We start from the raw sequence: 72089 nt of genomic DNA, 5'->3' as shown, positions 1-72089 counted from the left end.
TGACATGTGTCCATCATGCGACAGATTAAGACCCAAAATCTAACCTTTGGATTGATAGAATGTGCTGAAATATTTGTATTTGTGAAGTATAGTGACAGTCAAACAGTCAGATTTGTCAAAGTCGATCTAACTTGATCAATCTTTGGTCAAACTTCAGAGTTGGTTCCAAGACCACTGGGTTTGATCAAAGTAGGTTGATTAGAGAGGTTTTAAGTGGGTTTTGGGTATTGCTTAGCGTTTTAAGGTTTTGTTAGTTTTCATGCTTTTATTAGTTTCAAGTTTAAAAATGGCAAAACAAGGTAGTCAAAAGTCACACGCAAATCCATTGAGGGTAATTTTGTAGGTTTTGGATTGTATTTTGTAGGTTATTTTCTCCATTCTTAGTAATGTTTATGAAGTGTATAATCTTAGAAGAGTATTGAATATTTTTAGTGATTGAAGTTTCATGATAGGTGGATACAATGACACGCGTCCATCTTGTGCAAGAGTCAGATTTAATATTTGACCATTGGATTGAAAGAGTGGGTTAAAATATTGGTTTTGATGAATTTTGAGCTCAATCAAACTGTTAGATTGGGAGAACGTGAGTAATCAAAATTTCTCGGTGTTCTAGTAAAATGACACATGTACATAATGCTCTAGACCCCGAATCCAAAATCTGACCGTTAGATTGGAAGAATGTGGTGAGATATTGGTGTTCATGAAGTATGACAACAATCCGATGGTTGGATTGTGTGAAATGAGTAGTCAAAATTTTCAAAACTTTGTCAAAATTGGTCAAGTTTCATGATAGGTGGATACAATGACATGTGTCCATCTTGTGCCAAATTCAGATTTAAAATTTGACCATTGGATTGAAAGAGTGGGGTAAAATATTGGTTTTGATGAATTTTAAGCTCAATCAAACGGTTGGATTAGGAGAGTGTGGGGATTGAAAGAGTGATATAAAATATTGGTTTTGATGTTTATAATTTGTCATTCATAGTAGGGATTGATGTTGATGTTGTTAAATTAGTGTGTTTTAGTTATATTTTTAATATGCATTATAAATATAATTTGTGTAGTAATATTTTTTTGTATAATTATTTAGTTTAATCAAATTATTTCAAACAAATGTTGGAGGAGGAGAACAAAATATTGACGAAAACATAGAATATGACTTTGAGGAGGAAGATGACTCTCAGAAGGAGGACAATGACTTAGATGATGATTAATCTTCCAATATTTATGTTTTAAGTTTGGCAAAGGATATTATAGCTTTCATGTATTAATGAACATCTGATGCTATTTTGTAGACCTTTTAATATTTTTGTATTTTTTTGCATTATGCAATTATTAGTTTTGGACAATTAGGGATTTGTGCTTATTATTTGAATGGAGAAACTTTTGGGAGATTTATGTTTCCTCACAATTAAAGTATTAGAAATGATCTCTCTTTTATTATCGACAGAGTTATTTTGTTGCAAATAGTGCATTAGTTGTTAGGACATATGTGTTTTCACTTGTTAAGAATATATGTCACTTATTTATGTAAATTGGCTAATCCTTTAACAAAACGCACTCTACTTGTAATTGGGTAGTTCTAGGTATTTTTAATACTTCAAGAAACAAGGTTTCAAGATTAAGTGTTGAAGTCATCAAGTCTGTCTAAGAAAAACAAGCTAAAGTGCAAAATCATTAAATCTCGACACCTGCTCGATAGCTCCTCGACATCTGCTATCTGTCGAGAATTATAAAATCAGATTTTCTGATCTGATTTCTTGGGATCAGTAAATATGCTTTTGGGCTTTCTTTTCTCCAAACCTTAAACATATAAAAGGATTGTTTTAAGAGCCGTCAAGATGTACACAAGTTGCACAAGCATTAAGCAAACTCTGTTCAAGCAATTTGTGATCAAAGACTAAGTTCTTGACCTAGTTCATCTTCTCTGAAGAAGTTACTGTGTATTTGCACCAAAGGGTTTTGTGACCAAGTATCTTCCTGATCTTTATCGTGTAGGATGAACTGAAGAACTTTGCAGCCAACCTCTCCTTCTAAGTTGGTGTTTGAAGTCACGTACTGGGGTCCGCGCATTGGTTAGTCACGTACTTGGGAGACGTGCATCAAAAGGGGGAACTATCACTACAGATCAAGTCCAATTGGGTATTGGGGTAAGGGTTCAACTGTAGGTTGGTAAGGTACTTGGGATTCCTTTACTTGTAACCACTTGATTTGATAATAGTGGAGTTTCAAGAGTGGTGACCTGAAAATCACCCGGTGGGGTTTTCGCCGTAAGGGTTTTTCCCATTCGTAAACAAATCACCGTGTCATTTAATTTCCGCTGTATATTTAGGTTATTGGTGATTTGTTTGTGCTTCCATATATTTGCATGTTAAATTGATTAATTAATAACTTGACTAATTAATTAATTGGTTTAATCACAAGGGGTCATTCAGTTTGTGGTCTATCAAGTGGTATCAGAACAGGCACACTCTAATTAGGGTTTAATCTTTGCTGTGTTTGATCCATTAACCTCTGTTTGTCATGGATAGAGGACAGTCGTTAATTATACCTCCTTTATTTGATGAGACTAACTACGCATACTGGAAAGTACTAATGAGACCTTCTTTGCAGTCCTTAGATGAAAAGGTGTGGCAAGCTGTAGAGATTGGCTGGACCAAGCCAAAGGAAGGGGTGGCCGATTGGGATGAAGCTAAGATCAAGGCAGCAAACTTCAACAGTAGGGCATTGAATGCGTTGTTTAGTGTGGTCACTAATGAGGAGTTCAAGAAGATATCCTCAACTGAAACTGCTAAGGTGGCATGGATCATCCTCCAGACAACCTATGAAGGAACAAATGTTGTCAAAGATTCAAAACTTCAGAGGCTCACTACAAGCTTTGAAGAGATTAAGATGGAGAAGAATGAGTCGTTTGATGAGTTCTATGCCAAGCTCAAGGACATAATAAACTCAGCCTTCAATCTTGGGGAAACCATCGTTGAACCTAAGATTGTGAGGAAAGTGCTCAGATCTCTACCCGAGAGATTCCATGCCAAGATTATGGCTATAGAGGAATTAAAAGATATTGACAAGATTCCTTTGACTGAGCTGGTTGGAAATTTGCAAACCTATGAGATAGGGTTATTTTGGATTGAGAAGTTAAGTAAACGCAAGAGCATGGCCTTGAAGGCAAAGAGCAGTGATACAGATGAATCTTTCAATGATGAAGATTTCAAGATGAAGTCCTACATCACCAAGCAGTTCAAGAAGTTTATGAAGAATGCAAATGGAAGGAGCTTCAACAAGGACTGTAGGCAGTCCAGTTCTTCTCAGTTTAAGAGCTAAGACAAAGGGAAGAAGGATACTAAGGATGAAGGTCAGTACACTGTTCTGGCAGGACCAAAATGTTTTGGATGTCATGGTTTTGGTCACATAAAGCATGAATGCCCTACATATCTCAAGAGTATTGGGAAGAGTAAGGCACTTGCTGCAACCTTGAGTGACACTGAGCTTGAAGATGATTCCAACAATGAGGACGGCGGAATCTTAAATGCCTTCACTACCACAGTCAATCCTACTGAAGGGATTGTTGAAGAAGTGGACGAAGAAGAAGAACTGGTGGAGTCAAAATTCAAGAAGATGGATGATCAAGATGATATCCATTCAGCCTATGAGAAGCTTTACAAGCTCTCTGAGAATCATGAGAAATTGTATAGGCTGGCCACCAAGAAGTTCAGTGATGTGGAACTTGATCGTGAAGAGTTGTCCACAAAGTTTGTTGAGGCAAATCAAACTATTGGCGCACTGAGGTTTGAGAATAATTTCTTCGCTGAGAAGACCAAGAAGCTTGAAGTGGAGCTGTTTCAAGTCAGAGCTCAATTGGAGAGGACTTCAAGTGCAAAGCTTGATGAGATGCTCAACATTAAAAAATCTGCTTCGGATCGAACAGGTTTAGGGTATGATCTTTCTTCCTCTCATATTGCTTCTACTAGTGCTACTGTTTTTGTTTCTCTTGCTAATAATACTGAAATTGAGAACACTAATGTTAAAATTGAATTAGCTAGTGAGAACTTAGACAAGGGTAAATCTATCTTAGGAGCACCCCCTAAGCAAGATAAAAAAGTTGCTAAAAATCCTAGGGCTAAGAAGGCTAACTCTCAAAAGCCTAAACAAAAGAAGTAGCATCTCTGTCATCATTGTGGAGCTGCTAGTTATACTTGACCAAATTGCTACAAGTGGCTACCCACTCAACAGAGCAACGGCATGATAGCATCTGGAAGCCAAAATCAGCTTCAATCCTCTCTTGCTCCTCTTGGAGATCTTCTAAAAGCCCTCATGTTCCTTTCGAACTTGAACGGTTTCAATTCTTCCTCCTCACAGCCGGTTTAAGGGTTCAATCAAAGGAAAGGTTCTTCCAAGGTATGGAAGAAAAAGGACTCTAAGTGATTTTATCACTTTCTTCTATGTTCTTGTTTTTGTTTGTTGCATTACTTGTGTGTTTTGCATTTTTTTGAGTCAGTCTAGTTTTATGCTTTGCTTTGTTTAACATGTTTTTGTGTGTTTATTTTCAATTTTGTTTATTTTTTTAATATAAAAAACAAATTGAAAAATACAAAAACAGTGTGTGTTTTGTGTACTTTGGTACTTGTGTACCTTGGATGGCCATTGAAATAAAGTTTTCTAAACTTTGTATCTCTTGTAGCTTAGATGAGCATCTCTATCACAACTAAGCAAGTAAGCTTTGTGGCTCTTGTTTGTGATGAGTAAGATTAAATTATCTCTTAAAACTTAACACTTATATCACTCTTTTTGATGGATAAGACTAGAAAATCCTAAGAGAAAGGCATTAATAACCATCTCACCACTGTTGCCCGCCAATCATAATATGACACCTGTATGTTTCGGCATAGCAAAAGTGTAGTGTCAAAGACATTCGTATGTTTCGGTATAGCAAAAGTGCGATGTCAAATACTTAACATCTTGGGTATTTCTTTTCTCTTTTTTATATGCCCATGTATGGTATGCTAAAATAAAAGAAAATATGCAAAGAAAATAAAAAGCAAAAAGATTAAAAATGATTTTAAATATGGTTGCAAGCGTGTATTCTAGGAGATGTGGGAGTTATAGGATGTACCTCGAAGGTGATAGTCCCCATCAAACAGTTATGATTGTGTGTGAGTTAAAGTTATTTTCTCATATCTCTGATCGTCATAACATGTATACACATATACAATCTTGCGATGTTTTTTCACACACAACACGCAATATTCTTTGCTACTTTTGATACATGTGCAGGTATAATGTGATTTGGCCATCACAAGTGTTTACATGTGCTAATGTATGCTCACTAAACTGTCTTGACTTATTTTTTGAAAAATAAAATTGGTTAGATTTGTTTAGTGTGTGTGTGTGTTTTTGAGGATCCATGTGCTTAATTCTTTGTTAAGAGATGATTTTGAGAGCTTTATATGTTGATTGGATCATTGGTTGAAGTGTATGTTGGATTGCATTCATGTCTGTGTTTTTCACTTCTCAAAAAACTGCTATTTAAAGTCGACTCGACACCTCCTCGACACCTCCTTGATACCTTGTTATCTGTCGAGCTTCTCAAGCCTTTTTCTTATCGCAATCTCGACACCTCTTCAACACTTGGTGGATCGATCGAGAAAATTCCTGTCTCCTCGATACCTTCTTGATACCTTGTCGATCGATCGAGCTTCTGTTCTAGATTTTGGTGTTTATTCCTCGATACCTTCTCGACACCTGTATCTGTCGAAGTTCATTTTCTCGACACCTACGTCGACACCAGTCTCGACACCTCTTGACACCTCAGCTGTTGAGAATTACTGAAGTTCCTATAAAAGGCTCTGTTGCGATTCAGTTCTCATTTCTCTCGATCTCTCTCGATCTGTCCGTGACTGTTTCTCTCCCAAACTTGTTTTTCTCCTCAAAACCTCCAACCCACGTGATTTGCGGCCCTTCCTTGCTTCAAATCACTTGGTAAGATCTCTTTTTCCCTCCTTTTTCATGCATTTCATGTTTTGAAACTTAGGTTTTGAGGTTTTTGAAAATTTTTGGGATTTTTCAAAATTAATGAGTTTTTCTGAAAATTTTGGGTTGGGTTTTCACTTACATGTGTTCAAAATATCATACATTGCATTTCATGTGCATTAGAATGGTATTTACATGCATTTAGATGTGTGTTCTATGTTTGTGTGCTGGTAGGATTGGATTGGGCTGAGCCCATGATGTTTTTTTTATTTGCATGTCACATGATCATGCATTCCCCATGCATACGTACTCTTTGTTCAATATATTTGATATATGTGAATTGTTTTCGGACTTTTTTGATTGTCTCCTTTTCTATCTCTTTCTCATTCTGTTTACGTTAGTAGTGTCTATGACACCTAAGCGTAAATCCATTCCTGCTTGGAACCCTCTGCGTTCTGGAGCTTTTTCATCTTTTAACTCTGCTCCTTTAAATCTTCGGTTCCATGATGGAGATGCCCATAAGGCATTTTTGGAGAACTTTTCTAGACGAGGTGTTCATTCGGAACGCCAAGTCATTTTGGCAGACTTCGCCGACACTGACCTTCCCTCTGTCATTCACAGTAGGGGATGGAAGTCACTGTGTGCCGTCCCGGTCACTTGTCCTCTTTTGCTTATTCAGGAGTTTTAGTCCAACATGCATGGGATTGATCATTTAGTACCTCTCTTTTTCACGCGTTCAAGGTACGCGCATTCCTGTCACACCGCAGCTAGTTGCGAATGTGCTTAGGGTTCCTAGGATAGAGTTTCCTGACTATCCTTCTTGTGAGCGTCTGAGGATTGTGTCCAAAGATGAGCTCATTTTTGCCTTTTGTTAGTGCCCAGCTGATTGGGGTGAGCATCAGTATACATCATGTAAACCTTTTGCTAAAGGTCCTAGATTCCTAAACATGGTGATGACTTTTGTACTCCATCCACTCTCTCACTACAACTCCATCACAGAGCCTCGTGCTCGATTTTTGTTATCTCTTCTTGAGCATCTTACTATAGATTTTCCTTCTCATTTCATCATTTCTATCATAGATGTTCATTTAGATTCGACGTCCCGTGATAAGCTCATCTTTCCTTCCGCTATCATGAGGATCTTACGCCATTTTACTATCCCTTTTCTTATGTTTGACCACTTTACACACATCTGTGCCATAGATGCCGCTATCGTAAAATGTAGTGAGGCTCAGTTTAGGTCGAGACATACGGATTCCACTCCTCCCTCCCGTTCAGCTCCATCCAGATCTGCTCCATCTGCATCTACTCCTTCTTCCTCTACGAGCGATGTATCTCTTGGAGACATCATGGTGCAGCTGCAACTCATGGATGCTCGCCTTGATACACTTTCCTCTGAGTTGTATCAGGTGAATGTTCGTGTTGGTCGTATTGCACGACGGCAGGCGACCATGGGTGATTTTGCTCCTGAGGCTACTCCTTCACCACCTCCTTTAGCAGCTTCTAACTTTGAGGATGATGATGGTGATGGTGATGACGATAACGCTTCGGATGATGATGATGAAGATGTTAGCTCTATTGATGAGATGTCTACATGACTCTCTACACTTTGTCACTCGTGACAAAAAGGGGGAGTAGTTTTGGGTTATGAGAGTAGTCATCTTAGGGGGAGAGTTAGTATAGGACATTTTTGATTGGGGGAGTGTTGATATTTGAGGGATGTAGTGAAGTTTTGATGTATCTTTTCTTTTATATTCTTTATAGATACAACGATCTTGTATATGAGGTCTTGTGACCAGTTTTACATACATTGTACTTATTTTCTCTATGTATGGATGTATGTTTCTTTCACCTCTGTCTTCATGTGTTGTTTCTTCTCTATCTTTATACATATGTTCATTATTCTTGTATACAATCTATTATTTCTGTTTCACACAAGATACCTTGATGAGTTTTGTTTAAAGTGTTTCAGAAATACAGGTTGTCAAAGTCTACTTGCCATAAACTCTATTCTTGCAAAGTTTTTCAAGAGTTTGTGTTAGGATAGATTTTATTGTATTCAACAAGTGAGTATGAGTTGAGTGATTTATGACTTCTCTCATATGTTCATTTGTTTGTTGTGGTTTTGTCACAGATTGCCAAAGGGGGAGATTGTTAGGACATATGTGTTTTCATTTGTTAAGAACATATGTCACTTATTTATGTAAATTGGTTAATCCTTTAACAAAACGCACTCTATTTGTGATTGGGTAGTTTTAGGTGTTTTTAATACTTCAAGAAACAAGATTTCAAGATCAAGTGTTGAAGTCATCAAGTTTGTCCAAGAAAAACAAGCTGAAGTGCAAAATCGTTAAATCTCAACACTTGTTCGATAACTCCTCGACACCTACTATCTGTCGAGAATTATAAAATCAGATTTTCTGATCTGATTTCTTGGGATCTGTGAATATGCTTTTGGGCCTTCTTTTCTCCAAACCCTAAATATATAAAATGATTGTTTTAAGAGCCGTCAAGATGTACACAAGTTGCACAAGCATTGAGCAAACTCTGTTCAAGCAATTTGTGATCAAAGACTAAGTTCTAGACCTAGTTCATCTTCTCTGAAGAAGTTGCTGTGTATTTGCACCAAAGGGTTTTGTGACCAAGCATCTTCTTGATCTTCATCGTGTAGGATGAACTGAAGAACTTTGCAGCCAACCTCTCCTTCTAAGTTGGTGTTTGAAATCGCATACTGGGGTTTGCGCATTGGTTAGTCACGTACTTGGGAGCCGTGCATCAAAAGGGGGAACTGTCACTACAGATTAAGTCCAATTGGGTATTGGGGTAAGGGTTCAACTGTAGGTTGGTAAGGTACTTGGGATTCCTTTACTTGTAACCGCTTGATTTGATAATAGTGGAGTTTCAGGAGTGGTGACCTGAAAATCACCCGGTGGGGTTTTTGTCGCAAGGGTTTTCCCCATTCGTAAACAAATCACCGTGTCATTTAATTTCTATTGCATATTTAGTTTATTGGTGATTTGTTTGTGCTTCCATATATTTGCATGTTAAATTGATTAATTAATAACTTGACTAATTAATTAATTGGTTTAATCACAAGGGGTCATTTAGTTTGTGGCCTATCATTAGTGATGTGGTAAATAGTTTTCAATAACAGCCAAAGTTCATCAAAAAAAGGTATGGTTCACATTGATAATGTATTGTTGACGACAAACCAAGTATTTTATGATGGCTTTTAGTAGTCAAAAACTACATTAATGATGACTATAGTTCATCACAAAAGTTATTTTCAACGATAAACCAAGTACTTATGATAGCTTTTCTTCGTCAAAAAAGGGTATTAACAACAGCTTTAGCTCGTCACAAAATGTATTTGGTCGTCTGGCTTCCTCATATGAAGTTGCATTGTTGATGGCAAACCAAGTAATTACAATGACTTTTATTTGTTAAAAAAAGGTATTAACAACGACCTTATTTTGTTGTAGAAAGTATTTGGTCGTCCGACTTCCTCGTATGAAGTTGTGATGTCAATGAAAAACGAAGTAATTATGATAGTATTTAGTCGTCGAAACTATGCATTAAAAATGGCCTTAGGTTGTCACAAAAGGTATTTGGTCGTCCAACTTTCTCTATGAAATTGAATTAATGATGGCAATTATCAAGTACTTACGACTGTGTTTTGCTGTCGAAAATTACTAATCTACGACGACTTTCTGTGTTGTTGTGACGAACTCTGACTGTCGCTAATAACAATATTTTTTTTGTAGTGACTCTTTCTTTCTCACAATAGAAAATAAGTTGTAGTAAATCTTTCGTGTTTTGTGTGTATGAAGCCATGACTTTTTCTCGTGACTAATTGAATTGGCTTTTAAATTATATTGAGTTAGATCAAATTCGAAGTTGCGTATGGATTAGTTTTTTTTTAGTTAGGGTTGTAGTAAATCTTTCGAGTTTTGCATGTATAAAGCCATGAATTTTTCTCATGACTGATTGGATTGGCTTTTAACTTATATTGAGTTAGATCAAATTTGAAGTGTGCGTATGGATTAGTTTTTTTTTAGTTAGGATTGGTAGTTGGTTTGGGATTCGCTTATTTTACTGAAATTAAAAATTTTTTGTTGAAAGTATTGTAGATAAACATAAAAGTTAGTTGAAATAGTATAGTAAGACTTATAAATAGTACTAAAAACTGTAGTGGAACCTATGAATAGTAACAAAAATAAGCTGAATAGTAAAATAAGTTGCTAAAAATATTTTTTGCCAAATTGACACTTAGTATGTGCTTGGATTAGTGTTTCACCAACTGCATTTGCATTTTCCTTTTCTTTTTTTCTTTTTTTTTGATGCACGTGTTTTAGTTTTCAAGAGACAATATGCACTATTCAGTGGGTCCCGTGCACTGTTCACGGGATCCACATGTACTTTATTTAGAAAAAAAATTAATAATTGGTCTTATGGCACTATTCACACATTTAAAAATTATTTTGTTATAGTATTTTCAGTTTTCAGCAAAATAAGCGGTATTCAAACGGACACTAAGTATTAGTTTATGTATAATTGCTTTATAAACTTACAACCTTTTTTAGTACTTTTATTCAATTTTAACAAATCAATAATAAACTAATCTACGCACTACAAGTATTATTGGACCCACTGATCAAAATGTAGAAATTGAAATTGAGGTGAGAAAAAGATTAGACTGATGGTACTCTTGGAATCTATTTACGCTATAAAGAATAATTCTTTGGATCTCTTAGCACGAGAAGATCAATCCTATTGTATTTCTATTTTAGTTTTGGCTAGTCACATTCACACCTCCACCGGCACTGGGCTCCAACAATGATAACTTTAGAGGAAAATGATAGAACTTTAGTGTCCCAAGCCATCCTTGGTGCCGCTATAGGAAAAACATAGTTTGTATTGCATAAAAAAAATACGCAGCGAAAAATTAATGGATCTAAATTATTCGCAATTAATAACATGTACTATGTAAATTTCAGAAAATAAGAATAAGAGAGTGTACTTGATGCGGTGAAATTCAAAACCAAAAATTAGAAGTACTTGGGAACACTTACAGGGTCCGTTTGGATAGCACTTATTGTTACTGAAAGTTGCTGAAAACTGATTGTTGCTGAAAACACTGTAGCAAAATAATTTTTAAATGTGTAAATAGTGTTGTGGGACCCACTTTTAATATTAAATATTGCGTGAACAGTGCATGAACAGTGCGTGAACAGTGCAGAACAGTACATGAACAGTAAACTTTGTCTCCAAAGTCAGCATGTGCGGCCAAAAAAAAAAAAAAAAAAAAAAAAAAAAATATGATAATGTCCAAATATTCTTGTTACCATTATTTCAGATAATAATAAAACAACTTTATTAATCACAACATTAAGTCATATATAATGTCATACATAGCATCATACAATAGAATTTAAGAGCATTAATCCTAACATTAGAGTAGCTTGTTTGTTTATCCATTCGCATTTACACTATTCCACACTTAGTATTACGATAGTGTAAAATCAATCGAGCCGTAACTTTAATTTGAGGGGTCTGAACAGCTCTTGTGTTTCCAACATATTTTTGAACTTTCAATTGGTATCAAAGTAGGTGCACTAGCTATGGTTTAATTACCTTAGTGCGATCCTTGGCCCCGTTTGAGATGGACCAGTCTCAATATTTAAATGTTCCACCATATTTTAATGGTAGCAATTATGCCTTTTGGAAAGTTCGGATGAGGGCATTCTTATGTTCAGTTGATGATACTATTTGGGATGCAGTAGAAGTAGGATGGACTAGGCCGGAGGCCACTAAATCCACTTGGGATAAGACAGCCCTTGCGGCAGCTACTGCTAATAGTAAAGCTTTGAATGTAATTTTTTGTGGTGTTTCTCCAGATGAGTTTCATAGGATTTCTCACATAACAGTTGCCAAGGAAGCTTAGGAGTTATTAGAGACCACCTATGAAGGCACGAAAAAGGTGAAAGATACTAAGTTGCAAATGCTAACCACTCGATTTGAAGAGCTAAAAATGAGTGAAGAAGAGTCATTCGACTCATTCTATAGCAAGCTGAACGAGGTGGTTATTGGCAAGTTCGATTTCGATGGGAAAACGAAGGACTCAAAGATAGTAAGGAAATTCCTTCGATCATTACCAGAGAGCTTTCGAGCAAAAGTCACAGCTATAGAGGAAAGTCAAGATTTGGATGAGATCAAAATCCAAGAGCACATTGGATCTCTCCAAACATATGAGCTAGGACTGCCTTCTCATAAGTTGAGTAAATCTCTTACTCTTAAAACCATCACTGGGAGAATGAATGATTCCTCTAAAGGAGATGTTGTGGAGAAGGAGGTAGCATTTCTTGCAAAGAACTTTCAAAAATTTCTAAAGATGAAGAACAATGGGAAACCATTCAGTAGAGGGAAGTTTTCATCCTCCCAAAGTGATAAGAAGGAGTTTAAGAAGAAAGATGAGAAGGACTCTCAATCCCCTCAAGGCATTATGTGTTATGAATGCAATGGCCATGGACATCTCAAGAAGAAGTGTCCCAACTACCTAAGAGGGAAGGGCAAGGCGTATGCGACAACCCTTAGTTATTCGAATTCTTCCAATTCAAATTCGGAAGAGAGCTGTGATGGAGAAGGGAATTACTCCGCTTTTATGACTATTGCTCATGTTAAGTCCTCGGAGGACTTGAGTTTGCTAGTGGAAGAGCTCGATGAACATAATGAAGTAGAGTCAATGGGAGTAGTAGAAGAATCTGATGCTGAAGAAGATGAAAGTGCAATGGAACTTCAAGAAAACTACAATTCCCTCCTTGAGAAGTTAGAAGAATATACAAGGGTGGCCAAGGTAGCCATTAAGGAGGCCAAGTATGAAATAGAGATGTTGAATAGAGAGCTAACTGAAGCCTATTCAAAGATAAAATTCCTTGAGCTTGAGGTGGTTCAAGCCAATGCTAAAGTAGAGCAAGTCTCCTCCAAGAAGCTTGATTAAGTCCTTTCTCATCGAAAATCTTTCTCCAACAAAACCAGATTGGGATATACTGGAGAGAGTAGTTCGGTTTTCAATATATCCAAGGAAGTTAAGTTTGTGAAAGCCAAAGAACCAAAAGAAGTTGTCACTACTGCTGAGAAAGTAAAGGTAGAGAAGAATAGAAATGTGGTTAACCAACGGGTGTTGAATAAGCCTCATAACCAATCAGTGGTTAGGTTTGAAGCCAAAGGAAAATCATGTCCAAAATCACAAAGAGGTCCGAAATGGTCATGAATGATTATTGTAAATAGATCTTCAAGCTTGTCATGAATGATTGGTCAATATTCTTGATGGTCTTGATACTTGCATAGACTTGTGCCTATATATCTTCCCACATTTTTCTTTTATGTTTTTGCAATAGAGCTCACCAAATGTAAATCTCCAAGTGAAAAGAGATATTGAGTAGCAAAAGTCTGTCGCACATACTAATATTTGACTAGGAAAAAGGAAAAGTGACTTTTCTAATGAAATGTATAGTGCTTGAAAAGCCAAAGGCTAACTCTCAATGTTGAAATATCAAAAATTGCAAGCACTAATCTCAAAAAGTGATGTATTATCCAAAAAGGATCAAATGTTATGATTTATGCAAAAGTCAAATAAAAAACTTCTATGTCTTGTAATCAATCTCATGTGAGAGGTCATATATGCTCATTTCTATAATTGAGATAGACCACTTGAGATTGTTCTAGTTGTGTATGACTTGACTGAATTGATCATTGAAGCTTCACTCTGGTCTAAGGATTATTCCACATTTGATACTCACACACAACACACAAGACTTTGTTCAAATAATGCTTATCTCATTTGTGTGATTGTACATGTTCAAATGTGCTGTGTATGCTCAATTTCTTGTCAATCAAACCCAAAAAGATTTTTGAGTGTTTTATATGTTTTTGAAAGTGATTTTATACTTTTGTATCTTTAGTTTTTGATCACAATGCATTTTTGTATTTTTCTTCAAAAAAACTGGTTCAGAGGTTGTTTCGGGAGAAGCTCACAACTTAGAGCTTTTCATGAAATGTGCTTAAGGGAAATTAAAAAGTTACATATTTATACAAAGAGTCTCGCTACTGCTTCACGAGTATTTCGCAACTAAACACTTCTCGCGAAACGTTTTTAGGCAAAAACTGGAATTTTTTCAATTCATACATCGCAACTGTCTCGCGACTTATTCGCGTCTAAAAGCTTCTCGTGAAACTTTTTGAGTTTCAATGGCCATTCTCGCGATTGTCACGCTGCTGCCAAACCCGTGAAAAACGCGTGTTTTCAGTTTTTATGTAGCAAATGTGACATGTTTTCAAATACTCTTAACTTCTCTTGCACTGCCTCTCTCGAACCCCTTTCAACCCAAATCTTATTTTCACTCAAACCCCATCATTTTCAAGAAAAAATCTCTACAAAATCACTTCAAGGTATGTTTTCCAATACATTATTTTCATTTTTGTCTTAAATTTTCTAGATTTTAGCTTAGGGTTTTAAAAATTAGGGATTTTTGAGAACTTTGGGATTTCCCTTTACCACCAAATTTTTCATTGTTATTGAATTTCAAAAACTTCCAAAAATTCTTCACAAAATATACCACAGCTTTATCGACAACATCCTCATCCGATGAGTCATGAGCTTTGACCCTTTCATCAGCCGTCTTGAGAGCAAGAGATTTGCTCTTCCTTTGTGTGGGCAATGACAATTCATAAGTCGAAAGTGAGCCAATCAGTTCTTGGACTTTGATATCATCAAGATCCTTACTCTCTTCAATCATTGTCACCTCGGCATGGAAGCTCTCTAGCAACGAACAAAGGATTTTCCTCACAACTTTAGAGTCCTCCATTTTCTCCCCCAAGTTAAACTTGCCGATGACTACTTCATTCAGCTTGCTATAGAAAAAGTCAAAAGACTCGTCCTCACTCATTTTCAGCTCCTCAAAATGAGTGGTTAGCATCTACAGCTTGGTATCCTTAACTTTCTTCATTCCTTCATATGTGGTCTCCAATATCTGCCATGCCTTCTTGGCAATAGAAATGTGAGATATCCTGTGGAACTCTATAGGAGACACACCACAAAAAATAGTGTTAAGTTCTTTGCTATTTGCATTAGATGCCGCGAGGGTTGCCTTATCTCACATAGATTTGGCAGCTACTGGCCTAGTCCATTCAATATCCACCGTATCCCAAACGGTTTCATCCATTGAACACAAAAATGGCCTCATCCTGACTTTCCAAAAGGCATAGTTGCTGCTATCAAAATATGGTAGCACATTTAAAGATTGACATCGTTCCATCTCAATAAGGGGTCAAGGATCGCACTAAGCTGTTTAAACCACAAAGAGTGCACCCGCTCTGATACCAATTGGATGTTCAAATAGCATATAAAACACTATGAACGTTTAGACCCCTAATTACAATATTATCAATTCAAGGTTAATGTCAAACAATATATAAGCGAAAAATGAACACAAGCTAATAGCAGAATTGATAAACAATCTAAACCAATTAAAATCACAACCACAACAGAAATTAAATGGCAAAGACTAGGGGAAGAGAGATGCAAACACAGGGACAACACAGCGATGTGTTATCAAAGAGGAAATCGAAGCCCTCGACGTAAAACCTCTTCGCCACCCTCTAAGTGGTCAATAATCCACTAAAAAATGAAGTTGGGATACATGAACAGCAGAAGACCCTCCAAGCATAATCTACCCAGTGTACCTAAGCCTTCCAAGCCTCTTACTCCAATTAGGTTACGCCAAACCTTTGTCATTTTTAGCTTACCGGCTATAGCCCATAGCATCAACCAATAACCATTGGTCCCTTCCTAACTGTTTCCCAAAGCACCAAATAGCCTTTTCACATATGTGGGTATAGTGAGAAAATGATTTAGGTAAGAACCTCTCAATGATATAACAATGGAGAGGGTGAGAGTAGAGGAATTTGAAAAGTCTCTTTGTAAAAATTGCGGATGAATCAATTTTGTTTTTCTTTGAGGTTTCTCTCTCAAAATTCTCTCTGGAAGCTCTCTTCATTTTGTGGGTATAAGGGGTATTTATACTAGGGTAAGAAAGGAATGCGAAGAGTCAGTCTTTTCCAAAATAGAGCTGGCTGGCGACTTGGCCTCGCGACTTGACTGAGTCGCAAGTTCAAGCCACGAGCTAACTGAATGGCCAATCTAGATTTTTTGTCCTGTAGTGCAACAGTTGGCATGATGGTTCAGCTTTTTTGCATGCGGAGGCATATGGGCATGTGGGACGATACGAAATTTGTTGGAAAAACATAGTTTGTATCGCATACAAAACATACGTAGCAAAAAATTAACGGATCTACTTCATTCGCAATTGATAACATGTACTATGTAAATTTCAGAATTTAAGAACAAGAAAGCATACCTTGGTACAGTGAAATTCAAAACCAAAGAATAGAAGTACTTGGGAACACTTTTAATCTGATAGGCCAAGAGTGTATTAACTCCTTGTGGCTAACCACTTATAGCAATTAGGTCGAGTATGTCTACTAGCCCGTAGTGATGATAGAGATGTTGCTTCTTCTATTTAGACTTTTAGGTGTTTCCCTTCTCAGCCCTAAGGTTTTTAATCTCTTTCTTATCAAGCTTAGGGGGTGCTTATAAGATAGATTTATCATTGTCTAAGTTTTCACTAGCTAAAACAGTTTTCACATTATTGTTCTTAGATTCGACATTATTAGCAGGTGAAACAAAAAGGGTAGTACTAGTAGAAGCAATATAGGGAGAAGAGAATTCATACCCTAAATCGGTTTAATCAGAAGCAAATTTCTGAATGTTGAGCATCTCGTCAAGTTTTGCACTTGAAGTCCTCTTCAACTAAGCTCTGACTTGGAATAACTTTGCCTTAAGCTTCTTGATCTTTTCAATCAAGAAATTATTCTCATATCGCAGTGCTCTAATGGTTTGATTGGCTTCATTAAACTTCGTGGAAATTTCTTCTTAATCAAGTTCCACATCACTCAGCTTCCTAGTGGCCAGCCTATATAGTTTCTCATGCTTCTCAGAAACCTTATAATATTTTTCATAATCTGTATGGATAACATCTTAATCGTCCATTTTCTCAAACTTAGAATCCACCAAGTCCTCTTTATCATCCACATCTTCAACAATCCCCTTAGTAGGATTTACAGTGGTAGTAAAGGCATTTAGGATTCCATCATCCTCATTATTAGAATCATCATCAGGCTCAGTGTCGCTCAAAGTAACAACAAGTGCCTTACTTTTCCCAATGGTCTTGAGATACGTAAGGCACTCTTGTTTCATGTGACTGAAGCCTTAATACCAAAAGCACTTTGGACCTGAGGGAACAGTGTACTAACCACTATCCTTAGCATCCTTCTTTCCATTGTCTTGGTTCTTCAATTGAGATGAATTGGACTGCTTGTGGTCTTTGTCAAATCTTTTACCATTTACATTCTTCATGAACTTTTTGAACTGCCTAGTGACGTAGGATTTCATTTTAGAATCTTCATCATTTGAAGAATCATTAGTGTCACTGCTCTTAGCCTTCAATGTTGTGCTTATACCTTTACTAGATTTCCCAATCCTTATTAAACTCAACTCATAGGTCTGTAGATTGCCAACCAGCTCTGTTAAAGGAATTTTGTCAATATCCTTTAATTCCTCAATTGCAGTGTTCTTGGCATGAAGTCTCTTGGGTAGAGATCTGAGCACCTTTCTAACAATCTTGGGTTAGGGAGTGGTTTCCCCAAGATTAAAGGTTTAGTTCACTATGTCCTTGAGCTTGGTATAGAACTCATCGAAGAACTTATCCTCCTCCATCTTGATCTCTTCAAAGCTAGTGGTAAGCCTCTAAAGCTTTGAATCCTTGACAACCTTAGTTCATTCATAGGTTGTCTGGAGGATGGTCCATGCTTCCTTTGCAGTTTCAGTAAAGGATATCTTCTTGAACTCCTTATTCATGATCGCATTGAATAAAGCATTCAATGCCCTGCATTGAAATTAGCCATCTTGATCTTAGCATCATCTAATCAGCTGGTGCTTCCTTTGGCTTGGTCCAACCTATCTCCATATCTTGCCAAACTTCTTCATCTAATGACTGCAAGAAAGCTTTCATTCGTACTTTCTAATATGCATAATTAGTGTCATCAAATAAAGGAGGTATAATGAGAGACTATCCTTTATCCATGACAACAGGGGTCAATGGATCACACAGCAAAGATTGGAACCTAATCAGAGTGTGCCAAGAATGTATTGACCCCTTGTGATAAATTAACCAATTAATTAGCCAAGTGAATTAATTAAGTTAATTAACACGCAATACGTGTGGTAACACAAACAAATCACCAACTAAGTTAATATGTAGTGAAAAATAAAGTAGACACGACGATTTGTTTATGAATGGGGAAAAACTATATGGCAAAAACCCTACCGGGTAATTTTAAGGTCACCACTCCCGAGAATCCATTATTATCACAACAAGCGGTCACAAGTAAAAGAATCCTAGTACCTTATACCAACCTATAGTTGAACTCTTACCTTAATACCCAATTGGACTTGTTCTGTAGTGACAATCTCTCATCTTCAATGCACAACTCATGGATCCAAGTACGTGACTAACCGCCAACTTGAGAAGGATCTTGGCTGCAAAGTTCATTAGTTCATCAACACGATAAAGATCACGAAGCTCCTTGGTTACAAAACTCTATGATGTACAGATGCAACAACTTCTAAAAGAGAAAGATGAACTAGGACAAATTGTCTTCGGTCATAATATTCTTGTGTAAAACCTTTGCATCAAGTTGTACTCACTTGCATTAGCTGTGACAACCCTTAAAATAAACCTTATATATGTTTAAGGTTGTGAGAAAAGAAAGCTCAAACATGTATACACAGATTGGAAGAAAATCTGAACTGAAAATTTGATTTTCATAAATCTCGATAGATAGGGTATCTATCGAGCAGTTGTCGAGCATCATGTTAAACTGCCTTTTAAACCTCAATTGATGCTATCTATCGAGCTAGCTGTCGAGCTTTAAAATCCAACACTTATTCACTTGTTTCTTGGACAGACTTGCATGGTTTTAACACTTAGACTTAAACACTTATTCCTTGAAGCATTAAACACATCCTAGATCTATCCAATTACACGTAAAGTGAGTTTTCTCAAAGGATTAGCCAATTCTACATTGACATATGTTCATAACATGATTCACATATGTCCTAACATTATCTTCACTCCAATTCCATTTATGCCTAAGAACTGTGGTCTCTCAATTAGTTTATATGAACTAAAAATCTGATTTTCATAAATCTCGATAGATAGGGTACCTATTGAGTAGCTATCGAGCATCGGGTTAAACTGTCTTTTAAACCTTGATAGATGCTATCTGTCGAGCTTTAAAATCCAGCACTTCCTCACTTGTTTCTTGGATAGACTCCATGACTTTAACACTTAGACTTGAGCTCTTATTCCTTGAAGCATTAAACACATCCTAGATCTACCCAATTACACGTAAAGTGTGTTTTGTCAAAGGATTAGCCAATTCTACATTGATATATGTTCCTAACATGATTCATATATGTCCTAACATAATCTTCACTCCAATTCCATTTATGCCTAAGAAGTGTGGTCTTTCAATTAGTTTATATGTATGTGTTCAAGGGAGAATAATAGAGTAGCCTACACTCACATACACACCATTTCATTATCTTAAAACTCTGTATGTTTCTCTCCTTATATATAACCGATTATCTAATTGGGCTAGCATTTTGGGTCATTCCAATTGGGCTTTAGTATGTGGCTTGGAGTGGGACCAAAAGGGACGAATAAGACACTAGCTGCAATGGGTTTTGGGCCTTTCTGTCAACTCTTGACAAGCCTAAAATTACCATTAATCATATTTAATACCATTATATAAATATAATTGTACTCTAGGCTTTATTAATAAATTATATCCCAAGACTTTATTATACATTCAAGCTCTTCATTAAAATATTCGTAGTAATACAAAGTCATGAATGTTAACTGCCACTTTGAAGATTACTACGTCTTAATCCTTGAGTACCTGGTTTAATTCTTTAAGTTATTCATCATATATTTATGTAATCCAATTTCATAAATATATACTTTAATAACTCCTTACTAAAGTGATTAGGCCTAATACTCTGAATAACCAAACCCATTAAACTTATCTCAAGGGAATATTTTATATTTTCGTTAAGAGATTATGAATTATATCTTGAGAATATATGTTCCTTCAACACTAAATGTGGCTGCCCAACATACTAAGGTTTTGATCGTGACTTTAGATCTCACTCTTGATATATCAAATCAACTTACGCTACATGATCAAGTTCAATATTCTCTCAAGATTAAGAGTTGATATAAATAGAAGTCGTGAGATTTATTATTCATTTGACAGTCGTTAGTAAAATAATAAATCTCACAACGGTCCAGTTCAATATGTCTTAACACTTAAAACATATTAACATATCAACTAGAAGTCTCCACTTCCATGATCAAGACAAATTATCTTAGTTGATATGTTATAGTCTTTGCAAATGAAATGCCCAATTTCATCATCGGCAAATAAAATTCTGAGTTTACAAAGAACTTGTGATTTATATATTCTGTGACTAAATTACATAAATCACATACTATGCATCTCATGGACTATATGATAATGTCAAAATATTCATGTTACCATTATTTTAGCTAATAATAAAACAACTTTATTAATCACAACATAATGTCATACATAGTATCATACAATAGGATTTAAAGGGCACATATCCTAATACAATTTTTATGGGTGGTGTTTGAGAGCATATGGGTAACTTGTTTTAGCCATTTTGTCATGGTTTGGTAGATCAAGATGATATCTATTTTTATGGTGGTGGAAGTGTGCTGAATGGAAATGAGTAGAGGATAGTTTTGAAAGAGTTAGAGTCTCAGTTGCTTGGAGATGTCTTGTTCCTGACAATGGAGGCGACAGACCAAAGACGTTGAGAACAATGACAGTAGAAGACTAATTTGAGACACTACTACTCTTGAACACGAGACTTGGTTTTGATATCATTCTAAAGAAAGAGTCTTATTTGTATTTAAAATTGTTTAACAATATTCAAGGGACTGTTTATTTATATAGTCAAGATATGTATACTCTACAAGCAAAGCCTTAAGCATATATAGAGGTTGATTCTAGAAGAAAAGACACCATGCAAAACTATTAGTTTTTAGACCCGTGTAAACATAGTTTGTTTAACCTAATTTAAAGCCAAGTTGTTACTTAGTTCAATTAAACAAATTTAGGTTAAACAAATATTAATCATATCATATATAGTGGAAAAGTAAAGAACACAGCAATATGATAATCCAGGAAAACCAATGAAACAGTATAGTTTCAAGGTAAAAAACTTGGAGAGGATTCAACCTAAACAATCCACAAGGCAATAATTCACTAATTGAAAGAAAGTTTTTACAATAGACTTAATGATGTATGAAAATTAGTAGGTTGAAATACTTTGGGCTATGGTGATGACTATAGGTCCTAAAAAGAAAGAAAGAAACTGTCAAGGGTGACTGGTGTAACCCGGCCAAGGACCCTTTGACGCTAAGTCAGTTTTCTCTTTAGAATACAAAGAAGGGAAAAATAGTGAATGGTGGGACTTGCCCTGGGTGAATAGAGCTTGATCCTTTTTTAGAGAGTTAGAAATGGGTCTACTTGTTAAAATACACCACAATCATGGGTGATGTGGGTGGTTAATGGATGAAATGGGGAATGTGGAGCGGACTATGGGGAATTCTCTCCACATTTTAGGAGTAATGTATTATGGCCTAATTACATGGAGCCTTAAGAGAAGTTTTCTTGTAGAATTCACCAAGTATTCTATGTTCGTCCATGCCTTTGTCAATCCTAGGTGATCACCATTAAGTATTCGTTACCTTGTGGACGAGTATAGGTCATACTTAATACCACTATTACGCTTTTCTCCTCTTAAGGTTTTCTAGGTGGAAGCAGGTTATGGTTCTGATAAGACTGCCTTGACGAACACTATGGACAAACATTATTAGATGAGCCCCATCAGTTGCCCCTTTGTCCTTGTATTGTCCATGTTGTTGTTACTTTAATTTATGGATTTTTTTTTTTTTTTTTTTTTTAAAAAAATTCAAAATCAAACACAAACCCAGCTATATGTTAGCTATAGCGGCGTTTTTAAAAAACGCCGCTATAGCTTGAGGCTTTAGCCGCGTTTATTAGAAATGCGGCTATATATCAGCTATAGCCACGTTTAAAATGCAATTATAGCCCGCATTTTTTGTAGTGAGGATTAAAAATTGAGGTTACAAACGTTGTATATATGTTCCATCGTAAAAGTTTTGGTACAACCTCACGTAAATACAACATGCACATGCTCATGTGCTACAAGCCCTCAAGCTTTTATTTGCCCGGTTACTTAATATTACTGGGCAATAGTTCGATCTATTGCTCTTAGCAGAAGAAAGAACTGCTTCAAGGGCAAATACTTGGAAAGAACTGCTTCAAGGGCGAATACTAACCACCGTATAGCTGAATATAATAGGGTGTGCACAATACTGCATGTGCTCACAAGCCCTCAAACTTTTATTACACCAATTAATATATAATATCACATACTAGCTACTAGGTATGTGCCTGTTACTAAATGAAAGAACTGATTCAAGGGCAGAACACAACCTTATAATTAGTACCACCTTTGCATGTAAATGTGCTTGTTTGATCATCCTTAGGGTAACTGTAAGCATCTGGGCAATGATCCTTGAAAAACTTCGAATAATTTGTAGGTCCACAACTCTCAGAATTACAACAATATTCATCGGTTTTGAATACGGTACAAAGGTTGTTACACCCTCCCTGAGCTCTCAACTTAGCTAGGCATTGCCCATTGATATCAGCTGTAAATCTTATTCCTCTAGCGCACCTACCAGAGGTAGGGCTAAAAGCCTAAAATCCATAGGAACATTAAACCCATCAACAGGAGAGATGTCAAAGAAATCCAGGTTTTGGTATTGGTTTAAAGCGAATTCGACAAGGGTGTTTAGGAGTGTACCATAGGCTTGACATTGAAGAAGTCCACCACAGTCACCGGTTTGACAACTGCCATGCCCAGACCCATCGAAACTGCACCAAGTGCGAGCCCAAATGTGGCCACCAATTGTGCCAGCATACATCAAGAGGCCAAGACTCTTTTGGGTTGAGTTGCCTGCCACCACCAGGGATGGCTACAGCCTAGACTATGTAAGGGCAACTATTGTTATCTCGAATCTAGGTGCATGGGCTAAGGAAATGGAAAGAGAAATGGATAGGTTTTTGAAAATGCTCATTTTGGAAAGTAAGAGAGAAATATGCTATAAATAGTGGTATGAGGTTGTGTTTATGAGAAGATGGGTAGGGGTTTATGTAGGGTTTGGGATTGGATATGGCCTGTGAGGGTAGGGGTGGAGAACTTACAGGGTGTGATTGACGAGTTAACTTCTTATTTGAAAATTGGAAAGCTGAATTTGTCTTGGCCTGACTTGACTTGAAGGCTAGTTCAAAATTTGCGTAGTGTAACGTGAAGCCTAATTCACAACTTCTCTGAAACTTTGAGAGGGATTTGCAAAGAGGATAATATATACAAATTAAGGAGAATTTTTTTTTTTTTTTTTTAATTCTAGCATTTTGCCCCATTTTCCAAACTAATTAGGAAAATACCCTTGTTTTGAAACTCGATTTTTGGACAATCGAGTTATAACAAATTGAAAATTAAAAAAAAAAAAAAAAAATTGCGTGGAACTCAAGTTCATGTAGCTCGAGTTCCATGCAATTTTTTTTTTTTTTTTTAATAAGTTTGATCACCCCATACCAGGTTTAGGGAGCCCTATAATGGCGTTTTAAAGCACTATAGTGGCATTTTCATGCATGTTTTTATTTTATTTTATTTTTTAAGTTTGATCGCCCCATACCAGGTTCAGGGAGCCCTATAGTGGTGTTTTAAATAAAACTCAAGCTCCATGAACTCGAGTTCCATGAAATTTATTATTTATTATTTATTATTATTATTTTTTTTTAAGTTTGATCACCCCATATTCGATTTTCTGCAAATCGAGTTATTCAAAAAACTCAACTTTGACATTATCAAGTTTTAAAACAGGGGCATTTCCCTAATTAGTTTGGGAAAGGGAGCAAAACGCTGGGTTTTTTTGCACAAAAAGGGCATTTGCCCATTTTGGCCTACAAATTAACGAGGATGTTTATATGTAGTTAAGGCCCTCTATAAAATTTATTATTGTGGGAATATATAATATGCATTCCGGTTCTATTGGAGAAGACCTACTTTTAATTTTTTAAAGTTGGGTTTACCTATTAAACGACTGAGGTATTATCTGCATGGGTCTAGTCGGCGGCTAGCAATGGGCGACACCGTGGCCAAAATGATGTAGGAACATTGGTTTACTGTATCAAAGTTGGCTGAATAAGTAATAGGCCTAGAAAAGGCAAAAGAGAAGGGAGAGACAAATGGGAAGAGTACTAATGAAACTCATTTTGGCTAGTGAAATAATGGCCACAAGAGACTTCACTATTAATAACTTGTATTTGTCGTGGAATAATGATAGTAACAAATTTTTTGTTCATAATCGTTGATATCGACCATTGTGATTGAGGAGGCATTATTTACACTTGGGTCTATAACCGATACTACTTTTATTATTCTCCAATTTTAACAAACAGTATCAATATTTAATTAAAAAAAATTTAGTGAAAAATATTGTATTCCTAAACCTAATGACCAATAAATGCTTCTAAAAATTTTAAGCACAGCTAAAAGTCTTGTTCATAGATGCCTGATTGTGCAAAATTGTGCATTGAGTTTTGATTGTTTTACATTCAACAGTATCTACACTCTTTTACATCATACCCAAAGTATAGACATTTATGGAAAATATGGATACTAAATGTACGTGGACATTCTATGAAATAGTGTACATTAAGGAGTGCGAAACAATAATTTCCCTATATATTTTGAGAGTTTGTGTAGTAAAGGCCACAAGCTAATTTAATCTTATTTATGTTGAGAAGTTATGGTCTAGTTATAGGGTAAAAAAACATACATCCTCATCTATATTAACATTAACATGGAAATGTTAAAAGTACTACAAATTTTTCTATAAAAGACATAAATCAAAGTGACATTGAATGTGATTAGTGTCACTTCCAATAACTAATTAATAAAAAAAAATGTTAATTACCTTTCTATGATTGGTATCACGTTAGTTTCATTATAAGTTTCACTGATAAAGAAATATGTTAATTAGAGCAACCACATCAGTGGTTGCAAAAGCTTGCAAAATACAAAAAGTGTTTAATTTTGCACATTTTAACAAAAAGGACATCCACATCAGTCCTTACAAAAGTGTGAAAATATACAAAATTGCTACAGTAGTCGTGCATATATTTACGGTTACTATAACTTTTTTATACATTATTTTAATATTTTTTCTCTACCCTGACTCTCTCTCTCTCTCTTTAACCCATAATCTCTACAAATGATAACCCCCACTGCCAATCACACAGACCCGACACCACCACCCACATCACTGTAACTCAGCACGGCCAAACTCCACCACCGCAACCCAGCATCGCAGTCCACCACTACCACAACACGAACATACCACAAAATCAACCAAAAATCAGACAAACCCACACACAGTTGTTGAGGACAAAATTTTCACACCACATGGAATTTATTTCATTGGCAATGAGCACCACATTAACAAATTATGGATTTTGGAAAAACCTATTTTAAAGCCAAAAGAGCCCATATTCACAAAATGACGCTGAAGCCTATGGTCCAAAACCCATAGAGATATTATCTCATCAAAGCCCATAGTTCAAGCTCATGGAACAACATCTCATTTTTGGCTCATGATCCAAGCTCATGAGTCTCATCAGGGAAATTTTGGGAGTCGTGATTTAGAAGGCTAAAAAGTATGTTCAATAAAGCTCCAACGATTCAAAGTTGATAAAGGAAAACATGTTGCTTGGCATGTCTTCCCCAATTCCCTGAACTATGACAAGTCAGTGTGCAATAGGTAGCATCTGGTAAGCCTCTCATATCACATAACACTTAAAATGATAAAACTCCTCATGGTCTTTACATAAAATTAATGTTAATCATATAATATAAGTTTAAAAATGTAATTATATTATTTCATATAAAGTATATTATTATTTTCATTTAAATCAATACCAAGCATATGGCTAAATCTATATTAATATCTCATATCTAGCATTAAATGCTCTCCTTGCTTTCCAAGATTTGGTCAAAACACAAAGAGACCACAATTACACCTCTAAAATTTCATCAAATATCAATCAACTAGTTTATTACTTAACAAAATTATATTGTAATAAAATCATAGACTAAACATATAATTTTCCAAAAGAGGAAACTTAGCCAAAAATACCAACAACAGCCCCAGCAGAAACTGCTTTACCTTCAGCAAAAGCTGTAATAGCTCTAGCAAAAGCTGCAACAGCTCTAGCAGTAGCTTAGGCAATTGACACATGTCCAAAAGTGACATCATCAACCATTAATGCTTAATCCCAGTAACTACCTACTATACCAAAAGAAGTAAGGATCCCATAGAAGTTATCTTACCATTTTTAGCCAAACCCATTCATTTAATGTTGAATCTTTCCTCTAGCAGAAGCTATCATTCAAGTGACATCATCCAACAATGTCAAAAGCTATAGCAGCTACTGTTTTATAGCTGACAGCTGTGCTAGCTGCTATACATCTATGACTGACAGCTGTAACAGTAGCTCCAGCAGCATTAAAATCTTAGAATTTTTTCTTTTAGCTAAAGCCCAAAAACCAATTAAGAAATCACTTACTTTGTCAAAGACTTTTCCTTATTTGCTAAATTTCCCTTCAATTAATTCTAATTTAGTTACATACTTGGCTTTATATAAAGAGGACCAAGCCACACACTAACACACCCCACTATCCATCTCTCTCTCTCTCTTTTATTCTGAAATATCATCATTTTGCTACCTATAAACACATCTCCATCTCCTTCTTTATTTTTCTTACAAAATCTCCCTTCTTAGAAAGCAATAAAACCCATGACATAACACAAAAAACCACTCCTGCAGCAACTATAAGCTCATGTGTTAACTATACTTAACCTTCATATTTCTCATACTTCCATATATTTTATAAACACATTCCTCACAAAATACCCATACATATTACAAACACCATATCTCACAAAACATATATATTTTTTACCATCTCCATATATCTTAAAAGACATCAAACTTATAGTTCTAAAAGCCCTTTTCATAGAAGGCAATATCACTCATATCTGACTAAAAACTAAAAGACCATTACATGGGGAAAATAATTTAAGTGCATGATAAAGGAGATAAACTTAACAACTTATGCACATAGCTGGACATATTCTCTCTCCCTCCAATTGCACCCATTTTTTCCCTTCAATCATGAAGTCACCATAAAATAACTCATAATATCATATTGTACCGCTGGACTCATTTTATCATGGTACTGAAATGTTATAAGCCAACTGATGTTATACAGTTGAAGCCACAACCTATGAAGATAAGTCATTATATTTTTATCTCCCAAATTATACAACTGAATATATTTTACTTCATTATCATTGTACTGTTGGACTTATGTTATTATGCCGCTAGAATGCTATTAGCTCATTAATGCTATACAACTAGAGCCACAAATCATATAAAGAATAAAGTGATGCTATACGGCTAGAGTCAGAAACATAAAAGATAAGTCAATGTTTTCTCAATCTTTGAAATTACATTATTAAGTATCTGTTAACTTATTATTATTGTACCTCTGAATGCAAGTTACTTTAATATCATCTCACAATTTAATAAAACATGATCTCACTAGTACTTCATTAATGAACATATATATTAATAAATTGATCTACCATCGCTGGACTTATTATTCGAACAAAAACCACTGATGGACATATATTATTCGGACATATACCACCGATGGACATATATTACTTCGACACGAACCATTGCTGGATGTGTAATGTTTCGACATAAACCACTACTGGATATGTATTATTTGGACATAAACTATTGTTGGACATATCTTATTATATTAAACATGAACTATACCATAGCTGGATATGGACTATTGGACTCATCCCATTATTAGACATATGACAATTAATTAATCATTCTAGTGGACATCACTTAACACACATAATAATAATGTTCAACTCACCATTTAATCAAATCTATTATGTTAAACATATTATTTATTTATTTTAGCCGTTATCATGATTCTAAAACTTTGGGATTTATCTATTTTGCAGGCTTAAAAATGCACTGGAAGCCATTGGTGTATGTGGCCCAATGTCGAGTTTCGGGTTGAACTCCCCAAAACAAATCCGAGTCTTGTAGAGTCACACCTCTAATGGAAGTCACGTGGCTACGAGCAAAAACCGCCCCTGACATTCTAGCGACTCCATTAAGGAGTCATAAAGTATAGCCTTATCATGCCTCAAAAAGTCTAGAATCACATATCATGAAGGAAATATCAGTTCCAACATACAAATTCTCAATATCTCTTAATCCAATAGCTCATGGAGCTAAGTCAACATTATTATGTTCAAGATATTCCTTGAGATGCCAAGCCACCTATCTCTCAACTATATGAGCTACTCCAACCAAGGCTTGCATCATACTTCTTACAAGCTTATAGCCCCCATAAAAAAGAAGCTTTTATGCCTAAAAGAAAAAAAATTTATCTAGCAATAGCAGCAAAGAAAAAAAAAAAAGGTTGAAAGTTCAGCAATAGAGGGTTGCATTAGTAGAAACCTCACTTTTCACTGGAATAATTTATTATAATTCATCATTTCGACCACAGAGGGCTCCAACGGTAGAAATCCCTCTTGTCGTTGGACATATTCATTTCTTATTCATTTCTCCAGCCATAGAGGGCATCAACAACAGAAAGATAAAAACCTCTCTTTCTGTTGGAATAATTTATTGTTACCCATTATCCCAGGCACAGGGGGCTCCAGCAGTAGAAACCTCTCTTATTGCTGAACATATTTATCTCTTCAGCAATAGATGGCCTCATCAGCAGTAAGCTCTTATGTTGCTAGACAAACACATTGTTATCCATCACTTGAGTATTAAAAGGGGGACCTCATCAATAGAAACCTTTTCTATCATTGGACAATCAATTCTCTCCTCCAGCGGTTCAATCAGATAAGTTCCCAACAAAAACACTTAATCGCCTTCCAAATTATTCCTATCCAATAGCATAAATATACACACATGCCTATTTGATCCTATTTATCTGCTCAGCAAAAAATTTACTCAAATAGCCTCCATAAATATTTCTCATCCCATCACTAAATTAGTCCATAAATATTTACTTTCTCATTACCAAATTGGGCCACGATATCAACCATTACCATAAAGCCCATAAACCACATATTTTTCCCTATTTTTTATTCAATGCTTGGCAAAGCCCAAAACCAGCCCTATGAGCCCAATGCACAAATCTCATCCCTTCAAAGCCCAAGACAATATATACTTGGAAATATTTAAAAAGCCCATGAGTCAAGTCCAAGGCAAAGCTATACCCATGATTCAAGTCCATGGCAAAGCTATATTATCAATGGAATTAAACTCCATAATCAAAGCCCATGGTTTAAACCCACGACGAATTTATTTTATCAAGGGAATTCAAATTCATAATCAAAGCACATGATTTAAACTCATGGCAATTTATTATCAAAACCCCAGTTTTCGTTGGCAATATCAAAAGCCCAATTTTCATTGGCAACATCAAAAGCTTAGTTCTTGCTGGCAACATCAAAAAGCCCAATTTTCATTGGTAACAACAAAAGCCAAATTTTCACTGGCAACATCAAAAGTTCAATTCTCATTGGCAATATCAAAAATCCAATTCTCGCTAGTAATATCGAAAACCCAATTCTCGCTAGCAACATAAAATAAAATAAAAATAAAAATAAAAAAAGCCCAATTCTCATTGGCAACATCAAAAACCTAGTTCTCATTGGCAACAAAAAACCCAAATCTTATTGGCAACATTAAAAGCCCAAACTAACTACTTGGCATTATTTTATCAAAAGCTCAAGCTAATTACTTGGCACTATCAAAAGCCCAAGCTAACTACTTGGCACTGTTTTATCAAAAGCCTAAGCTAATTACTTAGCTCTATTTTATCAAAAGCCCAGATTATTAATACTTGACAAATGTTATAATATACTAAGAGCCCAAGTACTATTTTTGGCAAACCATCATTTCAAAAAATCCAAAATCACTTTACAATAATATAATATCTTACTCAAAGCCCAAAGTTAATAATCTTTGGCAAAATAAATTTGTTTTCAACAAACACATTATACTTAAAGCCCAAAGTTAACAACCTTTGGCAAATTAAATTTCCTAGCAAGTATATGAGCTCATGAATCATTACAAATATTTATACCATATTATCTATCTCATGTAACACCATTCATTTTTCCAAAACCCATGGCAAACATATATCAAGCCCATGAAGAAATGTAAGTGTGTGTCACTAATAATTAAGCCCATAGAAATTATATTCAAAACCTATGGCAATTTTATTTATTTTACAAACCCATGGAAAATATTTACAAAAATCCATGGAAAATTATATTATCAAAGTAATTACTTATTCAATGATTATAATAATCAAAAGCCCATGGTAATTATCTTAAACCCCATGGCAATTATTATTTACCTTGCTATTTCACAAAACCACATAAAAGACTCAAATAAAATTATAATATTTCATCATGATAATTATTTATCTCATATTACTAACATTTAAAGCCCAAGACTAATAATACTTGGCAATATCTTATCAAAAGCCCAAGGTCAATAATACTTGGAAAATACTATATTATAAATATTTGAAACCCAATAATGAACAATTTTTTACAAATTATATTACTAAGCTCTTAAACTCATAGCTATAATTCATACCATATTTTAAACCATCGAATCTATTTTATAAAACCCATGGTAACTATTTATATTACGTAACATTATTCATTTTTCCAAAACCCATGACAAACATACATCAAGCCCATGGAAAATTATGAATTTGTGTTACTAATATTTAAGCTTATGGAAATTATATTTAAAACTTATGGCAATTATATTTAATCATTTATTTTACATAACACTCTCTCTCTCTCTCTCTCTCTCTCTATATATATATATATATCCATATCTAAAGTTTAATTATAAATTAACGGCTTGAGATTAAAAAAGAAAAAGAAAGCCTCAAACTCGAAGGTTGGGATGGATGTCATAGCTTACGTAGGCATAGACCTCCCACCCTCAAAAAAAATGAAAAAAAAAAAAAAGAGGGTGCTTACGTATAGGCGTAGAGCAATGGACCGAGACAGAAGACGTCATGGTCATGGATAACGTAGAGAACCCAGATACACCTAAGTATATAATTATATATAACCACTAAGCAAAGTCGACTTTAAACTATACAATTCAACCTTCAAAACCATAAAAATATCAGTATCATTCTTACCTTACTACATCGCTCGTATACATACTCTACACTCATCATTAATGGCAGAAACGACCTTGAATTCTGAGACGAAGAGGTATAATTTGATCTTTAGCTTTTGTCTTCTAATTGAATTTAAGCCTAAAGAATGTCAAATTTGACATCCTTAATTAATGCTCACCCATTTGTTTTTGTATTGACTTAAAAATTTTATTTTTCTTATAGGATTGCAGTTGTAACAGGGGCCAATAAAGGGTTAGGATTTGAAATATCTAAACAGCTAGCTTCAAATGGGGTCAGAGTGATATTAGCTGCTAGAGATGTCAGGAGAGGCAATGAAGCTGTTGAAAAACTCAAGGATGCTGGATACTCTGATGTGGTTTTTCATCAACTAGATTTGACGGATTATGCTAGCATTTCTTCTTTGGCGGATTTCATCAAAACCCAATTTGGGAAGCTTGACATATTGGTAATGCAACTAATGCATCCTTGAAACGATTCTGGCTACTGTTTTTGTTAAAGTGAAGATTTTTTGCTTGCTTATTTAACATACATGTTACATCAATGAATCTCTTGGTTTTTTAGTACAGTCATTAATTTTTTATATGAATTAAAGAAGGAAAGCATTAGTTGAGTTCTATATATATGAAAATAGATCATTTTGAATAGTATCTAAATGAGAGAATATTAAAGATATCGCTATCTCTACTAAAGAATTAGCATCTAAAATTGCAAAAAATATTTTATTTTACAATCTAAAAAGTTATTTTATCTATTAATATAAACAACATCTCAATATCTTAGTTTTTATTTTACACACCTTAAAATAATATAAGCAACCCAATAAAAATAATATATCTCTACAAGAGAGAGAATAAAAAATAATTTTAAAAAATAGAAACTTGCTATAGTTACATCTTACAATTGGAAACTCGGGTAATGCATCTTTCTTGTGGTTTGACCCTATAAAATAAGATATTTGGAGTTTTAAAACTCCCAATACTAATGCTATGCTCAAACTTGTGATCACAGTTGAATATGGATGAACTCAGGTTGATCTAATCACTTTATAAGTTTATTGTATCAAACAATAATGAATCTTAGTCTTTTTTTCCCCCTTTTCCTTTGTAATTTATTTTTCTAGGTAGATGAGAACTTGTCACTTGTTTAGCAAAATTAAAACCCAACATTATTAGTTGATGAAATCTTGCTCATTTCCCCGTTTTAACTTAACGCTGGTAGCTTTAACACTGATATTACTTAAAAATTGCAGGTAAATAATGCAGCGACTATTGGAGCCATAGTCAATGAAGAGGAAGTGTGGAAACTTAGTGTTGAAGAAGTAAGTCTCTCAATATAATATACATCTTTGTTTTCCTCAACTCTCAAGTTAAGGGCGTAATCCAGAATTTTTAAACACTGTTTGCAGCATAAGCATTTAAACCGAGAAGGGCATGGGTAGAGAATATTAAAAAAAAATAATAGTAATAAAATGTTTTAAACACGATTGCAGCAACATTTACCATTGCATTTGATGATACAGATTGTAGGTATAAATGCCAGGCCTCTAAAGGAACTTATAAAGCAGACTTATGAAACTTCAGAGAATTGTTTGAGAACAAACTACTATGGGATCAAGCAACTCAACAAAGCTCTTATTCCACTTCTTCTATTATCCGGTTCAGCAAGAATTGTGAATGTCTCCTCCTCTGTGGGACAATTAAAGGTACAAATTTGAAGCTCGTCTCATTGTAGCTGGAACTTTCGTATAGAGGCTTTAACCAATTAGAAAATAAAAATTTTAATTTGAGTTTATATTTCAGCGTATTCCAAATGAGAATGTAAGGAAGGTATTAGGAGATGTTGATGGCCTCACAGAAGAGAAAGTGGACAAGTTGGTGGAGGGATTTCTTGAAGAAGTGAAGGAGAATGTGGTAGAGACCAATAATTGGCCTGCTAATTATTCTGCCTACTTCATCTCCAAAGCAGCGCTTAATGCTTACACAAGGATTTTGGCACGGATGTATCCCAAAATTTTGATAAATGCAGCAAATCCTGGGTATATCAGCACAGACTTAAACAACAATACTGGTTCTTTGACTGTCGAAGATGGTGCGAAAGGTCCTGTGATGTTAGCTCTAATGCCTGAAGGTGGACCCTCGGGCCTTTTCTTTGATAAAGCGGTAGTGTCAACCTTTTGAATGTGAACATGATGGTATCCAATGTCTTCATATATGCGTACGCTTTTAGAGAGAGAGAGAGAGAGGGAGTGATTGAAGTTGTAGTTATTAGCTTTTATTTGTTATGTTGTGGAAGCTATTTCTAATCTTGCATTTGAATTTTAGTAAAAGAGTTGAGGAGAAAAATGGATTTTAAAGGTTTAATTTCAAATCATCCTCAAAAGGATTATTCTCAAATCTCAAATCTAAGATAGCAATTAATTGACACTTACAAATTCACGCCCATTCTTTCTCCTCAATGATGTTTTGCTAACCTGTTTGTGTTGAGATAACAAAAGTTTCGAAATTAATTTGTTGCAAAATTTAGTTAATTATAATGGATTTATGCAAACAAGAAACAGGAAAATAGGACATATAATTACGCAAGAACCCAAGGTTTATGTGGTTTGACATTGGACCTACATATGTGAATGTTCAAATAGCGTGTAAAACACTATGAACGTTTAGACCCTCAATTTACAAATTACCAATTCACGCTTAATATCAAACAATGTACATGCGGAAAATGAACATAAGCTTATAACAGAATTGATAAACAATCTAAACCAAATAAAATCACATCTATAGTAGAAATTAAATGACAAAGATTAGGAGAAAAGAGATATAAACACAAGGACAACAAAACAATTTGTTATCGAAGAGGAAACCGAAACTCTTGGTGTAAAACCTCTCCATCGCCCTCCAAGCGGTCAATAATCCACTAAAGAATGAAGTTGGGATACATGAACAGTAGAAGACCCTCCAAGCCTAATCTACCTAATGTACCTAAGTCCTCCAAGCTTTTTGCTCCAACGAGGTTGCGCCGGACCTTTATCTTCTTTAGCTTACCGGATTCCGCTATAGCCCATAGCATCAACCAATAACCATTGGTCCCTTCCTAACTGCTTCCCAAAACACCAAATAGCCTTCTCACAAATGTGAGTATGGTGAAAAAATGATTTGGGTAAGAAACTCTCAAGGATGTAACAATAGAGAGGGTGAGAGTAGAGGAATTTGAAGAGTCTTTGTGAAAAGATTGTGGATGAGTCAATCTTGTTTTTCTCTAGGGTTTCTCTCTAAAAATTCTCTCTAGAGGCTTTCTATATTTTGTGGGTATAAGGGTCTATATATAGTGGTGAGTGTTTGGAATGCAAAGAGTCATTTTTCCAAAACAGAGCTAGCTGGCGACTTGGCCTCACGACTTTACTGAGTCGCGAGTTCAAGCCATGAGCTAACTGAATGGTCAGTCTGGACTTTTTGTCCTGTAGTGTTACAGCTAGCATGACGGTTTAGCTTCTCTGCATGCTTCACTTGTGTGCATCTTCTAGCGGCTTGCCAGTCGTGAGCTACCCGCGAGTTCCAGTCGTAAGTCCTTGCTTCACTGCACAATCTTGAGCAATTCTTTACACTCTCTCACATATTACAGTTACAAGATTCCTACTTAAATACAGGGTTTCTAAGTTTGGCATGGAATAAAGCCAACATAATGGTTGATTAAATTCAACCGTACAATCTCCCCATTTGGCTATTCCATGACAAAACCTTACAACAAACTCTAGACTTAACGCGTGAGTTAGGAATAGTTAAGCAAAACTCACTCACACCTAACTCTAGAATTTGTGAAGCTCTTAAACCATAAGAACAAGTGTCTCCTGAAACAAAACAACACAATATGATCATTGTATGCAAAAAACTTGTAATGCATATGGAGCAAGCACAATGGGATCAAGCAAAATGGATATAAGTAATATACCATGGCTTGACTAAAAACGAACAATCAATATATATAGTGATCACAATGCTCATTCACACATGGAATGAACATCCGGACATGCAAGCTAATAACCTTAATTGTAAAGTATCATTTGCATGTCCAATAGTATATGAATCAAGGATATAAAATCCAACAAAGGGCACAAGAGTGATGTACATAAAGAAAATGCATGACATCTTATATATAGAATCTTAAAAGCTTAAAACTGAATGACATCTTATATATAGAATCAAGTACCAACAGCATTGACAAAAATATTAACACCATATCCACACAAGAGTTTATATATAAATAAATGACTATAAACAGGACAACTCCCTCTTCCAGTATGCACACTTCTCCTTCTTGTGTTGCTCTCCCCTTTACTATATGCTATCTCTATCCTCCTTTTTGTCACGAATAGCTAAAGACTCTCTTCTAGCTTTTATTGAATAGCATCTAACTATGTCTCAATGGTTGTGAGACGCACTTGTACTTGGTTGTTGGTGGAGTAGAGAAGCTGTTCTAGACTTGAAATCCGTTAATATACACTCTTAATCAAAGTGCTTAACCTGTCAACTTGAGAGCTAGGTGATGCAGATGGAGTGCTAGTTGTTTGTATCTCAAAAGGAATGGGAGAACCAGTCTCGGTATGCACAGTTGTAGCTGAACCTTGACTTGATGAAGTGGCATGAAGAAAAGGTTCACTTTTAGGTGCTTTGGAAGAGTGACTTTTGCTGGTTTGCAGTGAAAACATGGACAATAGACGAAGATGATCTATTTTCTTCCCATCTGTTGGTGGACTTACCCCTTCATGAACCATGATCTTCATGACAAGACTACAAAAAGGGATACATGTTCGTGTTGCTGATCGAGCTGCTGTTTTCCCAATGATCTGAAAATGTGGGCACATATGTCAATTGGAGCTCCTGTGATTAGGTCACATAGAAATTGCGCTCTTCCAAGGTTGATGAATGCAGTGTTTGAGAGTGGATACAGGTTGAAGAACATGATCAACTTTAGAGCCGTCAGATCAGGTGCAAACTTTGCAGTCCCTATGGATGTGCCTTTGCTTAAAACTCATGGTCAGGCCCAAGAACTTGAAGTATGTCCTGTATCTGAGGCTATCTATCATCATACAGAGTGAGGTCTACATTTGTCGGTCTAGTGATGTGAAGAACCTTTGCAATGTAGTCTGGATTGATGGAAAACTCTTTTCCTTGCACCCAACATTGCAGCTCAACTCTCATGTATCTAGCATGTCAATAGAACTCTTTAACTAGATCTTCAATCGGGTCCTCGAAGTTCCCGAACAGATCATCCTAATCTCTTGCTTCAAATATCTTAGGAATAAATGTTGTCCTCAGGATATCAAATTTTACAACCCTTTGCACCACAGTAAGACCTTTTTAAAAATGCTGTCAAAGCTTTGTGAATTGAGTGGAGTCCTGAATCTCTCAATGTTTGAAGCATGAGACGAGCGACGAGTCCATTTTGAAATAGGGGATGATGGAGGATCAGTTTTAGGCTCTTTTCCTCGAGAGGAACAACAAGACATCTGCAAAATAACATGCACACAGCAAAGAACCAAATGCAGCACCACAAGACACAATGATCAATTTGGTTAGATTCGGAAAAAAAAAATGAAATTCAGAGGGAGATCTCACTCAATCAAGTAAAGTGAACCAAGTCAACACCAATTAATCAAAAACAACCCTGATGCATTGTATATTTAAAATGAAATAGGTGAACAAAAATGATGATTTTTTTAGAAACAACTCAGTGGAAAGTAATCACTGAATATCACACATTCACAAATAACTGACATTGTGACACTCTACCATGAACATGATATGCACAAAGCACCATAGTTGTGAAAAACAATATAGAACACAAACACCAACACCAATAGGAAAAACATTGAGATAAGCATCTAACAAATAATATCACAAATACTCAAACAAACTCATTTAAAAGATATAAACCAAACCCATGTTCGAACATTATAAATATCACAAGTCAGAACCACAACTCACTGAGTCAAGAAAATAAAGCTCAAAACATGAAATATGTAGTGAGAAAGAGAAAACCCATACCTTTTCTTTGAATATTTGTGGTTGAACTGATGCAAAATGGGCGTTTTTCGAGAGTGACACGGTGAGTTTGAGCGAGAGTTGAAATGGGGAAAACAATGAACAGTCACAAAAGTTAGAGGGAAAACTGAAAAATTTTAAAAACTGCCCTTAAAATGCAAAACTCGCGATTTTCACGACTGAGTCAAATTGCATGCAAGTTGCCAGGGCCAGCTGCCAGAACACTTAAAAACAAAATTTTGAAAAAATTTTCTAGGTGTTTTTTGTGATTGGAAGGTCTACCTGCGAGAAAGTCGCGAGGTAAGCCACGAAAATCTCTGTGTACCCCTCATGACTGGATCTTCCACCCGTGCACAAGTTGCCACATTGAGCTGCGAGAAACATAAAAACCCAAATTTTGAAAAATATTCTAAGTATTTTTTGCGACTGGGACATTGACCTGCTAGTGAGTCGCGAATACCTTCTGAGTAAAGTTTGTGACTAGGGGTATGCGAATGGACCAACCTGCGACTGAGTCGTCAGAACAGGGCAACAATGTTTTTGAAATTTTGATAATTTTTGTAAAAAAAAAAAAATACTTTCCAAAAACAACTAAAACACTCAAAAATCTTTTTGTGTTTGATCAACAAAGATTGAACATGTGAAAACACATTTAATCAAGTACAATCATACAAATGAATATGGCATTCATTGAACATAGACATGTGTGATGTGTGTGGATATCAGAAATGAGATAGTCCTTAAACTAATGTGAAGTTTCAATGATTAATTCAACCATGACATACGCAATTAGCACTAGATAATGTGACTTATCTCAATTATAGCAATATGCATATATGACCTCCCACATACAACTTGATAATCATAACTTTGAAACTTTTCATTTGACTTCATATATATCACATCATTTGATCTTTTTGAAATAATACATTTCATTGAGAGATCGATGCCTGAAATTTTTGATATTTCAATTTGATGAGTTAGCCTTTGGCTTTTTGGGCATAATACATTTTATTTTTGGTCGCTTTCCCTTTTTCCTAGTCAAATATTAGTACGTGTGACAGACTTTTGCAACTCAATATCTCTTTTTATTTGGAGATTTACATTTGGTGAGCTCTTCAAGTAAAAGCAATAAAATAAAATAGTGGGAAGATATATAGGCACAAGTTTATGCATGTCTCAAGATCAACAAAATCATTCACTAATCATTCATGACAAGTGTTAGGACATATGTGATTTGCTTGTTAGAAACATATGTCATTATTTTATGTAATTGACAAATCTTTTGACAAACGCACTTTACTTGTAATTTGGTAGATCTAGGATGTGTTAAAATACTTTAAGAAACCATGTTTCAAGATTAAGTTTTGAAGCCTTCAAGTCTGTCAAAGAAAACAAGCTGAAAGTGCAAAGTTACTAAAGCTTGACAACTAGCATGTGTTGAGATTTAAGGAAGCTATTTTGTCCGTGACTCGACAGCTATCTCAATAGATGCTCAACGGCTTCTATCTATCGAGGTTTATAAAATCAGAATTTCTGATTTGATTTCTTGGGATCCCTAGATGTGTCTTTAGGCCTTTTTTTCTTCTAACCCTAGACATATAAAAGGATTTTTTTAAGAGCCATCAAAGTGTTCACAAGTTGCACAAGCATTGAGCAAACTCTGTTCAAGCAAATTGTGACCAGAGACAAGGTTTTGACCTAGTTCATCTCTTTTGAAGAAGTAAGGTATATGCACGTTTGGGTTTTGTGACCAAGCATCTTCTTGATCTTCATCGTGGATGAACTGAAGAACTTTGTAGCCAACAACTCTTTCTAGTTGGTGATTGAAGTCACGTATTGGGATCCACGCAATTGGTTAGTCACATACTTGGGAGCCGTGCATCAAAAGGGGAAATTATCACTACAGAACAAGTCCAATTAGATATTAGGGTAAGGGTTCAACTATATGTTGGTAAGGTACTTGGGATTCCTTTACTTGTAACTGCTTGTTGTGATAATAGTGGAGTTTCAGGAGTAGTGACCTGAAAATCATCCGATGGGGTTTTTGCCATCATGTTTTCCCCATTCGTAAACAAATCACCATGTTATTTATTTTCCACTGCATAAGTAGTTTATTGGTGATTTTTTTGTGCTACCACGCATTTGCATGTTAAATTGATTAATTAATAACTTGGCTAATTAATTAATTTAATCACAAGGGGTCAATATGTTTGTGGCCTATCAAGTGGTATCAGAGCAGACACATTCTGATTAGGTTTATTCTTTGCTGTGTTGATCCATTAACCCTTATTGTTATGGCTGTAACCGGCTTGAAGAGATCTTTGTTTTCAAATACATCTTGTTTTTCTAATCTCTATTTGTTTGAGTGTCTCAGAAAATACAAGTCTAAAAGTTATTTAAATTCTCTTATGATGAATATTGGAAAAGATCGTAGTTTAACTAAGAGGAAATTAGACTGTCTCAGAATAAGAATGCCCAGAGGAGTTTGTCTGAGAAGAGTAAAAATCAAAGGCTTAGCTTGTAAAAGGCAGATGAGAGAAAGTATCATTCCCACCGATCTGTCATCTAAGCATGAAGTGTGTTTTATGATGAAATCCGCATTCAAAGTTATGGACACGTGTTTGTGGTACCTTGATAGCGGTTGTTCAAGACACATGACTGGAGACTGATCTCTCTTCAAGGTTTTTGAATTTGAGAAAGGTGGCAATGTCACTTTTGGTGATGGGAGCAAGTTACAAATTAAAGGGAAAGGAATCATCTCTCTACCTGGACTACTGAACATAGCAAATGTTCTCTATGTAGAAGGTCTAAGGGTGAACCAGTTAAGCATAAGTCAGATATGTGATCAAGACTTCATGGTATTGTTCTCAAAGGGAAAGTGTCTTGTCATGGATGAGTCTGGAAAGAAACTCATAAGTGGGGTTCGCACTTTAGACAACTGTTATGGTTTGGTTCCTGATGCTGATATTGTATGCAACGGTATTCGTTTGCCAAATGAAGATCTATGGCATCAACGAATGGGACATGCTAGTTACAAACATCTTTCTATTGTATCTAAGTATGACTCTGTCTTAGGGATACCAAAGCTTAATAGAATAAACAATGTGGTGTGCAGACCATGTCAGCTTGGAAAATAGACAAAAGCTAAGCATCCAAGTACTCAGACGTCAGCTACATCTAGACCATTGGAGCTTCTACATTTGGATCTTATGGGTCCAACTAGAACCGAGTCTCTTGGTGGTAAGAGATACATCATGGTTGTAGTAGACGACTTCACTAGGTACACTTAAGTCATTCTTCTACGATCTAAGTTTGATGCTCCTGAGCACATTAAAGCCTTGTGCACAAGACTGCATAATGAAAAGAGTCTAAAGATTGATCGAATTTGAAGTGACCATGGTAAAGAATTCGAAAACTCATATATGGAGTCATTTTGCACAAGATCAAGTATATCTCAAGAATTGTTTGCTCCTATTACTCCTCAGCAAAATGGTGTGGTAGAAAGAAATAACAAGGTTATTCAGGAGACGACCAGAGCTATGTTGCACAACAAAGATGTGGCTAGAAACTTGTGGGGAGAAGTTGTTAACACTGCATGTCATACGGTTAATAGGGTGTATTTTAGACCCGGTACCGAAAAGACTCCTTATGAGTTATGGAAAGGAAGGAAGCCGAATGTGAAGTATTTCAGAATCTTTGAAAGTACTTGTTTCATCCTCAAGGATAGAGAAAATGTGGGAAATTTTGACTCTCGAAGTGATGAAGGTATATTTCTGGGATACTCCTCCACAAGCAAGGCTTATAGGGTATACAACAAAAGAACTATGAAGGTAATGGAGACAGTGAATGTTGTTATTGATGATTCTTTAGATTCCAATTCCGAAAAAGGTATTGAGGAACTCCCTAAAGAAATTCTTCATCCTGAGCCTAAGGAAGTTCAAGATATTGCTGAACAAGAACCTGCATCTCTAAGTACTCCCGGTACTCCTAGTGTTGAGGAAGACTCTGCAGATATACCCACTTCACCAGATTCTGAGTCTCATTTAGAGAAAGGACCTTTCTGCAGGATTAAATTAAATCATCCTCCAGAAGTTATTGTGGAAAACATGAATGAACTCACATTAAGGAAATGTATAGTTGATAAATGTGTTGCTAACTTTGTGTCTTATTCTTGTTATTTGTCACAGGTTAAGCCCACAAAAGTTGAGGAAGCTCTTCAGGATGAAAGTTGGGTTAAAGCAATGCATGATGAACTACTTTAGTTTCAGAGAAATGATGTTTGGACCTTAGTACCTAGACCAGAGGGTGAGCACATCATTGGCACAAAGTGGATATTTCATAACAAGATTGATGAGGAAGACAATGTGATTTGCAACAAGGCTCAGCTTGTAGCTCAAGGATACTCTCAAATGGAATGAGTAGACTATGATGAAACATTTGCCCCAGTTGCCCGTATGGAGTCCATTAGAATTCTCCTTGCCCTAGCATGTCATCTGAAGTTCAAACTCTATCAAATGGATGTGAAGACTGCTTTCTTGAATGTGTTGCTTAAAGAGGATGTCTATGTGGCTCAACCAAAAGGATTCATTGATCCACACTTTTCGGTTCATGTGTTGTACCTCAAGAAGGCACTTTACGGGTTGAAGCAAGCCCCTAAAGCTTGGTATGATAGACTTACACAATATTTGGTATCACATGGGTTCACAAGAGGAAAGGTTGATTAAACACTTTTCATTAACAAGGAAGATGGCGAGTTAATTGTTGCACAAGTCTATGTTGACGATATTATCTTTGGCTCAACTAAGGATGAACTAGTTCATGGCTTCTCAAAACTCATACAAGTCGAGTTCGAGATAAGCATGATTGGAGAGCTGACTCACTTCCTTGGACTACAGATTCGTCAACAGATTTACCCACACTGATGATCAAAAGGCAGACTTGTTCTAAAAACCTCTTGACAGCAAACGTTTTGAATTCCTTCGTCAAAACATTGGTGTTAACTCCATGGATTGATCTCCTTCTCTCTCATGCATTTGCATCTAGTTTTAAGCTTTGTTTAACATGTTTTTATTTGTTTATTTTCAGTTTTGTTTATTTTTTTTATATAAAAATTTAAAAAAAATTGAAAAATCAGAAAAATACAAAAACAGTGTGTGTCCCAAAGAATCACATATGATTGCCTTAAAATGATTTATAAAGTATGTCAAAACTACTGCTGAGTTTGGTGTGTGGTATAGCAAGGACACAAATGATGTCTTAGCTCGGTACTCTGATGCTAATTGGGCTGGCAATGCTGATGATAGAAAGAGTACTTTGGGGGGTTCTTTTTATATGAGTAACAATCTTGTCTCCTAGATGAGCAAAAAGCAAAACTCCATCTCTTTATCCACTGCAGAAGCTGAGTACATTGCTGCAGGTAGCTGTTGCACCCAACTCCTCTAGATGCAAAAACTCCTTCATGATTATGGTATTTGTAAAGGGCATCTTACTATCTACTGTGACAATACCAGTGCCATCAATATCTCTAAGAATCCGGTTCAACATTCTCAAACCAAACACAGAGATTCGACATCACTTCATTAGGGAGCTTGTCGAAGATGATACTCTTACTCTTGAGTTTATTCACACTGATGATCAAAAGGCTGACTTGTTCACCAAACCTCTTGACAGGAAACGTTTTGAATTCCTTCGTCAAAACGTTGGTGTTATTTCCATGGATTGATCTCCTTCTCTCTCATGCATTGGCATCTAGTTTTATGCTTTGTTTAACATGTTTTTATTTGTTTATTTTCAGTTTTGTTTATTTTTTTTGATATAAAAATTTGAAAAATCAGAAAATTCCAAAAACAGTGTGTGTCCCAAAGAATCACATATGACTGCTTTAAAAAGATTTATAAAGTATGTCAAACCTACTACTGAGTTTGGTGTGTGGTATAGCAAGGACACAAATGATGTCTTAGCTGGGTACTCTAATGCTGATTGGGCTGGCAATGCTGATGATAGAAAGAGTACTTTGGGGGTTCTTTTTATGTGAGTAACAATCTTGTCTCCTAGATGAGCAAAAAGCAAAACTCCATCTCTTTATCCACTATAGAAGCTGAGTACATTGTTGCAGGTAGCTGTTGCACCCAACTCCTCTGGATGTAAAAACTCCTCCATGATTATGGTATTTGTCAAGAGCATCTTACTATCTACTGTGACAATACTAGTGCCATCAATATCTCTAAGAATCCAGTTCAACATTCTAAAACCAAACACAGAGATTGACATCACTTCATTAGGGAGCTTGTCGAAGATGATACTCTTACTCTTGAGTTTACCACATTGATGATCAAAGGCTGACTTGTTCACCAAACCTCTTACAGCAAACGTTTTGAATTCCTTCGTCAAAACTTGGTGTTATCTCCATGGATTGATCTCCTTCTCTCTCATGCATTTGCATCTAGTTTTATGCTTTGTTTAACATGTTTTTATTTGTTTATTTTCAGTTTTGTTTATTTTTTTTTATATAAAATTTTAAAATCAGAAAATTCCAAAAACAGTGTGTGTCCCAAAGAATCACATATGACTGCTTTAAAAAGATTTATAAAGTATGTCAAACCTACTACTGAGTTTGGTGTGTGGTATAGCAAGGACACAAATGATGTCTTAGCTGGGTACTCTAATGCTGATTGGGCTGGCAATGCTGATGATAGAAAGAGTACTTTGGGGGTTCTTTTTATGTGAGTAACAATCTTGTCTCCTAGATGAGCAAAAAGCAAAACTCCATCTCTTTATCCACTATAGAAGCTGAGTACATTGTTGCAGGTAGCTGTTGCACCCAACTCCTCTGGATGTAAAAACTCCTTCATGATTATGGTATTTGTCAAGAGCATCTTACTATCTACTGTGACAATACTAGTGGCATCAATATCTCTAAGAATCCAGTTCAACATTCTCAAACCAAACACAGAGATTTGACATCACTTCATTAGGGAGCTTGTCGAAGATGATACTCTTACTCTTGAGTTTAACCACATTGATGATCAAAAGGCTGACTTGTTCACCAAACCTCTTGGCAGCAAATGTTTTGAATTCCTTCATCAAAACATTGGTGTTATCTCCATGGATTGATCTCCTTCTCTCTCATGCATTTGCATCTAGTTTTATGCTTTGTTTAACATGTTTTTATTTGTTTATTTTCAGTTTTGTTTATTTCTTTTATATAAAAATTTTAAAAAGAATTGAATAATCAGAAAAATACAAAAACTGTGTGTGTCCCAAAGGATCACATATGATTGCTTTAAAAAGATTTATAAAGTATGTCAAAATTACTGCTGAGTTTGGTGTGTGGTATAGCAAGGACACAAATGATGTCTTAGCTGGGTACTCTAATGCTGATTGGGCTGGCAATGCTGATGATAGAAAGAGTACTCTAGGGGGTTCTTTTTATGTGAGTATCAATCTTGTCTCCTAGATGAGCAAAAAGCAAAACTCCATCTCTTTATCCACTGCAGAAGCTGAGTACATTGCTGCCGGTAGCTGTTGCACCCAACTCGTCTAGATGCAAAAACTCCTTCATGATTATGGTATTTGTTAAGAGCATCTTGCTATCTACTGTGACAATACCAGTGCCATCAATATCTCTAAGAATCCGGTTCAACATTCTCAAACCAAACACAGAGATTCGACATCACTTCATTAGGGAGCTTGTCGAAGATGATACTCTTACTTTTGAGTTTATCCACACTGATGATCAAAAGGTTGACTTGTTCACCAAACCTCTTGACAGCAAATGTTTTGAATTCCTTTGTCAAAACGTTGGTGTTATCTCCATGGATTGATCTCCTTCTCTTTCATGCATTTGCATCTAGTTTTATGCTTTGTTTAACATGTTTTTATTTGTTTATTTTCAGTTTTGTTTATTTTTTTTGATATAAAAATTTAAAAAAAAATTGAAAAATCAGAAAAATACAAAAACAGTGTGTGTCCCAAAGAATCACATATGACTGCCTTAAAAAGATTTATAAAGTATGTCAAACCTACTACTGTGTTTGGTGTGTGGTATAGCAAGGGCACAAATGATATCTTAGCTGGGTACTCTAATGCTAATTGGGTTGGCAATGCTGATGATAGAAAAAGTACTATGGGGGGTTCTTTTTATGTGAGTAACAATCTTGTCTCCTAGATGAGCTTTAAGCAAAACTCCATCTCTTTATCCACTGCAGAAGCTGAGTACATTGCTGCCGGTAGCTGTTGCACCCAACTTGTCTGGATGCAAAAACTTCTTCATAATTATAGTATTTGTCAAGAGCATCTTACTATCTACTGTGACAATACTAGTGCCATCAATATCTCTAAGAATCCAATTCAACATTCTCAAACCAAACACAGAGATTTGACATCACTTCATTAGGGAGCTTGTCGAAGATGATACTCTTACTCTTGAGTTTATCCACATTGATGATCAAAAGGCTGAATTGTTCACCAAACCTCTTGATAGCAAACGTTTTGAATTTCTTCTTCAAACATTGATGTTATCATCATGGATTGATCTCCTTCTCTCTCATGCATTTGCATTTAGTTTTATGCTTTGTTTAACATGTTTTTATTTGTTTATTTTCAGTTTTGTTTATTTTTTTATATGAAAATAAATAAATAAATTGAAAAATCAGAAAAATACAAAAACAGTGTGTGTTTTGTGTACTTTGGTACTTGTGTACCTTGGATAGCCATTGAAACAAAGTTTTCTAAATTTTGTATCTTTTGTAGCTTAGATGAGCATCTTTATGCACAACTAAGTAAGTGAGCTTTGTGTCTCTTGTTTGTGATGAGTAAGATTAAGTTATCTTTTAAACTTAACCATTGTATTACTCTTTTTGATGGGTAGGACTAGAAAATCCTAAGAGAAATGCATAATTAACCATCTCACCACTATTGCCTGCCAATCATAACATGACACCGGTATGCTTCGGCAGAGCAAAAGTGCAACGTCAAAATGCTTAACATCTTGGGTATTTCTTTTCTCACTCTTATATGCCTATGCATGATATGCTAAATAAAAGAAAATATGCAAAGCAAATAAAAAGTAAAAAGATAAAAAATGCTTTAAATATGATTGCAAGTGTGTATTTTAGGAGATGTGAGACTTATAGGATGTACCTCAAAGGTGGCAGTTCACATCAAACAGTTATAATTGTGTATGAGTTAAAGTAATTTTCTCATATCTCAAATCGTTATAACATGTATACACATATGCAATCTTGCGATGTTTTTCACACACAACACACTATTGCTACTTTTGATACATGTGCAGGTACAATGTGATTTGGTCATCACAAGGTTTTACATGTGCTAATGTATACTCACTAAACTGTCTTGACTTGTTTTTGAAATATAAAATTTGTTAGACTTGTTTTGTGTGTGTGTGTTTGGGGATCCATGTGCTTAAATTTCTTCTTGAGAGATGTTTTTGAGAGCTTAATATGTTGATTGCATCAGTGTTTGAGTTGCGTGTTGGATTGCATTCATATTTTTATTTTTCTCCTCTCAAAAATATGTTTTTAAAAGCTGTCTCGACACCTCCTCGATACATTGCTATCTGTCGAGCTTTTCAAGCTTTTTCTTATCGTAATCTTGACACCTCCTCAACACCTGGTGGATCGATTGAGAAATCTCCTAGCTCCTCTATAGATTCTCGACACCTGGCCGATTGATCGAGATTTTGTCCTCTGTCTGGTGTTTTATCCCTCTAAACCTTCAACTGTCGATGTTCTTTTTCTCGACACCTTCCTCGATAGCTGTCTCGACACCTCTCGATACCTCATCTATCGAGATTTATTAAGGATGCTATATATACTCATGCGATCTGGTATTCATTTCTCTCGATCTCTCTCTCGATAGCTCTGTTTTCTCTCCCAAACATTCTCATCTCAACTCCAATCTTGCTCCTCAAGGTTTCTTCAAGCTTCCTCAAGTTTTTCTTCACTTAGTAAGCTTCCTATCTTTTCATTCTTCATGCATTTCATGATTTGAGACCTAGGTTTTGGGGTTTTTCAAAATTGATGAGTTTTTCTTGAAATTTTGGGTTTGGTTTTCATTTAAATGTGTTTTAAAACTCATGCATTGCATCACATTTGCATTATAATGGTATTTTCATACATTTAGATGTGTGTAATATACTTGTGTACTGGTAGGATTGGATTGGGCTGAGCCCATGATGCTTTTTACTTTGCATGTCACATGCTCATACATTTTTATGCATACGTACTCTTTTTTCAATATATCTTGATATATTTGAAATGTTTTGTGACTTTTCTGATTGTCTCATTCTCTCTCTCTCTCTCTCTTTCTGTGTTTACGTTAGTCATGTCTATGGCACCTAAACGTAAGTTTGCTCCGTCTCGGAACCCTCTTCGTTCCAGGGCATCATCTTCTTTTGATCCTACTCCTTCTAACATTCGGTTCCATGATAAGGATGCTTGAAAGGCTTTCTCGGAGAACTTTTCTCGACGAGGTGTTCATTTAGAACGCTGAGTCATTTTGGTGGATTTCGCCGACACTGACCTTCTTGATGTCATTCACAGTTGGAGATGGGAGTCACTGTGTGACGTCCCGGTCACTTGTCATCTCATGCTTATTTAGGAGTTTTATTCCAACATGCACGAGATTGATTCTTCACTACCTCTCTTTCACACTCACATTCGAGGTACGTGCTTTGCTGTCACACCACAGCTTGTAATGGATATGCTTCGAGTTCAAAGGGTAGAGCATCCTGACTACCCTAGTTGTGAGCATCTGAGGACTGTGTCCAACAATGAGCTCAAATCCACTTTTTGTGAGCGTCCCTCTGAGTGGGGTGAATGCCAGTTCACTTACTGTTCGGGCTTTGCAAAAGGCCCTCGGTTTTTGAACATGTTGATGACCTTTGCACTCTATCCTCTCTCTCACTACAACTCTATCACAGAGCCTCGTGCTCGATTTTTGTTATCCCTTCTTGAGCATCTTACTATAGATTTCCCTTCTCATTTCATTCATTCTATCATAGATGTTCATCTAGATTCGGCGTTCCATGATAAGCTCATCTTTCCTTCCGCTATCATGAGGATCTTATGCCATTTTTTCATCCCTTTTCTTGTGTCTGACCATTCACCTTCATGTGTGCCATAGACGCCGCTACTGTAAAACATAGTGAGGCTTAGTTTAGGTCGTGACAGAAGTCAGCAGCTTCTCCCTCCGGTTCGACTCCATCTCGTTTGGCACCCTTTCAGTCTACTTCATTTACATCTGCTCCCTCTTCTTCCATGGGCGATGTATCTTTTAGAGACATCATGGCACAACGGCAGCGCATGGATGCTCACCTTGATACACTCTCTACGGAGTTGTATCAGGTGAACATTCGTGTTGGTCGTATTGCACGACCGTAGGTGGCTATGGGTGGCTATGCTTCTGAGGCTACTCCTTCACCACCTCCTCTAGTGGCTTTTGATTCTGATGCTTCGGATGATGATGATGATGATGATGACGATGATGCTTCGGATGATGATGATAGAGATGCTAGCTCTACTAATGAGATGTCTACTTGACACTCTACCCTTTGTCACTCGTGACTAAAAGGGGAGTAATTTTGGGATATATGAGTAGTCATCTTAGGGGGAGAGTTAGTATAGGACTTTTTGTTAGAGGGAGTGTTGATACTTGAGGGATGTAGTGAAGATATGATGTATCTTTTCATTTCTTTCTATTATAGATACATTGCTCTTGTACATTGGATCTTGTGATCCATTTTTTACATACATTGTACTTATCTTCCTTATATGTTGATGTATGTTTCTTTCACCTACCTTACATGTGTTGGTTCTTTTCTCTCTTTATACACATACTTCTTATACCTGTATGTAATCTATTATTTCTGTTTCACACAAAGATGCCTTGATGAGTTTTGTTTAAAGTGTTTCAGAAATACAGGTTGTCAAAGTCTACTTGCCATAAACTCTCTTCTTACAAAATTTTTCAAGAGTTTGTGTTAAGATATATTTTATTGTATTCAACAAGTGAATAAAAGTTGAGTGATTTATGACTTTTCTCATATCTCATTTGTTTGTTGTGGTTTTGTCACGGATTGTCAAAGGAGAAGATTGTTAGGACATATGTGATTTGCTTGTTAGAAACATATGTCACTATTTTATATAATTGGCAAATCCTTTGACAAAACGCACTTTACTTGAATTGGGTAGAGCTAGGATGTGTTGAAATACTTCAAGAAACTACGTTTCAAGATCAAGTATTGAAGCCTTTAAGTCTATCCAAGAAAGTAAGCTGAAAGTGTAAAGTTACTAAAACTCGACAGCTAGCATGTGTCGAGATTTAAGGAAGCTGTGTTGCCCGTGACTCAACAGCTATCTCGATAGATGCTTGATAGCTTTTATCTGTCGAGATTTATAAAACCAGAATTTCTAATTTGATTTCTTGGGATTCGTAGATGTGTCTTTGGGCCTTCTTTTCTTCTAACCCTATACATATAAAAGAATTGTTTTAAGGATTGTTTTAAGAGCTGTCAAACTATTCACAAGTTGCACAAGCATTGAGCAAACTCTGTTCAAGCAAATTGTGATCAGAGACAAGGTTTTGACCTAGTTCATCTCTTCTAAAGAAGTTGCTGTGTATGTGCACCTTTGGGTTTTGTGATCAAGCATCTTCTTGATCTTTATTGTGGATGAACTGAAGAACTTTGTAGCCAACAACTCTTTCTAGTTGGTGATTGAAGTCGTGTACTAGGATTCGTGCAATTGATTAGTCACATACTTGGAAGTCATGTATCAAAAGGGGAAATTGTCACTACAAAACAAGTCCAATTAGGTATTAGGGTAAGCGTTTAACTATAGGTTGGTAAAGTAATTGAGATTCCTTTACTTGTAACCGCTTGTTGTGATAATAGTGGATTTTCGGGAGTGAGGACCTAAAAATCACCCAGTGGAGTTTTTGCCGTCAGGTTTTCCCCATTCGTAAGCAAATTATCGTGTTATTTATTTTCGACTACATAATTAGTTTATTGGTGATTTTTTTGTGCTATCACGCGTTTTTATGTTAAATTGATTAATTAATAACTTGGTTAATTAATTAATTTAATCACAAGGGGTCAATACGTTTGTGGCCTATCAACAAGGTTGAATATCTATTTACAATAGTCACATAAATTTTAGGATTTCTTCCACAATGATATGAGTGTATAGGGCACAAGCTAAGCTCATAGATGCACAAAACCATTAGTACAAAGGTAAAAGGCAAAACATACTTTGAGACAAAAACTCAATAAAGTCGATCAAACTTTTTAGATTTTTCTACTTTTTATGTGTTTTTGGATTTTTGACACAAAAACAAGAAAAGATTGATCAAAATCAACAATGTAAAAAAAAATAAAATAAATAAACAACCAAACAATTTTCAACTCAAACAAGCATAGTCACAAAGCATAGGAAGTATTAATGCATGGACATGTTGTAATGCTTATGCATGAGTACCCCTCTTCACCCACACGTCACGTACGTTTGGGATGATATCCCTATAGGATTGGGTACGAGAGTTAAGACTTTCAAACCTTCTAGTGAAACTTTTCAAGCAGGTGGTGAATGCACCGATCATCTTCATTACGTCCATTACACCGGGATCACCATTTCTGCCTCTTGATGACTTAATAGCCCAAGTTCTCTTGTCATTTCTTGGTCCTCTTGACCTTTGATCAGTTGCATTCTTTAATGCTTTAAGCTCGTGACAATTTGGTTTGGTGTGTCCTTGAAGTCCACAATGATGACAAAAATGGTTTGTTCTCGGACCTCTTTGTGATCTTGGAAGAGATTTCCCTCTAGTTTCAAGTTTGATCACTGATTGGTTACAAGGCTTGTTCAACACCCTTTGGTCAACCATGTTCTTCTTCTTTTCATCCCCTACTTTCTTAGGTGTAGAAGCATCCACTACAGGTTCTTTGGCTTGCACAAACTTTACTTCTTTAGTGATTTTGATAACTGAACTACTTTCTCCAGTATATCCCAACCCGGATTTGTCTAAGAATTGTTTTTGAGAGGAAATGACATCATCTAGTTTCTTAGTGGAGACCCTCTCTACCTTGGCATTTGCTTGAACTACCTCAAGCTCAAGAAATTTTATCTTTAAGTAGGCTTCGATCAGCTCTCCATTTAGCGTCTCTATCTCACATTTGGCCTCTTTATGTCGAACTAGGAGACTTCTATAGTCCTTCTCCACCTTCTTTATCTTTTTCACAGTTGCCTTAGCCACACATGCATATTCTCCTGATTTCTCAAGGAGAGAATTGAAGTTTTCTTGAAGGCCCCATGTACTCTCATCTTCTTCAACATCCTATTCTTTTACAATTCCCATTGATTCCTCATCACTATGCTCCTCTATCTCTTGTACAAGGAAATTTAAGTCCTCCAAAGACTTAACATAAGCAATAGTCATAAAAGTGGAGTAATTCCCTTCTCCGTCACAGATTTCCTCAGAATTAGAATTGGATGAATCCGAGTCACTAAGAGTTATGGCATATGCCTTGCCCTTCGATTTCAAATAATTGAGACACTCTTTCTTGAAATGTCCATGTCCGTTGCACTAGAAGCAAGTGATTCCTTGTGTAGATTGGGATTCCTTTCCATCTTTCCTTTTGAATTCCTTTTTCTCCTTTCCAGAACTTTGGAATTTCCCTTTACCACCAAATTTTCCATTGTTCTTGAATTTCAAGAACTCTCTAAAATTTTTCACCAAATATGCCACATCCTTTATCAACAACATTCTCATCTGATGAGTCGTGAGTTTTGACCCTTTCGTCAACCATCTTAAGAGCAAGAGATTTGCTTTTCCTTTGTGTGGGCAATGACAATTCATAAGTCTGAAGTGAGCCAATCAGTTCTTGGACTTTGATATCATCAAGGTCTTTACTATCTTCAATCCCTGTCACCTTGGCACGAAAGCTCTCTAGTAACGAACGAAGGATTTTTCTCACAACTTTAGAGTCCTCCATTTTAGGTTCTAAGACTTTAGGAACTAATGTATTAGAACTTCAATTTGTATTATGTTGGCAAACCATGATTAAAACATCGAGTCTAGGGTTAGGCTTGCTCAAAATATGGTTATTTGTAAAATTGGTAATGAATATTGGGCAGAATTTTTTTCTGCAGAATTCCAACTCAGCCTTAGCTCATTAAAACGTTTAAGGTTTTATGTTTTGCCCTAGTTATATAAGGCAAACCCTAGCCATGTTTTAGAGGCTACTCATATTGCTGTTTGTGTGAATTTCTTGTGAGATTTGAGAGGTGCTTGCCTTCACACAAACTTAGGATTATCAAGAAGGAGATTTCTTCATGAGCTTGATGATCATTCAGTTGCTACCATAAGAACTTAAAGAAAGAAGGAGTCTGTGGTCTCAGAGCTTGCACGTGGTCATGTCAGTAAGTTTTCTACTGGTGGGTAGCAATAGGATGTTAGTGGCCTAAGTCACTATTGTAAAACTTCGATTTTTTCATAGTGGATTCAGGTTTATCTTGAGAATAACTAGGTTAAATCGTCCCTAGGTTTTTTACTGGTTTGGTTTTCTTGGGTCATCATATCTTTGTGTTTTTTATATTCCACACTTTACATTGCTATGATTATATGATTGTGTTAACCTAGATTTGAAATTTGGACTAAATAATCATTTGGCTATTTAACTAGGTTAATCCAACTATTGTTTAAGGGATCTAAAAACAAACAAGTGGTATCAAAGCAAGTAGCTCTTTTGTTTTAGATCTTTTGATCTAAGAGTTGATCCTTGACCCCTATTCTCATGGATAATTTGAAGTGTCTTTCTGATCATGTTTCTACTTATGCTTCTATTGATTTTATTGATGCCTGTGAAACTCTTCGTAAGGAATTATTGAAATCAATGAAAATTGCCAAAAAATTCAAGGAAGAGTTAAAATTGGCTAATCTTGAAAAAGAGAAATTGATTGTTAGATTAGATGAATCTAATAAATAGAATGAATTTTTGAGAAATCAAATTTCCTCTCCAGATGAGAAGATGAAAAGCTTGGAACAAGAGTTAATTGAATCTAAAGCTAAAATTGAAAATTTGACTAGTACCAAGCTTGCTGTTGATAGCAGAAGTGTTTCTATTTCTCTTAGACCTAAAACTAAGAAAGTTTAATAAAGAAAAGACTTATTTTGCTAGATTAGACAAATGTAAAAGTTATGATGTAGATGCCGAAGTTTCTATACCTATGTCTAAACCTATTGTTAGAGAGTGTAATAAATCTATTTTTGTGCCTACTTATCACCGTTGTGGTGCTGTTGGCAATATTAGACCAAATTGTTCTTTGTTGAGGCAAAAACCAAGATCTGAGACTAGATTTGTTGTTAGGAATACTAATGTTCCTAAATTTGTTCCTGTTTGTCACTTTTGTGATGTCTTCGATCACATTCGTCCTAATTGTCATAAATTGAAATTTAAGAATTCTGTGTTTTAGTCTAGGATATGTGATAATATATCTCCTGCCATAAGTTTATATAAATTGTTTCATATTCTTTTGAAAAATTTGAGCTTGTTGGCTTGTGAAAGGAATTTGCAGGATTTCAGTTTTTCTCAGAAGATTGGTGTAATCCCTCAAATACACTCTGGTTCTCATGGATTTTCACCTACAAATCGAAGACTAGTGCTATATGGGTGAGAAAAGATTCTCTAAGGTGAGTGTTGCTGACTTGTTCCTGATTTAATTCTGTCAATTATTTGTGACATGTTTTGTTTCTGTTTTTTGTTGTTTTTGTTTTTTAGGTTGTTTATTATTAAAAAAAAAATCCAAAAATATTGAAAATTTTCAAAAAGACAAAAATATTTTATTTTGTGTCTTGTTTTATTTGTTTTTAGGATTACATGAATTATGATATCTCTCTCTTAATTTAGAACATGCTTGACATTGTAGAGAAACTTGAATAGAATGTGTTATATAGGTGCTAAGCTTTTTTTTTATTTTGTGTGAGTATGTATTAATTTGTACATGTACTCAAGGGTTAATTAAGAAATTGATATTTTTTGTTTAACCTCTATAACTTAGTTTAGCACTATCATGCATTGCTTTTGCATTATTCATTTAGCATAATATGTATTTTTTGTTTTTGGTCATAAAATTTTTTAAAAAAACCAAAAAATATTTTTGTGTTTTGTATTATATCTTGGTTTTATAATCAAGGTTGGCCATATTATCTTTACATAACATGTTTATATACCTTGTTTAGCTTGGATGAGCTTACTTTTTGTACTTTACTAATTTGAGTTTTGTAGTGCATGTTATGTGGGAAGATGTTTATAGTTTTTGATCACATGATTTTGATCTTGAAGTCACATGCTTTTGATTGTCAAACTTGGACTTATTGAGAAAGGTATAAATAACCATCTCACCATTGTTTACTAGCCAATCATAGACACCCTAGTGCATATCATAAGATTTTGTGCTTGAGAAAGTGTAGCACATGCACAAAAAGAACATAAGGTGTTGCCTTGGTTTAAATGCTTAAAATTGGTGTGTATATTATTGGACTTAAAGTTAAATCAAACAACTAAAATTGGTGTGTACATTTTCCTGTCTATTTTAATAAGTTTCTGATTAATTAAAATTGGTGTGTACATTATGAGGCAAATCAAGAAACTTACATGATTACAAGTTTGTTTTCTAAGAGATGTGTGAATTATATGATGTAACTCTTTAGGTGATAGTCTCTTTCAAATTTATGTCATGAATTTTGTAGAAATTGTGTTTGCTTACTATTCACATATCACTTCACATGTATTTCAAGTTTTTACCAGTTGCACACACTACACAAGTTACTCTTTGCTAAACTTGGTACATTGTATTGTGTGATCTTGTTGTGGCCATCCAAGATTAAAAGTTCCTTGATTTTGATGCAAAATGTGTTCAGTTTTTAAGTTTTTAACCAATTTTTTTTTCATGCATCATTTGTTTTTAGGATTCACATGCATTGCATTGATTTCTGTATCCATCTTGTAGTTTTGCAGTCATATTTCTCATTGTTTTCACACATAACATGCATAAACTTTGCTACATTGGGTACTCAATTTGATTTAAAAAAAAATTTATTAATTTTTGAGTTATGTACTTTTTAGTATATGTTATTTTTATGTGTGAACGGAAAAAAATATTTTTCTTAACAGATATGATGGATGATCAATGTGCAAGTCATTTCTCTACTCATGCAACTGTTTATGGGTCACATAGTGTCAAGTTTGCATTTATTGAAAGATAAGATATTTTTTTTCATGTGTATCCTCACCTTAACAACTTAGTTTTTAAGTTTGGTTTGTGTGTCTTTATTTTCCCCACCTTCAGTTTCCCCAAATTTGTTTTTCCCAGAACTTGTTAACCCTAACTTATTTTGTTTTTCTTATTTTTATAAGGGGAGAAGCTTGTTTTTACCCTTGTTGTTTATAGGGGGAGTTGTCTCTATTTTCTATACAGTTGAATTGTTTTGTGTTCCCTTGATTCTCTATTTTCTCTTGACATTTGTTGCGTATGTTTTTTTTTAATTTGGGCAACAATGAGTTGTCTTTGTCAATATGTGACAAAAAGGGGAAGATTTAGATGAAATGTGAGAAAATAACATTTTTTTATGTATCTAACTTATGGGGAGAGTTAGTTCGCATATTTGTTATTTGTTTTAGTTTTTTTACTTGTATTTTCCATACATGCGTTTATGCGTTTGTTGAATGTTTTAGGAATATACAGGTTGATTCAGTCGTGCTGCTGTCTACACTTACAATTGATAGATAGTAGTTAGGTTGAATTGTTTTTGGGCTATTTGTAACTTTGAGCATTTCATGTTTGTGATGTGTTTTGTCAGGGATTGCCAAAAGGGTAGATAGTTAGGTTCTAAGACTTTAGGAACTAATGTATTATAACTTCAATTTGTATTATGTTGGCAAACCATGATCAAAACATTGAGTCTAGGTTTAGGCTTGCTCAAAGTATGGTTATTTGTAAAATTGGGATCAAATATCGGACATAATATTTTTTTCTGCAGAATTCCAACTCAGCCCTAGCTTATTAAAATTTTTAGGGTTTTATGTTTTGCCTTAGGTATATAAGGCAAACCTTAGCCACGTTTTAAAGGCTGCTCACATTGCTGTTTGTGTGAATCTCTTGTGAGATCTGAGAGGTGCTTGCCTTTACACAAGCTTAGGATTATCAAGAAGGAGATTTCTTCAAGAGCTTGATGATCATTCAGTTACTGCCATAAAAACCTAAAGATACACAAGTGGGTGTGCTTGTACTTGCTGAAGAATCTAAGAAAGAAGGAGTCTGTGGTCTCGGAGCTTTGACGTAATCGTGTTAGTAAGTTTTCTACAGGTGGATAGTAATAAGATGTTAGTGGTCTAAGTTGTTATTATAAAATTTCGATTCTTTCATAGTAGATTCAAGTTTACCTTAATGATAGCTAGGTTCAATCCTCCCTAGGTTTTTTACCAGTTTAGTTTTCCTGGGTCATCATATCTTTTTGTTCTTTATATTCCGCACTTTACATTGATATGATTATATGATTGTATTAACTTAGATCTGAAATTTGGACTAAGTAATCACTTGGCTATTTAACTAGGTTAATCCAATTGTTGTTTAAGGAGTCTAAAAACAAACACTTCGTTTTCTCCCCCAAGTTGAACTTGTCGATGACTACTTCAATAAGCTTATTATAGAAAGAGTCAAAAGACTTGTCCTCACTCATTTTCAGCTCCTCGAAACGAGTGGTCGGCATATACAGCTTGGTATCCTTCACTTTCTTCGTTCCTTCATATGTGGTCTCCAATATTTGCCATGCCTTCTTGGCAATAGAAATGTGAGATATCCTGTGGAACTCTTCTGGAGACACACCATAAAAAATAGCATTAAGTGCTTTGCTATTTGTATTAGACGCCTTGAGGGTTGCCTTATCCCACGTGGATTTGGCAGCCTCCGGCCTAGTCCATCCAATATCCTTCGCATCCCAAACGGTTTCATCTATTGAACACAAAAATGCCCTCATCTTGACTTTCTAAAAGGCATGGTTGCTACCATCAAAATATGGTGGCGCATTTAAAGATTGAGACCTGTCCATCTTAATAAGAGGCCAAGGATCGCACTAAGGTGTTTAAACCACAAAGAGTGCACCCGCTCTGATATCAATTGAATGTTCAAATAGCGTGTAAAACACTATGAACGTTTAGACCCCTAATTTACAAATCACCAATTCACGCTTAATATCAAACAATGTATGTGCGAAAAATGAACATAAGCTTATAACAGAATTGATGAACAATATAAGCCAAATAAAATCACATCTACAGCAGAAATCAAATGACAAAGATTAAGGGAAGAGAGATGTAAATACAAGAACAACACAGCAATGTGTTATCGAAGAGGAAACCGAATCTCTCGATGTAAAACCTCTCCGCCACCCTCCAAGCGGTCAATAATCCACTAAAGAATGAAGTTGGGATATATGACCAGTAGAAGACCCTCCAAGCCTAATCTACCTAGAGTAGCTAAGCCCTCCAAGCTTCTTGCTCCAACAAGGTTGCACCGAACATTTGTCTTCTTTAGCTTACTGGATTCCACTATAGCCCATAGCATCAACCAATAACCATTGGTCCCTTCCTAACTGCTTCCCAAAGCACCAAATAGCCTTCTCACAGATGTGGGTATGGTGAGAAAAGAATTTGGGTAAGAACCTCTCAAGGATGTAACAATATAGAGGGTGAGAGTAAAGGAATTTGAAAAGTCTATATGAAAAGATTAAAGATGAGTCAATTTTGTTTTTCTCTAGGGTTTCTATCTAAAAATTTTCTCTGGCTGGAAGCTCTCTACATTTTATGGGTATGAGGGTCTATATATAATAGTGGGTGTTTGGAATGCAAAGTCATTTTTCTAAAACAGAGCTGGCTGGTGACTTGGCCTCGTGACTTAACTGAGTCGCGAGTTCAAGCAGCAAGCTAACTGAATGGCCAGTCTAGACTTTTTGTCTTGTAATGCTACAGCTGTCATGATAGTTCAGTTTCTCTGCATGCTTCACTCGTGTGCATCTTTTGGCGGCTTGCCAGTCGCAAGCTACCCGCGAGTTCTAGTCGTGAGCTACCCGGAGTTCCAGTCGCGAGTCCCTGCTTTATTGCATAATCTTGAGCAATTCTTCACACTCTCTCACACACTACCCTTACAAGATTCCCACCTAAATACAAGGTTTCTAAGTATTGAATTATAAGCAAATTTGGCACGAAATAAAGCCAACATAATGGTTGATTAAATTCAACCTTACAATATGCAAACCGAGTTGAGGAGAATGTTTCACTAAGAAAATCAAGAGATTATTAATTAAGCTGGAACAAAGATATTCTAACAAAACCTAAACCCTAAATGCACCTTAGGAATGCCTTAGTTTGGTCCCTCAACGATTTCAATAGGGTCTCCAATGATGGTCCATAGCAAAGTGGCTTAGGCGAATTAGTGTGGTCCATCTTACACGTGGGCTCATGAGTACAACCCTAGCATTGTGAACTAGGGCAAAGAAAATAAGTTGTCACTAAGTTTTAAATGGATCTCAAACTACTTTAAACCCCCCATATTCAAAGGGCTAAATATGGAATTAAAGTATGGGATTGAGAAGATATTATTCATTCAATTGCTCGTACTTGTGTTATTAAGGTATATCTAAGGAAAATTCTACTAAAAAAAATCAGTGGCAGTGCCACATTGAAGGCAGGAGGTTCAAATGAACTCCTTGACTTGAAGAAAAAGGGGAAAAAAAATTTTATATTTTTTTTCAAACCCTTTGAAATAAAATTTTGATTTTGAAATTTTTTTTTGAACACCCTGATCCAACAAGAAATTGAAAAATGCATAGTTGCACAATAAGGGGGAAAAAAGAAGAACATGAAGAAGATAAGGAAAAAATGATTGGTGAGGACTAAAGAGTGTAAGAAGTAGGAAATGAGGTTTGAAATTAGATGAGAAAAGAAGTTATGGAGATTAAGAAAGTCAGATTAGAAATACACGTGGGTGAGAGTGGGGATAGGAAAGGTGAATGTAGAAGAATATGTTTGGAAGATTCCTACTTTACACATTAAATCACAGAAATTGGAAATAAAACAAAATTCATATAAAAAAGTAAAACTTATTTTCCATAAACGTGACTCTTGAAATTAAGTTAATTTAGGGATAAAAGAGAATAAGAATTGGTTTGATTGAGGAGAGAGACAGGGAGCAAAAATGTTATTTGAGTTCCCCCCTTTTTTTTGAAACAACTTATTTAAACAAAAGAGGCTAATAAGTATAAGATATATTCTAATTTGAATTACAGTAAGTTAGTAAGTATTGGTAATAAGACATATTATGAGAACATTTTCTACTTGGGGATATTAGGATGAACCATACAATTGGGTTTTGTTATTTATTTATTTATTTATTTTTTTGGTTTGAATCATAAAAGTTAATTGATAAATAAAATAAAAAAGGAATGGAGCCATTGGAGACCTCCCCATGTCCTATGACAAAACGCATTGGAAAGAGAAGCAATGAAGAAAGCTCCATACTATAAACATTAGAAGTGAATTGCAATGAGAAGCCCAATAAGCTTAGTTTTGGGCCAAGCCATTAGATCCCTATGACTAAATAGCACAGCAATCAAAGCCTTTTAGTCTTTTACAACAAATTTCGGTTGTTTTGCACTTTCCTGAAAAAACTACATTTTTTTTTTCTTCGTACTTTTTTTTTTCCGGGGGGGGGGGGTTCTCTTTTCTTTGCCCTGCTTTTTGTTCATATCTCTTTTTTTACTTTAGCTCCCATGCCTTGATGCTTGCTTTGTTGTATATGTTCTTGCTATTTTGTTTTGTTGGTTTTTGAGAGTGAATGGGAAAAGGAACTGCCTTTGCTAGGTCATGCTTTCTTCAGGTTTCTTTGAGAGGTTTGTCTGACTGCTATGGGGAGTTGTTGGTGGTCTCAGCCCTCTTGGATTTATGGGAAAGGAGGGAACTTTTTGTATATTTGGGCTAGGAAAGGGTTTTGTTTATGGAGTTTTGGAGGGTTGGAACAGTGGTAATTTTTGTATTTGTTATGTTATTTTTTTTTTCTTTTCTATCTCATTTGTCTATATTGAATTGTGCTTAAGAACAGCCAATGCTATTGCCCATTGTACCTAGATAGGTAAATCACTTTGTTGTATATTGCAGAATATGAGCAGCAAGATAGAGTTACAAAGAATTGCATCCTTTCGTAAAATATGTTACTATCTAATTTTATAAGGAACATTTTTCTACCATTGAGTTGGCTTATCAGATTTGGAATATATGTGTTTGTTTTAAATCTAACCCATATATGTAAAGGGTTTGTGATGTTTCCTTCCTTAGACATATAGAGCATATGTATGTACACTTTACATGAAATTGTAATTTATGTATACATAAATTTTACTATTAATAGAAATTTTTTTGCTGCGATTGTTTAAATGATTGCTCTCTATCAACAGACCTAAATACACTTATATATACATGACATATAATAGAATAAAAGAAAGATTAAATCTATTTTTCAATATCTTTCCCGTGCATCGCACGGGTTAGCGACTAGTTTTTACTGTTGTGTTGTTTTAAATATGGATTAGAGTAGTTCTCTTACTTATACGCTTGTGTTTACACTATTCCGCACTTAGTATTAAGTTAGTGTAAAATTAACCAAGTCATAACTTTGATTTGGGGGTCTAAACAGCTCTTGTGTTTTCGACACATTTTCGAGCTTTCATATTCAATGCCCTGCTGTTAAAGTTTGCCGCCTTAATTTTGGCTTCATCCCAATCGGTCGGCGCTTCTTTTGGCTTGGTCCAGCCAATCTCTACAACTTGCCACACCTTCTCATCTAAAGACTACAAGAAAGCTCTCATGCATACTTTCTAGTATGCATAGTTAGTGCCATAAAATAAATGAAGTATAATTAATGACTGTCTTCTATCCATGACAAACAGGGGTCAATGGATCAACATAATAAAGATTAAACCTAATCAGAGTGTGCCTGCTCTGATACCACTTGATAGGCCAAACGCGTATTGACCTCTTGTGATAAATTAACCAATTAATTTAGCCAAGTGAATTAATTAAGTTAATTAACATGTAAAGCGCGTGATTTATTCACAAATGAGGAAAACTTATACAGCAAAAACCTCACCGGGTGATTTTTAGGTCACCACTCCCAAAATTCCACTATTATCACAACAAGCGGTTACAAGTAAAGGAATCCCCATTATACCAACCTACAGTTGAACCTTTATCTCAATACCCAATTAGACTTGTTTTGTAGTGACAATTTCTCCTTTTGATGTACAACTCCCAAGTACGTGACTAACTAATTGCGCAGATCCCAGTACGTGACTTCAATCACCAACTAAAGAAGATTGTTGGCTGCAAAGTTCTTTAGTTCATCCACATGATGAAGATTAAGAAGATGCTTGGTTACAAAATCCTATGTTGCATATACATAGCAACTTCTTCAAGAATGATGAACTAGAGCAAAATTTTGTCTCCAATCACAATTTGCTTAAGCAAAATTTTCTTAAAATTTGTGCAACTTGTGTACTCTTTGATGGCTCTTAAAATAATCATTTTATATGTCTAGGGTTAGGAGAAAAGAAGTCCCAAAGACACATTCACGGATTCCAAGAAAACAAATCAGAAATTCTATTTCTTTCTTAAACCTCGACAGATGGGAGGTGTCGAGTAGCTGTCAAGAAGGTGTCGAGCACACTGGCTAAATAGCTTCTTAAACTTTGACACATGCTAGCTGTCGAGTTTTAATAAACTTGCACTTCTTAGTTTGTTTCTTGGACAGACTTGATGACTTTAACACTTGATCTTGAAACATAGTTTCTTAAAGTATCAAGAGCACCTAGATCTACCCAATTACAAGTAAAGTGCGTTTTGTCAAAATATTAGCCAATTACATAAAAAAATGAAACACATATGTCCTAACACCTTGTCTCAACTTTCTATTCTGTGAGGCCATCAACATCTCCTAGTTTCATCTTTGCATTCTCATTTGAAATAAGCTAAAATATTAACAAAATTGAAATTTTAATTTCTTGAAAGAAATTTCCAGCAATTTCCTAGAACCAAATGTTTAGTGCAGGTCCTACGCAATCGTCAAAGCCATAATCTGGCACTCTATATTGCCGTGAAATGATCATGAACAAATGAAGTTGATTTATAAATGATTTAGTAAGATGAGTTTTTCACTTTGTCCCTTTAATTGTCCCAGAGTTGAGGAGACATTTACTATTCTTCCTAAATTGGATAATAGAAGTGAAATAAGTGTTTTGCTCACTTGCTTGGTCCCATAGTAATTTGTTTTCAGACAATCATCGGTTGTTTGATAAGTTTGCTTCTTGACTTTCTTCAGAGCTGGCATTTGGACCTAAAATCTGTATCATTGTTATAGAAATGGTAAATGATGTGACATTCTTGTTTAATTTCCTGTCTAGAAGGGAGGAAAGAGAGCAAAAGGGTGCAAGAAGATAACATTTGGTTGGTATCTATGACCAATCCAGCCCGTCTAACTGCTTTTATATTGCAATCGATTTTAAAATTCTTGATATGTCCACAAGCTGAGACAAAGGAAGTTTTTTCTTTTTTGGTAGTAGATAAACAAATACTCAAAATTTGAATTTTGTTAAATTTTGTTTTAGTCCTTTGAGCCTCAACACAGACCTAGACCTCTGCATAACATTGTGAGACTTGCTTCATCAGAACTGAGTTTCTTTCGTTCCTCTACATTGACTATGGTTCCAAGAATCCCTGCATTATTTATCTGCAATTTTGAAATAATGTCAATATTAGATCCACCAAAAGAGGGGAAAAAAACAAAAAACAAAACAAAATTTCATCCATTTAACATTGGGTTTTAAGTTGGGGAAGAGTAAAACAAGATTATATGATTCATCCTTGCTGAAAATACAAACTGATTGAAAGAGTTTCCTGCACACAAATGCGGGTACCTTCTCAGCAGATTCCAACAAATCAGCTAGAAAGCATGGGTGCAGCTTCAGGGTCACCGCACCCACACCAGACTTGCCCCGATGTGATGTCTAGTGTCCGACACGCCGATTCGCCCTTCTCTTTTTTTTTTTTTTTGGCTCGATTTGGGACGAAACCAGCTGATTTACTCTGATTCGAGCCAATTCCGGTGGAAGCAAGAGCCAAAACAAACAATACGGTCTAATTCCGACTGAAACAAATTGATACGACTCGATTCTAGCCAATACAATTGCCAAAATAGGCCGAAATGGGCCGCTGGCCGCCATTCTTCTACTTCATGTGGCCTTGTGAGAGAGGGAAAAGAAGAAGAAGAAGAAGAAGAAGAAGATAAGAAGACACAAAGAAATGGTTAGAACTTAAGAAGAGGTGAGGAAGAAGAATAAATGATTATAACAAAAGAATATAAATTAAGTAGGTGAGAAAATTATTTGTGTCACGTGGGTGGGCTTGGGAATTGAAAAAGGAGCAAAGGAGCCTTCTTGGAAGGTGGTTTTTTGTTTACAATTACCAAAAATATTGATTTATATTAAAACAAATCATAAATAGTTGTTTTTTAATAATAAACTCTACCCCTTTATTTGAATTTTTTTTGTAAAAAAATATTAAAGTCACCATATAAAATATATTTAATAATTTATTAAAAACGTATCCTGCCGCACCTGCACTCGCACCCGCACCCGAATCCGAATCCACACTCGTGCTTCATAACAAATCAGGGTGAATCACAACTTTCGGAAAGCGAATAGGACAGCTGATGGACTGGCCAAGAGGGGATGCTTGCAGCAACAGGATTTTGTTATTTTGTTTAACCCCCTACCCTTGATATTGTAACTATTGTTAGTGAGGATGCTAATGGTCTATACTGTTTAAGGCGTTCTGCCACTATTATGCCTTTCATGGCCATCTAATTTTAACACCCTCACCACATCACAAACCCCCCCCCTAAAAAAAAAAAAAAAAAAAAAAAAAAAAAAAAAAAAAAAAAAAAAAAAAAAAAAAAAAAAAAAAAAAAAAGGATGGAAGAAGGATAGAGGTATGTAACAAAAGAATATAAATTAAGGATGTGGAAAAGTCATTTATTTAATGTGGGTGGGCTTGGGAATTGGAAAATGAGTAAAGGAACCTTCTTGAAATGTGGTTTTTTGTTTACAATTACCAAAAATATTGATTTTATTAAAAACAAATCATAAATAATTATTTTGTTAATAATAAATTCTACCAGTTATATGAACTTTTTTATATAAAAATATTAAATTCACTATATAAAAATATTTTTAATAATTTTTTAATCGCCGAGTCCCCCTGCACCCGCACTCACCTTTTTCAAAAATTGCCGAGTCCCGCACCCACACCCGAGTCTCGAAACGCACCCATGCTTCATAGGTGTGTTGTTGGGGGGGGGGGGTGGCAGCATAGATACATGACCCTCCCTTATGGTTTCTTGTCTCTCGTGTCTTGTTGGGAGCCTAACTTGTTTTTTTGCCCCTGCTTTTGTCTTTTATAGCCAAATATTACACTCGGTGTGTTATAACTTTTGAGAATGGATCTAGGTCAGAATCTGTGAAAAAACCAGTGATGAGGCATTTTTTTTAACTTATTTTTTTTTGCAATTCATTATATGTTGTCATATTTGTTGTGTATGGCTCTTCTATGGCAAGTTAATGCTTAAGTCCATGGCATAAGGTATTGGAGATGACTGTCATTTAACATAGATTATGCACAATTTTTTGCTTGTATAAATTGAACCTGAATTTGTTTTTCTGCATAAATTATGCACAATTTAAAAGCAACTAGATTTGGAACCTTTCCTCACCTACCATTGTCAGTTTCTATTCCTTTTCTCCCTAGAAAAATGGTTGATGGTAATGCTAGTTCACCTAGTTATCCTTTCATTTTTGAGATATTTACTTCTTTAATAAAAGTAAATTTGTGTTTAAAATTTGCAGATGGAAGTAAGGAATTTGACAAATGGGCCATCATTTTATAACAGCTCTATTGGCATAGCTAAAAGATTGGAGCATCTCCATACAGTATTTCAAAAGCTCATAATCCATGTATACTTGAGGTAAAAAAAATGTACTTTTAGGTAGTAATTACCAACCATGTCTTAGATTTCGGCCCATATCTTTTGTTGAATGCTACTGCTGGCTATATTTCAAAAGCTCATAACCCAAGGTGGCTACATGAGACTATAAGGATAGTTGTTGCATTTGAATATCCATATTTGAATTGTTGAAGATTAGATATAGTTGTATCTAAATTTGTCTCTGTCTTTGAATTTCCTTTGTATTTGAATTTCTTTGAGATTATTTTTATTTAAGCATTAGAGGATTAATAAGTAGCAAAAAAATTGTCCTAAACTCTCTTCTATCTTTCCCATTGTTGATTATCAAATATCATGTTTATCTTTAGGAAAATCCCAGCCATCTCATATTTTGACTTGAGTGTACGGACCAGCCAAAATAAATGATGCCATTACATGAACTTCGGGATTTTGCAGAGAAATAAAACTTGATTTTGCTAGTAGGTCAATGTGACAATTGATTTTTGGATACTTATTCATATATCAATTCTCCAAAATCAACATGGTTGATGACAATTGTAGACGCCGTATTTTGTCCATCCTCCATTTACGTGCCGAACTCTGAAAATTCCAAAAATATTATCTTTACTCCATAGGGTTGCGGAAACATATAGATTGATGTGGTGCAACCCGTTCGGACATCAAAGCACTCAAAGTATCATTTTAGGTCAGATTGACCAAAATACCCCTAGTCAACCTTGGGTTGATTAAGAGTCGAAATTGGTCAAAATTATCCCAAAATGACATTTTTCATGTTCCTACATCAAAGCCGAGCTACTTAGTGATTTTTGTCAAGTTTGACCCGAGGTTAACACTTGAAGGCACCGGAAACCCTAATTTTGATCCAATCATTAGAATGGGTTGGGACCAATGCCATTGTGAAGATTATCAAATTTTCTTTCCAACGACTATTCATGAGTTGAAATCGAAGTTAAAATGGTTGAGATATCTAAAAAACCATAAAAAGAGCGTCAGTTAGTTTCTTGAGGCCGTAACTTTTTATCCGACCATTGGATTTTCAATTTCTTTAGTGTTCTGGAAACTAGACATCCAAAACTTTCCAGGGACACTAAGATTAGCTCAATCCAAGTCCGAGAAGGCCTTTAAATATGCGTCCGAAGTTGAATTGGGAAAAGGCCAAACTGCTTACGTCAGTAGGGTTGCCAGTGACCCTTCAAGGTGCGCCGAAAGCTGAAGGGACATTTTTCCAATATAAATGCCCCCAAACCCCTCATTTTGCAAAGAAAAAAGAACTTCTGGGCATTTTTGGGCAAATTTTCTCTCTCTCATCTCTCTAATTTCTCTCATAAACACATCTAAACACCCTCAAACACCTTAAATTCTCATATTTTTTATTCAATCTTCAAGTTAGTATTCTTGCACCCAATCTTCCCCTTCTTGGTTCCATACCTTGGATTTGAGGTTTAGGGGTGTGGATGTAACTTTTTAGCTACAATCCACATCCCTTTCTCTTTATAGCTTTTCTTGCTTTCCCTAGCATGTTTTCTTGCTTATGCCATGATTTATCACTTTGATGTGGTTGGCCTAGCCTTCTTGGGTTAGGATATGTCAAAATATAATGTTTATACTTAGAGCCACATGTTTTTAGGCTCCTTACCATGTTTATGCTTATATTTACATGCTTTTGTGTTCTTTGCCATGTTTTTGCTTAGATCTATATGTTAGTGCTTAGATCTATGTCCCTATGCTTAGATCTATGTGTTTATGTGCTTCGTGGCTTGCTTGTGTGCTTAGATCTATGTTGGTTACTATGCCATGTGCTACTTTTGCCCTTTTTGTCCCTTGATATTTTTCTCTTTCTTGTGTTTTGGCCCTTATTGGTGGGGTGTGGATCTAGATCCTGTGGTCTAGGCCTACATTAGCATGCCTAGGCCTATATTAAAAGGTTTGGATAATTTCCTTTGCATGTCTTTGTTTGCTGGCTTGTTTCTATGCTTTATCTTCATGTTAGCCTCTCTAGATCTAGGCTTTCCCATGCTTTGTGCCCTTTGTGGGCTTGGGCTTGTGCTTGTGTGGTTACATCCATCCCTCCTAGAGTTAGTTTGGATATAACCACTTGCGAGATACATCTCTGTGGTGTCAGTGTGCTTGATTCGCACCTTTCTCCACTCCGTGCAATGTTGATATGCTTGCCTTTCTTGCTTTACACCACCCGTTTGGCTTTCTTTGCTTCTTTGCATCTTTGCACGCTTGCCTACATGTTCATGCAAAAGTCTGTGTGTCGTCCATACTCCAATCTAATGGAACTATGGACACTCAATCCAAACCTACATTTGTCCTCCTAGGACACCCTCTTTTGTTTGATCACATGTCTGTTTGTCCCTTCGTGTGCTTAGCATGTTTGTATGCCCTTGTTTGGCATCTTTTCCTTGCTTATCTTTAGCATGATTTTTCCTTCCTTTTGTTTCTTTGCTTGTTTCTTTTGTCTTTACATGTACACGCATGGATCGAGGACACTTAAAGCAAGGGTGCAACCTCCTAGACGCAAGCAAAACGAGCAAGGATGCAAGCCCACAAAGGGCAATGTTCAGTAGATTAGGGGGCCTAGCCTCTCCATGTACCCCCTTTTATTTAAAAACGTCATTCTAGCTTCATTTCTAGACAAATTGGGCTAGGACAAGCCGAAAGAGAGAGAATTTTTTTATTTTTATTTTTTTGTTTCGAGAACCGTATAATTCAAAAAATAAATAAAAATTGGGCTTCATTTCATGCCAAACTAGGATGAGACACGCTTAAAATTACTTCTAGCCAAAATGGGCTAGGACAGCCGAGAAAGAGGCAAAAAAAATTTCATTTCAGGTTCCATTCCTACTCGACTCGGGCTAGAGAATTTCCAAAAAAAAAAAAATAGTATAAAAATTAAAAAAAATTAAAAATAATAATTCTGGCTTTATTTCTATCCAAACCGAGATGGGACAGGAAGAGAAATTTACAAAAAAAAATTCATTCGAGTTCCATTCCTATTTGACCTGGCTAGAGAATTCCCTAAAAAATATTATAAAATTTTGAAAAATGAAAAAACATCATTCTGTCTTTATTTCTAGCCAAACCGAGCAGGGACAGGTCGAGAAAGACGCAAAAAATATTCCATTCTGAGTTCCGTTCCTACTCGACCTAGGCTAGAGCATTCCCAATAAAGAAGTACAAAAGTTCAAAAAATTGAAAAACATCATTTTGGCTTTATTTCTAGCCAAACTGGACCGGGACAGTTCAAGAAAGATGCAAAAAAAAAAAAAAAAAAAATTGTACCGAGTTCTGTTCCTACCTGAACCAGGCTAGAGCATTCCCAAAAAATAGTATAAAAATTCAAAAATTTAAAAGACATCATTGTGGTTATATTTCTAGCCAAACTAGGCTGGGACAGGCCGAGAAAGTGGCAAAAACAATTTCATTCCAAGTTCTTTTCCTACTCGACCTAGGCTGGAGAATTTCCAAAAAAATAGTATAAAAATTCAAAAATGTCACTCTAGCTTTATTTCAAGCCAAACCAAATCGGGACAGGTCGAGAAAGAGGCAAAAAAAAAATTTGTTCCGGGTTTCGTTCCTAGTCAACTTGGGCAAGAGAATTCAAAAAAAAAATAGTATAAAATTCAAAAAATTAAAGAACCTCATTCTGGCTTTATTCCTAGCTAAACCGGGCTGGGCCAGGCTGAGAAAGATGCAAAAAAAATTTCATTCCGTGTTCCATACTGACTCAACCCTAGCTAGAGAATTCCTAAAAAAATAGTATTAAAATTCAAAAAACTAAAGAACATCGTTTTGGCTTTATTTCTAGCCAAATCGAGCCGAGTCAGGCCGAGAAAGATGCAAAAACAGTTTCATTTCGAGTTTCGTTCCTACTCAACCCAAGCCGGAGAATTCACAAAAAAATACTATAAAAATTAAAAAAAAAAAAAAAACTAAAGAACATCATTCTGGCTTTATTTCTAGCAAAATCGGGTCGGGACAAGCCGAGAAAGAGCAAAAAAAATTCGTTCTGAGTTCCATTCCTACCTGACCCAGTGAGAGCATTCCAAAAAAAAAAAAAAATACTATAACAATTAAAAAAATTAAAAAACATCATTGTGGTTATATTTCTAGCCAAACCGATCGGGACAGGCCGAGAAAGTGGCAAAAAAAAATTCATTCTGAGTTCCATTCCTACTTAACCAGGGTCGGAGAATTCACAAAAAAGGAATAATAATTCAAAAACATCATTTTGGCTTTATTTCTAGCCAAACCGGGCTGGGATAAGCGGAGAAAGAGGCAAAAGAAAAATTTTATTTTGAGTTATATTCCTATCCATAACTGGCTAGAGCATTCCCAAAAAAATAGCATAGAAATTCATAAAATTCAAAAACATCATTCTGGCTTTATTTTTAGCCAAACCGGCCTGAGATAAGTTGAGAAAAAGGCAAAATAATTTTCGTTCCGCATTCCGTTCTGACTCGACCAAGGGTAGAGAATTCCTAAAAAAATAGTATTAAAATTCAGAAAACTAAAGAACATCATTCTGGATTTATTTCTAGCCAAACTGAGCCAGGACAAGCCAAGAAAGATGCAAAAAAAACTTCATTTCTAGTTCCGTTCCTACCTGACCCGAGTGAGAGCATTCCAAAAAAAATACTATAACAGTTAAAAAAATTAAAAACATCATTGTGGTTATATTTCTAGCCAAACCAAGCCGAGACAAGCCAAGAAAGTGGCCAAAAAAAAAAAAAATTCATTCTGAGTTCGATTCCTACTCGACCCGAGCCGAAGAATTCACAAAAAAATGGAACAATAATTCAAAAAATTAAAAAACATCATTCTGACTTTATTTCTAGCCAAACCGGGCTAGGAAAAGCTGAGAAAGAGGCAAAAAAAATTTTCGTTCTGAGTTCCGTTCCTATCCGTAACCGGCTAAAGCATTCCCAGGAAATAGCATAGAAATTTGTAAAATTCAAAAATATCATTCTAGCTTTATTTCTAGCCAAACCGGACTGGGACAAGTTGAGAAAGAGGCAAAAAATTTTTTGTTCCGTGTTCCGTTTCGAATCGACCCAGGCTCCTAAAACAATAGTATTAAAATTCAGAAAACTAAAGAACATCACTCTGGCTTTATTTCTAGCCAAACAAGGCCGGGACAGGCCGTGAAAGATGCAAAAAAAATTTCATTCTGAGTTCCATTCCTACTTGACTCGGGTGAGAGCATTCCCAAAAAAATACTATAAAAATTAAAAAACATCATTGTGGCTATATTTCTAGCCAAACCGCCCGGGACAGGCCGAGAAAGTGGCAAAAAAAAAAAAATTTGTTCCAAGTTCCATTCCTACTCAACCCGGGCAGGAGAATTCACAAAAAATGGAACGTAAATTCAAAAACATAAATTCCAAACCGGGCTGGGACAAGCCAGGAAAGAGGCAAAAAAAAATTTCATTCTGAGTTCCATACCTACCCAACCCCGACTAGAGCATTCCTAAAAAAAAATACCATAGAAATTCATAAAATTCGAAAACATCATTTTGGCTTTATTTCTAGCGAAACCGGCCCGGGATAGACTGAGAAAGTGGCAAAACAATTTCGTTCCGCATTTCGTTCTGACTCGACCCAGGCTAAAGAATTCCCAAAAAAATAGTATAAAATTTCAAAAAATTAAAAAACATAATTTTGGTTTTATTTCTAATCAAACCGGGCCAAGAAAGGTTGAGAAAGTGGCAAAAAAATATTTCACCTCAATTTTCGTTCCTACTCGACACGGGCCAAAGATTTCCCAAAAAAATAGTATAAAATTTCAAAAAATTAAAAATAATCATTCTGCCAATATTTCTAGCCAAAGCGGGTCAAGATTGGCTGAGAAAGAGGAAAAAAAATTTTGTCCTGATTTCCGTTCCTGCTCGATGCGGGCTAAAGAATTCCCAAAAAAATGGTATTAAATTTAAAAAATTTTAAAAACATCATTTTGGCTTTATTTATAGCCAAATTGGGTTGGGACAGGCCAAGAAAGAGGTAAAAAAAATTTCGTTTCAAGTCCATTCCTACCCAGCCCTGTCTAGAAAATTCCACAAAAATAGTATAAAAATTCAAAAAATTAAAAAACATCATTCAAGCTTTATTTCTAGGCAAATCAGACCGGGAATGGCCAAGAAAGAGGAAAGAAAAATTTTTCATTCTGAGTCCGTCCTACCCGACCCGGTCTAGAAAATTCCCAAAAAATAATATAGAAATTCAAAAAATTAAAAAAAAAAAAATCATTCTAGCTTTATTTCGAGCCAAATCGGG

The 72089-nt window shown here is 35.5% G+C and overlaps 1 protein-coding gene and 1 pseudogene across 1 annotated transcript; one reads left to right on the top strand and one right to left on the bottom strand.

Annotated features, from left to right (window-relative positions):
- Positions 1-22683: 22683 nt before the first annotated feature.
- LOC112029942 (protein P21-like) lies at positions 22684-26684 on the bottom strand (annotated as a pseudogene).
- Positions 26685-31585: 4901 nt separating this feature from the next.
- On the top strand, positions 31586-34017 carry LOC112029902 (salutaridine reductase). Its single transcript, XM_024062589.2, has 5 exons — positions 31586-31697; positions 31826-32069; positions 32874-32942; positions 33144-33326; positions 33424-34017. Exons 1-5 carry the CDS (start codon positions 31663-31665, stop codon positions 33799-33801), a joined length of 909 nt encoding a protein of 302 aa, XP_023918357.1. The 5' UTR covers positions 31586-31662; the 3' UTR covers positions 33802-34017.
- The last annotated feature ends 38072 nt before the right edge of the window (positions 34018-72089 follow it).

The sequence above is a fragment of the Quercus suber genome, unplaced genomic scaffold (assembly GCF_002906115.3).
Source record: "Quercus suber isolate HL8 unplaced genomic scaffold, Cork oak 2.0 scaffold_479, whole genome shotgun sequence".
NCBI lineage: Eukaryota > Viridiplantae > Streptophyta > Magnoliopsida > Fagales > Fagaceae > Quercus > Quercus suber.
This window is presented reverse-complemented; position numbering and strand designations above follow the sequence as displayed.

Bases quoted from the DNA above. Each gene is read 5' to 3' on its own strand.
- LOC112029902 (XM_024062589.2), top strand. From the start codon at position 31,663: ATGGCAGAAACGACCTTGAATTCTGAGACGAAGAG. The intron at 32,070-32,873 runs GTAATGCAACTA...TAAAAATTGCAG, and splicing joins TTGGGAAGCTTGACATATTG to GTAAATAATGCAGCGACTAT. The intron at 33,327-33,423 runs GTACAAATTTGA...TTTATATTTCAG, and splicing joins CCTCTGTGGGACAATTAAAG to CGTATTCCAAATGAGAATGT.